The sequence below is a fragment of the Mustela lutreola genome, chromosome 1 (genome assembly GCF_030435805.1).
Source record: "Mustela lutreola isolate mMusLut2 chromosome 1, mMusLut2.pri, whole genome shotgun sequence".
Taxonomy (NCBI): domain Eukaryota; kingdom Metazoa; phylum Chordata; class Mammalia; order Carnivora; family Mustelidae; genus Mustela; species Mustela lutreola.
The window spans coordinates 212,215,869-212,287,957 of NC_081290.1; the positions used below are offsets into that span (position 1 = coordinate 212,215,869).

Here is a 72,089-nt window from a genome sequence, read left to right on the forward strand (position 1 = left end):
AAAAAATACAGAACATAAGTGTGTACATTAATTGTTCACTTAATGTATATACTCATAATCCTTAGTGGGTAAACACTTGAAACAATCTTGGATCATGTTGCATCGAAAGATAAATTATTAGAAATAATAGGGTTCAACAAAGTTTCTAGACACAGATTAGCATCCAGAAATCTAGAGCATTCTGCACACCAGTTAATAATCTGTTGGACAGTAGTCTCCCTTTGTCCTCCGGGGATACACTTCAAGACCTCCACGGGATGCCTGAAACCGAGGATAGTACCGAACTCCATATGTATTGTTTTTTTCCTACACGTGTTTCTATGCTACAGTTTAATGTATAAATTAGGCACAGTGAGAGATTAACAGCAACAATCATAAAAGGGGACAATTATAACAGTACACAGAATTAAAGTTATGTGAATGTTAGCTCTTCCTCTCTTCCAATAAGTGTTTGTACTTATCTTTCTTACCATGTGAGAGATGATAAAATGCCTACGGGAAGAGTGAAGTAAGGTGAGTGACGAGGCCCTGGGAGGTACCATTGGACTGCTATTGACCTTCTGAGCAAACATCAGAAAGACCTCTGCTTCTGGGCCTCAACTGACCACAAGTCACAGAAGTGGAGGAAAGCAACACTGTGGATTAGAGGGGCTTCTCTAATGGGATAGCAAGAAGGTTTCCATCCCTTTTTGCAACAGAAATACAAGATCCCAATGAAAAAAAACTAAAAATGATAGGTACATAATAGTTGTACTTTGAATGCATAAATATAGAATTTTACCAGGGAAAAGTTGCTTTCTAATATAAAATGTCCTCATTTCATCTGTTTTATTCTTTAAAGGAAAAAGCAAAAGCAAAACCCAAAGGAAATGCTTGCTTTCTGCTAGCTTAAGACCTTGATATTAAATGAGGATACACAAGGACCTAGAAAATGGTCCCCTTTAAGGATTCAGCCTCTAAATGAAACTTGCTTTGCTCAAACTCCAGCTCTACTCTCCCACCCTAATTCTAATTCAATCAGCCCCATCCCAAATCTGCTAGCCCCATACCCAGTCAACGTCTCTAATTTAGTCCCACATATTTCCCAGTTCCCTAACTTTTTTTTTTTTTAAGATTTTATTTATATATTTAAGAGAGAGCAAGCACAGAGGGAGAGTGAGAGGGAGAAGCAGAATCCTCACTGAGCAGGGAGCCTGACATGGGGGCTCCAATCCCAGGACCCAAAATCAGGACCTTAGTCCAAGGCAGATGCTTAACCAACTAACCCACCCACCCAGGAGCCCCTTCAGTTCCCTTTCTGTTCATTCACTCCTTTGCGGTTCTAGGAAATACTCTAATTCTCTTGGATACCAGCCTGCTAAATGCAGTGCTTTTTCCTGAAAATCTGTGATTGCTACCAAGAAGATAGTAAGAAAAAAAATTAAACCCACACATCTGAGAACAAGTTTAAAAATAAGAAAACTGTTTTAACTCAAGGAAATAATCCCAATGCATATTTCTCAATTGCAAATTGCATATATATGTATATATATACATATATATATACACACACACACATATATATGACTACAGTTACATTCTTAAATTTATAACAGAAAAATAATTCTTTTGCTCACAAGCACAAATAACAAAGTGACATACCTTCTACCAAAGAAACTGATTCCAGCTGAAGGGACTCCAGGACCCAGAGAGGAAGCGTCCTCTTACTAGCTAGCTAGCGTCCTAGTGTAGCCAGGAGTCCTGATGGCTCTAGTTTTATACCTGGGCAGTAAGCTATTTTGATTTAATCAGTGTCCATCTAATGTAATCATGGGGCTAGGGTCTTGGGTAGTTATCCTACTTTCTCTAAGCTCTTCTGGTTTTTTTTTTAAACCAATATTTAAATCAAGCAAACCAGTCTTTAAACCAAGCAAATTAAGGTTGAAAATAAAGGAGTGGGAGAGTCAAACCAGACAAATATTAAACAAAAGATAGTAATTAACATTAAATGCATTTATAGGATAAAAGAAAGTTATCAAAGAGAAATCTCACTAGAAAAATATTACAGCAATACACTTTATCTAACCACATAGCAGCAAGAGATATAGAACGCAAAGATGGAGAATTATATGCAAGATGTTTTCAATACATATAAAACGTAAGTATAAAACATTTATAAAAATTCACTGGTTGTTGGGGCCCCTGGGTAGCTCAGTTGTTAAGTGTCTGCCTTCGGCTCAGGTCATGATCTCAGTGTCCTGGGATCCAGCCCCAAGTTGGGCTCCCTGCTTGGCAGGAAGCCTGCTTCTCCCTCTCCCTCTGCTGTGTTCCTTCTCTCGCTGTCAGATAAATAAATAAAATCTTTTTTAAAAAAATTCACTGGGTGTTATGCACAACTAATGAATCATTGAACACTACAACCAAAACTTACGATATACTATATGCTGGCTAACTGGCTAACTAAACATAATAAAAAATATTTACTGATATAAGACCACAAAATAAATAGCAATGAAAATAGTCTTGAACACAATGAAATAACATTGCAAGTTAACAATGAAAAACTGTACACAACTCTATTTATTTGAAAATTTATATCCACATAATATCTACAGTAATATCCATGCAAAAAATCTATTGATTTTTATGTTCAAACCAACCCATTAGTAAAAAAACAAAATAAAACAGTATTATGCAAAAAAAAAGGAAGAAGTCAAAATAATGACAGCATGAAAAATAAGCAAGAAAGAAAAGGAACATATACGCAAATAGAAGCCAGGGGTTTGGGATCGAGTCCCAGTTGAGCTCTCTGCTCAGTGGGGAGCCTGCAGCTCCATCTCCCTCTGCCTGCTGCTCCTGCTGCTTGTGGACACACACACACTCTCTCTCTCTCTCTCTCTCTGTCAAATAAATAAATAAAATCTTTAAAAAAAAATAGATGTGATTAATAAAACAGAGAACTGATACTTCTAATGAAAAAGAAAGAACTGGGGAAACCCATGAGGAAAAGAACTTTCTAGGACTAGGGCAGGAGATAGACTACAAAAGCCCGGAGCTTTCTGCAATGCTTGAAATAAAGGATGGGCTACACGAACAAACACACTGATGGGGGCACCTCAAGGAGACCAGGAACCACAGGAAAGAGCTCTTAATGGCCAGAACCCAACCAATTTGGGCAACGAAATAATCAAAGTACTATTGAATTATAACTCAGATTATAAGATGAATACCTATGAGTTCACATTGATATAAGTGATTGAGTAACAAACTGAGAAGAGGCAAACAAATCTGTCCTGCAGAAGATTCCAGATAACTTACGCGTACTCCACCCTAAAGGAGAGCGTGAAACCGTGCTCCCCGAGCGTGCCCTGTGACTACTGACTGCCCTCAGGGGTACAGGGTGGCGAGGCGTGAGGGGAGACATTTGACAATGGAGGGTCCTGACAAACGCTATTTCAGCCAAGTCAATATCGGGAGTCATCCATTATGTTGGTAGGATATGCCCTTGAGAAGATGTGATAAAAACGGCACTGGACCTCTGCAAACTTCCTCCAAAGAACACCTAAACCAAGGGGAATCATAAGAAAAACAAATTCCGACAGAGGACATCCTATGATATAGTTGACCAGTACCCCCTAAATTGTCAAGTTTCTATATATGCATTTTTGTGAGAAACAAGGAAAATCTGAGAATCTATTACAGCCGAGAGAAACCTAAGGAGACATTTTTATTTTTTCAAAGATTTTATTTATTTATCTGACAGACAGAGATCACAAGTAGGCAGAGAGGCAGGCAGAGAGAGAGAGAGGAGGAAGCAGACTCCCTGCTGAGCAGAGAGCCCGATGCGGGATTCCATCCCGGGAGCCTGGGATCATGACCAGAGCAGAAGGCCGAGGCTTTAGCCCACTGAACCACCCAGGCTCCCCTAAGGAGACATTTAAAAACTAAATGTAATGTGGTAGCTTGGATGGCATCTTGGAACAGAAAAAGAACATTGGGTAAAACCTGAGGTAATCTGAACAAGCTACGGCCTTTAGTAAATCATAACATTTGATACCCATTCGTTAACTGTGACACATGCATCATGGGGGAAGTTAGGGGAAAAGAGGTCATGATCTTGGAGTCCTCGGATGGAGCACCCCATTGGGCTCCTTGCTCAGTGGGGAGTCTGCTTTCCCCTCTTTCTCTGACTCTCCCCTCCTCCTGCTCTTGTTTGCTCTCTCTCAAATGAATAAAAAAAAAAAAAAAAAAAAAAAAAAAAAAAAAACTTTAAAAAAAATACTAGGGGAAAAGGTGTGTGGGAGGGGTTGGGGGATATGGGAACTTTCCGAACTATCTTCTCAATTTTTCATTAATCTAAAACTGTTCTAGAGTCACGTGGGTGGCTCAGTCAGTTAAGCATCTGCCTTCAGCTCAGGTCATGATCTCGGGGACCTGGGAGGGAGCCCCATGTTGGGCTCCTTGCTCAGTAGGGAGTCTGCCTCTTCCTCTCCATCTGCTCCCCCTTTGTGATCTTTCATTCTCTCTCTGTCTCAAATAAGTAAAAATCTTAAAATTAATTAATTAACTTAAAACCTGTCCCCCCAAATAAAATATTACTAAGTATAAAAAATAAATAATAAAAGAAGATATCCATAAAGGGTATTAGAATGAAAAATATTGGAAATATGATATAGACTTTTTAAGTGTACAAAACAATATAAATCTAATGATTTTATGAACCACTGCATGACTTAATTTTTTCAGAGCAGAAAGCAGGTTTTTTTAACATTTAAAATTATGAAATATAGAGTGCTTACAGAAATTTGGAAAGCATGTATGTACCGTTAACAATTACAGAGTAAACAAAAATAGAACTACCACCCAGGTCAAAAGAAGGGACCCAGGATGCTGCCTTGTGCTTCTCCTCTGGGACGACAGCCCCGACTGCCTTCTAGGCTAATCCTACCCTAACAACAGGCATATTCATTTTGGTAAGCAATATAAAATTGAAATTGTGTCCATTTTTGAAAACTTCACATAAACATATCAATAGGATCCTACCTTATGTACCTTCCTGTGTTCTTCTGTGTATTTTTTTGGACTCTGTTCTGTCTCAGGGCTGTCCAGTACTCACCATACACATGTTTATGCTGTGGATGGACCTGTGAGTTGCCTCCGCTTCTGGTCCCATTACACAGAGTGTCACTCTGAAAATTCTCCAACATGTCCAACATACAGGCATTCATACCTAGAGAATGGATTTCTTGGTCATAGAATGCGAATTCATCCTTTATCTTGCCAAATTGGTATTTTTCCTAATTGTTTTTACCAATTTACATGCGACCTAGCTTCATATGAGGGTCTTGGTTGTTCTTCACGCTTGCAAACCTTTGATGATCTGTCAGCCTTTTTGTTTTAGCCAATCAGGTGATGGCACAGGAGTATCCTGTTATGATTTGCATTTCCTTGACTGCAAATGAGGGTGAGCAACTTTTTCATATGCTTCTTAGCCACTAGGATTTCCTTCTTCATTAAGTGCTTAATCAAGTGTTTTGTCCATTTTTTCTGCTGGTTGTCTGTCTTTCTTTGGAGGAATTCTTTATATATTCTGGATATTAGATCTTTCTTGGATATGAGTAATACAATATGTTTCTTTTCCTTGATTTGTCTTTTCACTCCCTTTTTTTCCTTTTCCTTCTTTTTTCTTTTCTTTTCTTTTTTTTTTTTTTTTTAGAAAGAGAGAGAGAGAGTGCTGGGGGTAGGGACAGAGGGCAAGGGAGAGAGAGAATCTTAAGCAGACTTCATGCCCAGAATGGAAACCCATCTCACAACCCCGAGATCATGACCCGAGTCGAAATCAAGAGTCCCACATTTAACCAAGCAGGCCACCCAGGTGCCCCTCTTTTCCATATCTTTTGATGAATAGAAGTCCCTCTTTATCTCTGATAGTACTATATTATTAAAAGTAGCTCACACATATGGTGACTATCAAATGTCAGACGCTCTTCAAAATAGTCTGCATAGAATAATTCATTGAATCTTCATAATGACCCGATCAGGGGAGTCCTCCAATTAAGCCTCAGGTTTCTCAGGTGAGGAAGCAGAGTCAGGGTGACATTAAGCAACTCGCTCAATGTGACAGATCGGGTAAGTGATGGAGTCAGATATTCAAACAAGAATCTCCAAGATTACTCCTTAAAAGGAAGACAAAGAAGAGCGACTCCTCCATTATCAGGCGGTGATAACTGAATGGCAATGAACAAAATCCATCTATGTACGAGAAAAAGAGGCCCGACCAGACACTGTGTACGTAGGAATCTGAATATAATGGAGGTGGTGCACAAAGCTGGTGCGGGGAGGCAATATACTATTTTTGAGAAAGAAAAAAAGTAGAACTCTACTTCATATCACTTACATAAACTTGAGGTTGACCGCAGACTGAAGTTTCAAAACAGGGCGCTAGCAGAGAAAATACCGAAGAATGTCTTCTTGAACTCAGGGTGGAAAAAAAATGTCTTCAAGAACCAAAGGACATTTAACTGACTTCAGTGTCGTGACTCTGATGGTTAATTTTATGTGTTGACTTGATTGGGCTAAGAGATTCCCAAGTAGCTGGTAAAGAAATTATTTCTGGGAGGGTCTGTATGTGTATCTCAGGAAGAGATTAGTGTTTGCATCAGTAAACTGAGTAAAAGATCACCTTCACCACTACAGGGGCGCTGATCCAAGCCATCAAAAACTAGAACAAAAGAGCAGAGGAAACATAAATTCAATCTCTCTGCTAGAGATGATATATCATCTTTACCTTCCCTGGGACATCAGGCGTGGGTCCTTCTGGTTCCCAGGTGTTTGGACTGTGAAAGCTAGCAACGGAGTGCACCTCACTAAAACGGGGTCAGGGTGTTTGGCAGGGGGAGAGCTCATGTCCTACCCCTCATAGTCAGTTACAGACCCAACAGAAAGAGACAGACTTGACCTTATAGTCCATCTTGCAAGTGGGTACCACTGTCTTCTAGCTAGAGGAAGAGACACTACCTCATCTCCGGCAAAAGCTCAGTCAATGAAAAGCCACCACACTTGAAACTTCCAGTTTATTCCAGTGAACTTTTGTTTTATAACAGCTTTCCCAACTTACCCTTTCTCCTTAAAAAAGTATGTCTCTCCTTTTTCTCTGGACTTGCCTATGGTTTTGCCCCAGTTTGTTTGTCCCAGACTGCGATGCTCTTTTATTTCCAAATAAACCCATCTTTTGCTGGTAAAATAACTGGTTTTTATTTTTAAGGTTGACAGGACCCAGATTCAGGCTTAAACCATTAGCTTCCAGATTTTCGGGCCTTTGCACTCCTGCTGAATCGCACCACCATATTTCTGGGTCTTCAACGGGTAGAACATCAGTCTAGCAGATCACGGGATTTCTTGGTCTCTGTAACAACATGAATTAATGCCTACAATACTAAAAACTCCTCTTATTTGCATGCATTATATATAATATATGCATATACACATATGTATATATTAATAGATCTATAGATATATAAAAAGAAACTAGTTTCGTTTTTCATCATTCAAAAAATATAGTAAATTAATATTCTGAATATCACAAAACTTCTACAGACCAATTAAAAAAAAGTCAACCTCCCAAAAGTAGGCAAAGCCTAAGCTGGAGGGAGGGGAGTGGTGGTTTGCTTCTCTGACATGTTTCCTTCTGTAGCCAAGCCATCATTTTCAATTTCCAAGATTTATTCGGAGTTTTCTGCTTCTGCACGTTTTCAATATGGACATCGAAATGACCACATCTAACTGGTAGTACTGAGACCTTCTACCTATGTCTCCTGCCCCCGGAATTGTCACAGAACAACTAAGCTGACTGTTAAGTATAAAAGTCACAGCATGTCAAGGGCTGTTTCAAACTTCCACTTGCCTTCCCATTTCAAGTTGGGAAAAAACTCAAATACTTGACATGAGCCACAAGGGCCGGCATACGGTGCCCTGGCTCTCTCCTTCTTCCTCTCTATGCCCAGACGCAAATAGCTTTCTTTCTCCTCTGAGAAAACATACGTTCCATGTTAGGTCAATTATACTGATAGTTTCCTCTAAGTGGAAGTCAGCTGTGGAACCTATCTTAGTTGGGTCTTGGAAAAAGTCTACTGCTTAATCCAACTTCCCCAGACTACTGGAACCCAGGCAGGCCCTGCCCATTCTGCTCTATATCCCCTCCCCTTCAGGTTCTTCCCAGCACAGAGGACCGGATGAAATTTATCTGATTCATTTGTGCACATGTTTACTGGCAGGAATCAGTGATTGCACTATGCGAAATATGCATACAACACAGAAAAGGCCGCGCAGGGGGAAGATACTCGATGTCGGCACGTTGGTCCTCTGCTCACCTCCCAGCAACTCCTGCCTGGCAAAGCAGCAGGTGATTCCTATCCTTCGTCCTTAAGGTAGGGCTGCAAACCCAATCCCCTCACCTACCCAGTTAGTAGTACCCAAGAACCACCCTTCAAATTCCTTCCTCAACACCACACAAGGCAGCCAGCCCGTAAAAATCAGTCTTGCTTGAAATGTTTTGATATGATTATCAAGAGAAGTACAGGAAAGAAAAACTTCCACCCCTCAATCAGTTGAATGGACAATATTTATTAGAAACAAAGTCAGATCTGAACAGTTTGGTTATCTGTAATATGTTTGTGAACAAATACTGGCGATAACACATTTTGAATACATCGAATCCTCAGAAAGATGAAAAATTATTTTCTGAGCTTCTCCTGACCGAAAGGGCCTAGTTTTTCAAGGAAAGGGGGAAGGGGGGGGGGAGAGGAAAAGAGGGAGATTGAGGAGAACCAAAACCCAGCAGCATTCATAGTTGGCCCAGAGGATAGGAGTCTGGGGGAGATGAGGCTCTGGCCACCTCCACAGGACCCAGCTCACAGACACACAAGAATGCCTAGTGGATGAAAGCTCAGCTGGCGAAACAGGCATCAGCAGTGTCCAAAGACATTCCAGGGTCTGACGGAAAGAACAAATTATGGCGAACTTGGTAAAGAACATGGACTCAACGCATCAGTGGCAACATCACAGGACTCTCAAGCAAGACCAGTGTCCTGCAAGCTCGCCCAAAGCTCTGACATAAATATGGCCAGTCTCAAGAATACTGTGGCCACACTCAAGAGCAGTGGGTTACAAAAGTGTCTCCTGGGCTTAGGGGACTGGGGCACAGCCAGACACGGAAGCCTCAGCAGCTTGCCTGAGCCCAGGGCTCAGTGGTGCGGGCTTGTTCACCCAGCCTCCATCCACAGGAAAGTGCTGAGCCTCCGAGTATGGAGCTGGGTACCCCGCTCCCCCCAAGACACGCCTCTTGGCCCGGGCTTGGAGGCTAGGCCCCTGAGCCCCCTGAGCCCCCTGTTCCCGAGGACGACGACCAGGACCACACCTGCCAGGGGAGGGCCGGGGACCTGGGGCACAGGGAGTGGGGGGCTGTGGCCCAGTGGGGCCAGGCTCCCCGGAGGGGCGGGCGGGGACAGCCCCGCACTGGGCAGCAGAGGAAGAACTCTGGGCGGGTAAGGGGTGCGGGGAGGCCTGGCACGGAGCCAGGCGGCGGCGCCGGCGGCGGGGGCTCCAGCCAGCCGCCCCGGGTCGCGGGGCCCGTGGGGCCCGGCGCCGTGGCAGGTGCCGCAGGCTCCACGTGCCTCTCCCGGGGCCGCGCACCTCCCGCCAGGCGCTCAGCTCCAGACCGCCGGGCGCCACGGGCTCCGTGTGGTCCACGGCAGTCCGGTCCTGCCCGCGCTTCCACAGCTCATAGCGCTCGGGCTGCAGGATGCGCACGAAGGCGTCCATGGAAAAGGTGACCCTGGCCTCCCCGCAGCTGCACTGGGAGGCCACCTTGCCGTAATCGATCCAGCGCGGGGTGGCGAAGTTGATGGCTTCCGCGCAGTTGAAGCCGTGGTTGAAGCCAGAGTGGTAGCCATAGGGAAAGGTCACCATGAACTCGCCCGCCTCCTGCGTGATCCGACTGAACGGAATCCCGTTGTCCTTGAGCACCGTGGGCGAGATGAGAGCCACCTTGTGCCGCAGGAAGGCCTCGCAGGCGCGGGCGCTGCCCGGGAAGAGCTCCTTGGCCAGGCGTTCCAGGCGCTGGCCGTGCTCCGGGGGCACCGCGTACCAAGTCTTGGGCTCCCCGAAGTGCAGGTAGTTGATGCTGTACAGGTCCATGTCCTCCGTGTGCCAGGCGAACGTGGTCTTCCACATGCCGAAGTACAGGTAGGGGGTGTTCACGCCCTCGATCACCACACCGCACTCCTGCTCCAGCAGGTCCTGGATGGTTCCCAGGTGTCCCAGGTTCCACTCTTTGGTGTTTTCGTCGAACAAGGAGCCGCTGATGTCAGCGCCATAGATGGGAGAATCATAGAGACGCGTCTTCCAGTATTTTCGCTCCAAATCCTCAAACCCCGAGTGTGGTGGAGTCTGATACTTCCCGCTGTTTGCCAGACGGCGGTACTCGCCCACTGTCATGGCTTTCTTCTTTTTATGGTATTGAGTAAACACACCTGCCTGCCCAGAGACCACCTGCTGGAGGGGAGTTGCAATTAGGATGTCACTGATGTCGTCATAGGTCGGCCTGGCCCTCCATTCCTTGGGTGGAATCACCTTGGCGAGGCCTGCTCGGTGTGCACCCTGGGATTCCATGTAAGCAATGTACTTATCAAAATCATTAAACTCTTCTTTGGTTGGATGAAATATCATTATGGTACAGCTTGGGTTCTGAGCACAGCTGGCCTTAGACTTCATAGCTTCCATTAATAAGCTCCAAGCTTCACAAAGTTTTTCAGTATGTTCTAGATAGTTGAGGATACTGGAAAATTCTATATTTTAAAAAATGGGTTTGAGAGTCTGAGTCACTAGGAACCACCAGTGGGCCTTTATGAAAATGAAATAATAATGTTTCTTAGGCTTGCTGATTCACCAGCAAATGATGCTCTGGGAGGAAGAGTTGCCTAGAACTAGCACGGTTTAAGCCTGTGCTGCTCTTCAGTCAGTACCCAGCTCTGTTCCCTGGAGGTCTATTGAATCACTCAGTCTTGGGTGCGTATACAGGTTATTTCTTCAGTGCAGTGTTTAAACAAAGCCTAAAAGGAGGAATATAAAAGGGTTGAAAATTAATGCTGCAAAAGTTATTAGAGAGTTACAAATAAAATGCCATATGGAATATTATTGCACACTCAAAGAATGGCTAGAAATTTATAAAATTAACAAAACAAGAGGTGGTGTGGATGTGGAACAATGTGGAGGGGTTATATTCTAATAAAGAGAATGCAGGGACACCTGGGTGGCTCAGTTGGTTAAGCAGCTGCCTTCAGCTCAGGTCATGATCCCAGCATCCTGGGATCGAGTCCCACATCGGGTTCCTTGCTCAGCAGGGAGTCTGCTTCTCCCTCTGCCTCTGCCTGCCATTCTGTCTGCCTGTGCTCGCTCTCCCCCCCACCCCGATAAATAAATAAATCTTTAAAAAAAAAAAGAGAGAGAATGGAAATTATTACATTCACCTTGGAAAACTATTTGGGCAGTATATACTAAAATTGAGCATCTGCTTGTGTAAAATTGAACACATGCCTGTGCTATGGTTGAACTCTTCCCACAATGTGCATGGCTCTGCACTGACAGTCATCTCCAAGAATGTCTATAACATTATTTCTATTGGGCAAATACTGGAAACAACCTAAATGCCCATCAGCAGTAGAATGGATAAATACGTGATAGTAGATCCATATAATGGAATACAATACAGCAATGAGGACAAAAAATTACAAAGAAATATAAGAATAATTTTATAATCATTATACTAAGCAAAATCATCCAGTCTCAAAAGAATAACTACTCCATGATTCCATTTTTATAAAGATAAAAATTAGGCAAAGTAATCTATATTAGAAGTCAGAGTAGTGATTACCTTTGGGAAAGAGAGAGATTGTGCATGGTGACATAAGGGTGCCTCTGGAGCATGTTAATATTCTTGTTTTGAACCTGGGTGCTGGTTACACAGCCATCAGAAGAGTTAGTTGTGATAATTCATTAAGCTATGATGATTGTCACAAACTTCCATATGTTTATCTAAAAATAGAGCTTAGATGGAGCTCAACCACAATAGTAGGGTACATAGACCCCACATAGTGAACACCTCTGAAGTGCCTGGTTCTAGTGAATAGGGGGCATTGTGCTGTAAGGGCACCACAGGACCTCTTTTTTATAGGGCCACCACTTTCCAAGATCGGTACATAGCTGACTTTCCTATTGGGAAACAGACACAGAGAGTTTAACAAAATGAGGAGACAGAGGAATATGTCCCAAATGAAAGAAGAGGACAAAACCACAGAAAAAGAGCTAAATGAAATGTAGACAAGCAATATGCCTGATAAAGAATTAAATGTGGTGATCATAAAGATACTCAGGGACTTGAGGAGAGAGGGGAGGATCTCAGTGGAACCTTTAACAAAGAGAAAATATAAAAAGAACCAATCAGAGATAAAGAACTCAGTAACTGTAATTGAAAAAAAAAAATACACTGAAGGGAATCAATAGCAGATGAGAGGAGGCAGAAGAGCAGATCAGCAACTTGGAATACAGGGCAATGGAAAGCAACAAAGCTGAAAAGCAGAAAGAAAAAAAGAGTAATAAAAAATGAGAATAGGTTAAGGGAACTCCATGACATCATCCAGGGAATAACATTTGAATTATAGGGGCCTTGGAATGTGAGAGAGAACGGGGCAGAAAATTTATTTGAAGAAATAACTAAAAACATTCCTAATATGGGGAAGGAAACAAGACATTTAGCTCCAAGAAGCACAGAGAGACCCCAACAAAATTAACCCAAAGAGGTCCACACCAAGACATGTAATAATAAAAATGGCAAAGCTAGTAGAGAATTTTAAAAGCAGGAAGAGAAAAGAAAACAGTTACATATGGGGAAAAAAAAACCATAAGGCTACCAGCTAACTTTTTAGTAGAAACTTTGTAGGCCAGGAGAAAATGGCATGATATATTCAAAGTACTGAAAGAAAGAGACTTGCAACCAAGAATACTCTTACCTAGCACCATTATCATTTGGAATAAAAGGAAAGACAAAGAGTTTTCCAAGACAATTTCAGTAATTAAATGTAAATGGGCTAAATGCTCTAATAAAAAAACATAGAGTGACAAAGGAGTATACCACATAATAATAAACGGAACAATCCAACAAGAGGATAGAACAAGTGTAAATATGCACCCAATATGGGAGCAGCTAGATACATAAAGAGACTATTGATTGACATAAAGGAAGAAATTGACAGTAATTCAATAATAGTAGGGGGCTTTAACCCCCACTATATCAATTATGCAGACAGAAAATCACAAGGAAACAGTGGCTTTGAAATGACCCAATGGACCAGATAGACCTAACATATAAACTCAAGAATATTCCAAACCCGGAACAGTGGAATGTACATTCTTTTCAAGTGCACATGGAATATTCTCCAGAAGAGATCACATTAGACCACAAAGTAAGTCTCAGTAAATTCAAAAATACTGAAATCATATCATGTGTCCTTTCTGACTAGAACACTATGAAACCAGAAATCAAGAAAAAATCTGGAAAGAACTAAAATACGTGGATGCTAAATACTATTAAACAATAAATGGGTCAACCAAGAAATCAAAGAGGAAATTAAAAAATACATGGGAAACAAAAAAAAAAAAAAAAAAAAAAAGAAAAAGAAAAAACAACAGTCCAAAATCTTGGGATGAAAAAAAAAATTGTCCTAAAAGAGAAGTTTAAAGCAGTAGAGGTCTACCTCAAGAAACAAGAAGAGTCTCAAATAAACAACCCAAACTCATACCTAAAAGAGCTAGAAAAAGAAGAACAAAGCTCAAAGCTAATAGAAAGAAGGAAATAAAAAGGATTGGAGCAGAATAAATGAAATAGAGACTTTAAAAATCTAATAAAGCAGCTCAATGAAACCAGGATAAGATAAATTTGATAAACCTTTAGCCAGACTTATCAATAAAAAAGAGAGAGGACTCCCAATAAATAAAATCAGAAACAAAGGAGGAGAAATAACTGACACCCCAGAAATAAAGTTTTTTTATTTTTTTAAAGATTTTATTTATTTATTTGACAGATAGAGATCACAAGTAGGCAGAGAGACAGGCAGAGAGTGAGGAAGGGAAGCAGGCTCCCTGCTGAGCAGAGAGCTGGACATGGGACTCGATCCCAGGACCCTGGGATCATGACCTGAGCCAAAGGCAGGGGCCTTAAGCCACTGAGTCACCCACGTGCCCAATAAAGAAGATTTTTAATCCCAATATACTTAACATACAGTGTTCTATTAGTTTCAGGTGTACAATATAGTGATTCAACAATTCTACTCATTACCATGTTGAGCATTGGGTAATATATAGAATTGTTGAATCATTACATTGTATACCTGAATCTAATATAACATTGCCTGTTAATTATATTACAATAAAAAAGAAAAATAATAAAAATAAAATAAAGATAGAGTCTAGGTATTAAGCTAGCACAAAGAAGATGAAGATACATATTTCATTGTACTAAAAGGAATAGTGAATAAAAATAAATAATAAACACTGAATTGAAGGAGCTTGAAATTAGATAGAAGGAGAGGAAACAAATGACAAGGAATAAAGATGAAATTAATGAAAGATAATATATACAAAACAAGGATGAAGACCAAAACTGTTCTTTGAAGAGACTAATTAAAACACACCATGAATATAACTTATCATAAGAGAGAAGATAATAAGCAAGACTAGAAATTAAGTAGTGCACAAATCTAGTAATACAGTAGAAAAAAAAATTAATCTCCAAAGAGAATCTTCTTGGCATCCTGACATCAAAATTTTCAAAAAAGAATTATTTTCTACAGAGGAAACATACCCAAAATAGATCCAAGAAAAACTAGAAAGCATAAACACAAAAATGTAAGAATCCAATTCAAAGTATGACACCTAAAAGCCCAAAAGATAGATCATATTGTAGGTGATTCTAGCAAACTTAACAAACAGTTAACTCTTACTAATGCAAATTCTTTCAGAGTATAGAAAAGTTAGAAAGCTACTCAAATGAGGCCATTATCTCTGGCAACAAAATCAGAAAAGGACAAAAAAAATTTAAGCTATAGGCCATCTTTAGTTATAAACATAGATGAAAGCTACACAGGATATTTTCCAACCAAATAAAGCAACATATTAAAAGAATAATACCTCATGACCAAATAGAATATATCCCAGGAATGAAAGAATGATTCAACATCTGAAAATCTAATGATATAATTCAGAATATTAACAAAGAAAATGAGAAATATCATCATCTTGTAGGTACCAAAAAACCGTTTGATGAAATATGACACTCATTCATGATTTTAAAATTCTTTACTTGTAAAACACTAAGAAATAGTTCTATAGTAAGACAAAGGATTTCAATGTTAAAAAATATATAGCAAGCATCATTCTTAACAGTGAAACAAAAGAAACATTCTTAACCAAAAAAAAAAAAAAAAAAAAAAAAAGGCAGCATGAATATGCCCTCACTCAGAATTAAAAAAAAAAAAAAGATGCAACAGCTAAATACTTCATTAACACAATCTCAAGAGGTCCCTTAACACTGTTTGCTAATTCTTTTAAATTCCTAATTTCTTAGTTTTTCTGCACTCCAAACATTGTTTTATCTTCCCCATCTTCAAGTTTGAGCATGCCTACTCCATCCCACTTAGAATCCTTCATATGTCCTAAAATTCCCTCCCTACCTGATCTGGCCCCAAATTACCTCTTAATTTTTTTTTTCTTTTTTAAGATTTATTTAAAAAAAAAAAAAGATTTTATTTATTTATTTGAGAGAGAAAAAGAGAGAGAGAGTGAGCACGAGTTTGGGTGGGGGCAGGTTGGGGGCAGAGGGAGAAGCAGATTCCCCAGTGCGCTGGGAGCCTGGCCCAGAACTCAATCCCAGGACTCTGGGATCATGACTTGAGCTGAAGGCAACTGCTTAACCAACTGAACCACCCAGGAGCCCCCCACATTACCTCTTAATGCTCAACAACACCGCTTTCTACTTACCCCTTGCTCTTTCAGTTCCAACCACATTCCTGTGTCTCAAAAAAGCCTAGAGTGGGGGCGCCTGGGTGGCTCAGCTGCTTAGGCATCAGTCTTTTGGCTCAGGTCATGATCTCTGGGTCCTGGGATCGAGCCCCACATTGGGCTTCACTTAGCAGAGAATCGGCTTCTCTCTTTCCTTCTGCCCCTCCCCACTGCTCATTCCACTCTCTTAAATAAATAAATAAAGTCTTAGGAAAAAAAAAAAAAATCTGGAGTACTCCTGCTTGCTGGTCTTCGTACACAGAAAACTCTTACCTCCCTCAAGTCTCAGCAAAAATATCACCTTCCCGATAGTCTTGTTTTGGGTGAGATGGTTTTCTGTCAAGAAAACAACTCCAAATGAAACCTGAACTGATGATCAGGACTTATATATCTCTTCAAAATTCTAAAATTGGCTCTACCCAAACTCCATCATCTCTAGTCCAATCACAATTGAATCCAATCAACTAGCCAACCATGTCTTCTGAGGGAACCACCGCTCCTTGTTCTAGTAAATAGGCCTCATTTTCAATGTTACCAGCCCACAAAGCATTGGGTGTTTTGCCTGACTTTTTTTTTTTTTTCTCGGAGATTTCTTATAAGAAAATAAAGAATAACTACCATCCTTCAACAAATCTGAAACCATATTTTTAAAAAACATTTTACATATTTATTTGAGAGCGAGAGTGAGTGCACAAGCAGGCGGGAGGGGTAGAAAGAAAGGGAGAAGCAGACTCCCTACTGAGCAGGGAAGCTGGATGCAGGGCTCGATCCCAAGACCCTGAGATCATGACCGGAGATGAAACCAGACGCTTAACTGACTCAGCCACCAGGGCGCCCCCTGAAATCTTATTTTAAAAATAAAAACAATTTGTAAGCTCCAACAGCTTTTCCTGCACCCAGAGCTACTGTGGCTGAAGAAACTGCTAGAAGACAGGATGGAAGTGAGTCAGGAGGAATGGCTGGAAGATGAAATGGAGAGGTTCACGCTGGGCTCTCTACTACAAGATAAACCTAGGTTTACCTATGAGGGAGACAAATAAGCCTGCTTCTACCTTAACTTGGTGTGTGAAATCAGAGCAGGCTTCCTAGAGATCCTGAGTCCACTTGGAGTCACCTTACAAAATCACTTGAAATTCGTGAGTGACTGTTTCTGGACAGATTCCCTGGAAGTTTGCCAGACACCAAAAGCACATTCATATTCTGTGAGGTCTGAGGGTTCTACAAATTTTAGGGCCCTCCTAGGAACAGAAAGATTTCTCTGGGAACACTGCCAGCGTGGGAGGAACAGTAGTATAGGAAAGCTGATACGGCTGTTAGAGCTCAAAACACCATTAGCATTTGGGTCTGCCCATGAACCATGGGGAAGAAAAGAAAACCTTGCCAAAGAAATGGGGTGAGGAGGAGCTCCTGGGAAGGAGCCAGCCACATTATGGTTAGACACCAAGGCGTTTACTCTTACCTTAGATTTTCCCCAATAAAACTACGAGTGATCACCTTAACTGCCACTGCTCGAAATAATGGAAACCACCCATATCTTCCATGGTTCCCAAGAGTCTTGGCACCAGAGGTCTCTCCACCTTATTCGAGGTCCATTCAGACAAAAGGAAACCACAAATGCTTTTTCCTTTGGGTCTGGGGTCTGAGGCTTTTGTAGAAGTGTACCAAACAAATGTTTGCTGCCAGACTCAAATGCCAATGGCAGGGGCACTTTGAGTCAGTGGTGGTAGCTCTGGACACCTTGGCTTTCGATGGACTCTAAGCCACTAAACAATCTGCAGAGGTGGGATAAGGAGAATAAATACATTCCTCTCCTTTTCCAACTTTAGTGTCAAAGGCCAAAAGGAGGGCTTGCAGCTGCTGAGACAATCTCTAGGTCTCTATAGAACTTGTTAATAAATGCAGGCAAGGGGAGTAGATGACAATCTGGCTCATCCTTGAGGGAGCAGGACAAATGCAATTATTTAGACTCTAAAAATTCGGTGGAAGTCAGATAACATCTATCTTCCTATTCCAGATTTAACTGATGAGCACTCAATAGTCTTGGGGATCAATGGTTATGAAGGAGAAGCAATGTCCAAAAACGACCCCACATGTTCACCCTAGAATGCCTGAACGATTTGCTAGCCCAGACCCCTGCCCCTAGATGGATGGGAAGTGTTGGTGTTCAGGTTCCTATGGGAATAATGGCTTGCTGCCCATGGCTGGAGGACTAACCATCCAAAGGGACACAAGGTCTCCAGCTGCCTCCTTTAGTACAGGGCCCAGAAAATATTGTAAATGACTGGTATGACATCTAGACAGCTTGATTCACGAGGAAGGCTCTATGTACCTCTCCTGATAAAGTCACTGTCACTGAAGCTCTATATGAAGGAAGAGCAATGGGGGAAGGAACCCATCCACAAGAACAAAACCAAAGTTGTATCCAGCATGCCTCCTGAAATATGAGATGCCTCTCTGTGGAGATACTGAAGAAACAGGAGGACTGTGTGTGCCTTAGTCTTGATGTGTTTCCTTAACTCATACTGTGTAACTTCGAAGTATTTGTCTCCAAACATTGTATAATGGGTGGTCGCCCCACACGGATCTATCTAGCATGCAAAAAATTTTCCCCATGAAGAAGGAACATTCAAAAGATAGGGAGAAAGCAAATAGTAAGGTTCCATCAGGGTTAGTGTTTTTCCAGGCAACTATATCTCAAGCAAAGAGGGATACTGATGGGTTAGGTGGGGGTACAAGAGAGTGGTTGTAATCATGGGCCCTTAAATCTATCCTGAGTTTAAACAAGAAAGGAGAGCATGTGGGTGGTGATGGAGAATGAAACAGGATTCCATTTGTGGGCTGAATTTCTCAATCTTGATAGAGCACTAGGAAATGTAAGCTAGAAAGAGATTAGGATCTTGTAAGGGATTTTTTTAAGTTGGGCGGTTAACTGAGTGTCCATTTTGGATGTATTGAAATCTCTCTTTTTTACTTTATGTTGTGAAACTTCAAACTGTCTGCCTCTACCCACATTATCTCACCCAGATTTCCCTTCCTTCTTTCTCAATCCTTAAGTTCCACCCCTTCTTAAGTGCATGAACCTGACCCCTTTTCTTCCTTTACTGTCCCGTTCTCTCAGCTCCCATAGTTCTCTCTTAGCACTTATCCTTCATACTTTATATAATGTGAACAGCAAGAGTTACCTTTATTTAGCATCTCACTTTTCCAGGCCTTTTACTAAGCACTTCCTAGTATCTCATTCAAACTTCACCATTACTCGATGAAGTTGGTACCATTATTACCCCCATTTTATGGAGGAGACAGCAAAGTCTAGAAAAATTAATACTTAACTCAATAGCTTGTGGTCTCAATCTCTAGAGTTCTTTCTGTACCTGTCTAACCTTCTATATAAAAGTATTTTGAAAGCCTGGTCTATGTCCTGTCCATTACCGTATTTTCCAAGAGATCTTGGTACTCTATAATAGCGTGCGCTCCAAAAAAATTTTTTTTGCACTCCAAGAATTAATTAAATAAATAATCAAGTGAGGCCATTTGGTAAATACTTGGAGTCGCTCTCCTCCTGGTCACATGCCATCTTCCTTCTTGTGCTCCTTTTGTAAGAAGATATACTCCTCTCCACAGCTAATCTCATTTAAACTCCTTAAATCAACACGTCTCCCTTGTTCCAGGAAAGTCAATTTATCACTATCATCTTTGCTTTTCTTAAATCATCAGTCATCCCTCTCTTTCCTAATTTAAGCTACTGTTCTTTCTCTCGATTTCCTTTCAGTGTCTAATCTGTCAAATGGTTGAATGAAAATAATCTTTGTTCACAAATGCATTTTCTTATCTTTCTCTCTCCTCCTCTGGTTTTACCCCCACTCCTCCACTGAAATTGATCTCTAAATCATCAGAGTGTCTCCTCCCCAGGGCTCCACCAGGGATCATACTGAATCTCACCACATCATGGATTGTTGGAGCACCTCCATCTTCCTCCTACAACTCTGACCTCTCAGGCACTGCTGTTACTCTTCATCCTGGTTCTTCTCTTTCTCCCGGCTTCTCCTTCCTCTTCCTGCCACATGAATGCAAACTTACCTCAAAGCTCAACTCTCTTAACTCTGTATTTTTCTCTCTTTGAATTTCCCGTTTATGTTCATGGCTTTTTTAAGTACTGCACTCTCTCTTCAAAGAGATTTCTTGCCATAAGCTTCTATAATACTGATCTAACTCCTAACCTTGTTTGTCTTCTTGGTCTTGGGACAGCCACAGAGCCCTTGGAAATCAACCGCTTTAGTACAAATTGATCAGCTTTCTCCTAAAACTAATTTCCTCCTTTAGATCTCTGTATTTCATTTATTTATCTTTAAAGTAGGCTTCATGCTTGGTTTGAACTCAGGACCCTGAGATCTCAGCACTTAACTGGCTGAGCCACCCTGGTATCCCAGCCTGGATATCTTTATTTCTGCAGTTAATTCAGTTATCCTAGTCACTGTCTGACTCAGACTTTAGCCACTGTATCTGCTAATAATATCTAAGTCTGTGTTTAATAAAAAATTCCTTCTTGAGTCAGAAAATCTACTTACCATTCAATGAAAATAATTTATAATCATGGGATTTGATGGCTAAATAAATTCTGTTCTGTAAGTGACTCAACTGTTTTCTCCCTATTACTGGAGTTACTTTGTTTTCACTTTCCTAACAATCATTACTTATAAATATGTATCCCATATTTCAGTACCTTAAACAGTATATCCAGTAAAATATTGGTTAAATTAATCAAATTCCTTAAGTATGTGACATTGTAGTATTTAAATATCTTAAGGCTTTTTTTAAGAATGAACTTTTCTTTAATTTTGTTCATTTGTATAAATTTTTAAAATTCATAAGGTGAATTTTAGTTTTTGTTAAATTACTGAAGGAAAATCAAAGTTGATTTTCATTAATGTTATTGACAGTGTTCAGTAGCAAATTTTAACTCAGCCATAATCCAAAACAATATGAAAACAAATGAGTCTAAGATACAAATTCATATGACTTTGAAAAAACATTCCTTATGGAGTGGCATCACAGAAGTGAATTGTTAGGCGTAGTAATTACACAATTACCATATAAAGGCTTTATTTGCTTGAACTCCTTTTACAAGCTTGTGTATGTATAAAAACTATTTTTATGCTACAAGTGAAGAGTTGCAATTTCTTTAATGTGAGACCTGTACCTAGTTTTTGCTGTACAAATACTTAGTTTTCAGGCAATATCTTAAGGTTTTTAACACATATTTCCAAAACTCTTCGCAAAGAATGCATCATTTCATATCCTCACCACTGAGCAACTTTTTTGGAGGGGGGTGGATAAAAGGAAAAAGAAACTACATTTTGGTAAGTAAAAAAGTGTAGCTCAAGTTTTAATTTACATTTCTTGGAGTACCATGAAGGTTGATTTTTTTTTCTTTTGTGACTAGGAGCCATTTGCATTTCATCATATGAATTGGTTCATATCCTTTGCCCATTTTTCTCTAATAGGGCCCGAGTGTTTTTTCTCATCTGCCTATATGAACATTTTACCTACTACTCATATGAAAAATTTACATATTAAACCCTGTTAGGTACATTCATAGGTTTTTCTCAGTTTGCCATTTCTTTATACTTCTTTAATTTTATTTAATCTAAAGTGCTTTTGACATATATTTCAGTGTTTTATGTTGTTGAGTCTATCTTTTGTTTTGTATTGTCTTTTACATCTTTTAGAAAATTACTTAGTCATCTGGGCACAGATAAATATTATCTTTTTATCATTTATATATGTTAATTGTACCTCTAACTCTAATTTGAATTATACACTTAATTCTGTATTTTTTAATATTATATTAACTTGTTTTATTGTTTTGTAGGGATGGTGTGAGGAATAAGGCAGATGCAAACCTGATATTTGGTCCTTTAAATATATCCTGTTTATTGTGTTTTCTCTCTTTTTCTCAAGTTTACAGGAGATTTTCTTTATCTTAATTTTTTCCCAATCTCAAAATTCAGGTCCTTTGGTTTAAGGAAAATTTTTAAGTTATTTCTTATTTCCTCTACTTTTTTCCTCTGTACATGAACTCTTGTTATTTGGTCAGACTTCATGGATTGGACCTTTAATTTTTATAACTGTTCTGTCAGTTTTCTGTCCTTTTATTACTGTTTTGTCTTCTTAAAAACATCCTTATCTTTACCTTCCCAAACTCTTTCTGTTGTCTCTTCTATCTCTCTCAAAATTTTAATTTCCAACAGGTAATTTTTTATCTCTTTTTTTGTGTGTGTATGTAGCTTCTTTTACCCCCCTCTTTGTGTCTTATTGTCTGTTCTTATTTCATGGCGGCATTTTTTTTTTATCTCTTTGAAAATATTAAAATGTCAATGGCTTTTGAAGGGTCCCCCCCCCCATGGTCTGTGTTTCTTTGAAATTTCCTTTTATTAATTTTTTTGTTTCAGTTTCTATCTTTCAGGTTTAAGGCTTTCCTCAAATGTCTGGTGATCCTTAGTAAGCGGTTCATAGAAGAGTGTAACACAAAAACCCATTTAGAATCTCAGAGTGCGTGGCGATTATGTTTTCCTACATGATGATCTGTCTGGGTTGTTTCTTGGGTGAGCCTCTGGTGCTGGTACCTGGGGGGCCGTCATATTCAAGTGTGATGGATCTTCCAATCTTCCTCTTGGAGGGGACAGGCCTGGCTTTCCAACCACATGGAAAAAGTGTCCTGACATTTCTAATACCAACTTATAAAGTTCACTAGGTCAGCCTGTTTTCCTTGTAACAACCACACTCAACAAATGCTGGAAATTGCCAGTCCAGAGACCATCTTTTTCACCTAGTCTAGAAAATGAAGCCTAGGTAAGAGTGGAACAGTAAACTGTTCCTAAAGGGAGGGAGGGATCTGAGGTTCTAGCTGCTTCTTAGACAGACTTTCAAGAAATCCTAAGCCTTTTGGGTTTTGTAGAGATAATTGCATTGCCTCTTGGCTTTCCTCACTGCCAATTTAGGATTCAACTTCACAGGGTTTGATACAAGTTTCTACTTGTCTGTTTTTAAATTCTACTACTATCTTATCTCCTTTACCATTTTTCTCTCTTTGTAAACTATTTTGTGAACCAAAAATCTTGTTATTGTTACTTCATTGGAGTTTTGGAGGGAGCAAATAAGTGAGCGCACTTAAACCACTACTTTTATATCTTTTTATTTTCCCCAATATATCTCTCAATATACCTAACCCAAACCCTGGGCTCAGTCACATTCTTTATCACTGACCCTTGATGCTCCTCCTCCCTAACTTCTCTAAGTTATAACCCCTGCCTTCCAGACAAACACCTTCCTTGAGAGATCCTTCCCCACCAACCCTAGGCCTCTCCACCAACTATATGTCTGGGCAATGTATTTGGTGCTTAGTACAAACTGTTGAAGTGGGAGTTCTCCAGAATGTTCTACTTGACAGTTAGCTTTTACCTCTAATGGATACTTGTCTAAAGTCATAAATTCCTTCCATGAGATGTGCTTGCTTCTCTTTCCAAAATATTTGTATGTTTCTGCCCCACAAATTTCAACATTCTTCTCTTGGTAAAGTGCATGGGAAAGAGAAGATAAAGAGGACTTTTCCTGTACACTTTGTGCCTCAAATGCTAATATTTGGTGTCTAGTTCCTATTCAGGAACATTCAGGAGTTTGGACATAGAGAAGACTCATGGTAGGAAATGTCAGGCATGAATAGCATAGATTAAATTGTGACAGATTGGGACTTGGACTCTATTTTATTTTGGGGGGAGGACTTGCCCTTTAAATCAATTTAAATATCACATTATGAAAAAAAGTCACATTATGATTTCATTGTGACATACATTGAACATTGGAATATTAACCTCATTAGAGTATTTTCTGTTTACTTTCCTCTATTACATGGATACAGTGGTATCTAACAACAGAGAGAGGCAGGATCCAGAAGTCGTTTTTGAATCCCTTATCTCCAGGACATAGCCACTCTATGGAGTTTTGAGGCAAACATGCTTCTTTGAACTGCAATAAATTTTAAATACTTTTTTTTTTTTTTTGAGAGAGAGAGAGGGGGAAAGAACAAGCGAGAGAGGTATGGATCTGGAGGGAGAATCTCAAGCAAACTCTATGCTGAGCATGGAGCCCAACATGGGGCTCAGTTTCATGACTGTGAGATCATGACCTGAGCTGAAACCAAGAGTCAGGGGCTTAACCAACCAAGCCACCCAGGCACCCCTAGATACATTTCTTGAGTAGTATGTAAGTCTGGTTCTTGGACTTTCCCAAAGATTCTAAACTACTTAATGCTTGGGGAAAAAAATAATGTTTGCCCTAAAACAGTGAATTCTGTATAATGCACCTAAAGAACCCTGACCAGTACACTTCCTCTCCCTCATTCCCACTCCCCCAATCACTCTTTAAATATTTCAGCTGTTTCTTACATTTTCTTTTTCCAATATTTCTAGACTTTTAGTTTTGGATATTATAGACAGTCATACTATAAAAAATGTAGATTTAACTCTCTTACACTCCATCCCAACACAGGCCTTCTCTACTCCATCCTCTCGTATAGTTCTATCAGTTTTTTTTAGTTAAATCAAGTCTGTATTTTTACCGTGCAAAACTAGTTACAGTGGAGTCATGTCATACACTATGAATGCATTTACACATAATTTTATTTATTGGGGAGTTAATAACTGTCTCATTGTTTCATTTGCTTGGTTTTATATGTATTTATTCATTCCCAAATTCATTTCCCGCAGTATAAATATCTTCCAAATACACAAAACACATCAGGTACTAAGTCAGATTTCTCTCTTTAGAAATCGTCTTCCTAGAGCCCTCCATATGCTTCCTTGAATCTGAACTGCTTAGTCTTTAGACCACTGCACATTCTGCAGTCTGGGGTTTCTATTTATCATAGTCCTGGGGATTCTCCTTCCCTGTTATATTAGACCCCAGTTTCCTCTTGTCCCAGTATTTTGTCCTGGTTTACTCCCTTGGGTTGGTGGAGCATACCCACCAGGATCATCCTTTGAGGTTACATTAGAATTTATTAAGTAGCTCACAAAATATCCAGAAGGACCAGAGAATAGGTTTTGGAGACTGTGCTCCTAGGAACAATACCCAAATTATCCAACAATCTATATTAAGGTATTGCTATACTTTCTTTGGTCCAAGGTACTAAGGACCATGAGAAATGGACTTTACCAACTACAGTCTGTGGCACAGCTGCCTTTGAAACCTGTCTCTCACCACCTCCTCCAGGAACAGATCCTGCACAAAGTCAATTTTCTCACATTTCTTCAAATTGAGGTCTTCATGGAAGTGTCTGGTGGGAAGAGCCTAGGTCATATGTCTATGTCTTTGCTGAAACAGATCTTGGATAATTGAGTTCTGGCTTCAAACTTGGCAAGGCAGTGGTCCTAATATGTGAATTTCCCCAAATCTAAGAAAGAAACTCAAAGTTGGTCACAAATATAACAACTGTCTACTAAATTTTGCATGCCTGAAAAGGTCTTTTTTTCCCCCCCTACCTTTACTTTTCTCTTTTGGGATTCTGAAGATGAAACTGCTCCATTGAATTCTAGCTTCTAGAAATCCAAAAACCAATGTGTTTTCTGATCCTTCTTGGGCAACCTGTTTTTAATCTCTTGACACTTTTAGGATATTTCTTTGCTCCTTATTTTCAGAGGTTTCATTAAGATAAGATTTGTCTTTTTCTTTTTTTTCTGTCAACTATTGAACTAGACTTTCTGATATAGAAACTCATGTTCTTCATTGCTGTGAAACTTTCTGATAGCCATTTCTTTAATATATTTCTTCCCACTACATATTCAGTTCTCTCTCTCTCTCTCTGGAAATACAACTAGTTGGTTATTAAACCTCTTGGACTGATCCTCTCATTTTCTTATTTTTTTCTCCTATTTTCCATCTTTTTGGTTTTTTGTTATATTTTATTTTCCAAATCTTTTAGCAATTATTTTTAATGTCCAGAAGTTATTTTTTGCTCTCTGAATATTCATTTTACTATGGGTTTCTGATATTTTCCATGCCTGTAGGTTTTCTCTTCTCTCTCCAGAAGTATTAATTTTAGGGATTTTTAAAAGTTTCTATTGCTCTCTACATTGTATCTCTTTCCCCTGAATTCACCCTTCTACGATGTTTTGGCTTCTGTCTTTCACGTTAAGTGCTTTCCTCATCGTTATTCTTGCCTTATGTTTAAGAGTCAGGCACTGAAGAGTTGCATTTGCTATGTATGACTGGTAAGCTTCACTGAGAATGCTCTGACAGCATTTCCTTTGGGGATGGGGCAACTGTCAATACCTGTATAATGAAAAACTTTAAATTGATGTATCAATTTCATTTGAAATTCGGGCTCAGGAATTTAATTTTCTGCTTTTGAGAAACATTAAATAACAGAGAAAATTGCATAAACAGAATATGCATTCCAAACAGAATTGACATTTAGTATTTTGTCATATTTGCTTCAAGTGCATTTTTAAAAAAACAGCTTTATTGAGATATAATTTACAGAACAAATATTTCATCCATGATTAGTGTACAATTCATTAGTTTTTGGTATATTTACAAAGCTGTACAACTATTACCATAATCTAGTTTTAGAACATTTGCAACACTCCAGAAAGAAACCTAATGCCCATTTTCAGTCACAACCCATTTCCACCCTCAGCTCCAGGCAACCACTAATCTATCTATAAATTTGCCTATTTTGGACATTATATATATATGGTATATATATATATATATATCATATATATATAAAACTTCATATATCATATGAAGTTTTTTGTGTCTGCCTTGTCCCACTTAGCAGGTTTTTGAGGTTCATCCCTGTTGCAACATGTATCAGTATTTTGTTTCTTTTTATGGTTGAATAATATTCCATTGTTATGAATATACCATATTTTAGTTATCCACTCATCTGTTGATAACATTTGTTTTCATCTTTTGGCTATTATGAATAAGAATGTTAGGAACATTCATGTACAAGACTCTGTGCGGACACGTTTTTATTTTTCTTGTGTAGATACCTGGGAGTGGAATTGCTGGATCACATTGTAACACCTATGGTTTAATGTTTTGAGAAACCGCTACACTGTTTTTCTGAAGGGCCTGCAACATTTTAAATTTCCACCAGCAATATATGAGCGTCCTTGTCTTAACATTCTCACCAATACTTGTTATTGTCTTTTTTAAAATAGTACTTCTAGTTCGTATGAAGTATCTTGTAGTTTTGATTTGTCTTTCCTTATTGACTAATTTGATGCTGAGCATTTTTTCCTATGTTCATTGCCATTCATGTATCTTTACTGAAGAAATTTCTATTCAAATTCTTTGCACATTTTTTGAGTTGTCTTATTATGGAGTTGTAAGAGGTCTTTTTATGTCTTGGTTCTAAGTCCCTGTTGAATATATCATTTGCAAATATTTTCTTCCAGTCGGTGGGTTATCATTTCTCTTTCCTATGTCTTTTGAAGTGGACAAGTTTTGAATTTTGATGAAGTACAACTTATTGCTTGTGCTTTTGCCTAGCCCATGGTCATACAGATATAGTCCTGTTTTCTTCTAAGACTTTTATAGTTTTTGCTTACATTTAGGTCTCTGATAAATTTTGACTTAATTTTTGTATATGGCATGAGGTCGGGATCCAAACTCATTCTTCTGTATGTGGATATCCATTGTTCCAGCAACATTTGTTGAAAAAACTACTCTTTCACTGTTGAATTGTCTTGAAACCTTTGTTGAAATCAACTGGCCATATACATGAAGGTTTATTTGGGGGTCTCAATTTCATTCCATTTAATTGTGTGTGTGAGTGTGTGTGTGTGTGTGCGCATGCACGTGTGTATACATGTATGTATGTATACACACGTGCATGCGCACACACACACACACACCAATGTCTTAATTATAGCAGCTTTATCGTAAGTTTTAAAATCAGGAAGTGTGAGTCCTCCAAATTTTTTGTTCCTTTTCAAGATTGTTTTGGCGACTCCAAGTCATTGTGTTTATATATCAACTTTTAGTTTCCACGGTTGGGGGGGGCACAGAAGGAATTATAATAGGATTGTACAGAACTCATAGATCAATCTGGAATGTACTGCCATCTTAACAAAATTAAGTCTTCTGATCCATCAATATGGAGGATCTTTCCATTTATTTAGCACTTCTTTAATTTAATGTTTGGTAGTTTCCAACGTAGAAATCTTGCACTTTTGTTAAATTTACTCCTAAGCATTTTATTCCTTTGATGCAAACAGAATTGTTTTCTTAATTTCATTTTCAATTCAGATTGTTCATTGCTAGTGTACAGAAATCAACTGATTTCTATATAATGGTCTTGCATCCTGAAATCTTGCTGAACTTACTCATTCTAGTAGTCCTTTAGTGGTTCCTTAAGATTTTCTCTATACAAAATCATGCCATCTGTCAATAAAGATAATTTTATTTCTTCCTTTCCAACTTTGATGCCTTTTTTTCTTGCCTAAATGCCCTAGATTAGAATCTTCAGTGCATGTCGAATAGAAGTAGTGAGAACAGACATCCTGAAGAATCTTATTCCTGCTTCAAGTATTTTTAAATAGAAGAAATAAATGTTTCAGATGATGTAAACCCCAAATCCTAATCTGCTTTTCCTCTCCAGCCCCATAAACAACAATTATGAATTTGGTGCATTTCTGATTGGTAGATGTCTTTTCACTTGTATGTGTATATGTGTTGTGTATCAACTAAGAATATGAAGTATTGTTTTGTGTATGTTATATTATATAAATGATTTCATTACAAATATGCTATTTTTTCAATTTTTAAATTCCACATTATTTCAATTCATATATACAAATATATATATGTGTGTATATAGTCTGTCATAAGAAAATATTTAACGCATTTCTCTATTAGTGGGTATTTGGATTACTTCCACTTTTTTTTTAAATTATAAACAATGCTGCATTAAAAACCTTTTACATGTGTTCTTAAAAATTGTATGTGAAAATTTATCTAGGGCACATACTTTTAGGCGATACAGAAAGTATATCTTGTATTTTATTAGGCATGATCAAATTGCTTTACCTAGTGATTTTCATAATTAACACATGCACTAGCAGACTAAGAGAATTTCTCCATACCCCCAGATGCACTTGATAATGTCAAAGCTTTGGTTAACTATCTGATTGGCAAAATAACATGTCCCCTTTTATTTTATTGTGTGGGCTTGTTTCCTGATGAGGTGACATGCTTTTTCATTGATTATTGACCTTCTGTGGGTTTCAGTTTTATGAAGTACCAGTTACATCCTTTGCTCATTTTTTCAGTTAGTTTTGTTTTTCTACTGATTTTGTAAGAATTCCTGTAAGAATTCTTTAAATGTCTTTAAAAGTGATATCAATGCTATGTCTACTGTATTGGTGTAAGTATCCTACCTCATCCTACCATCTCTATTTAAATTTGCTTATGGCAGTTTTTAAGTTATTTTGAAAAATCAAACTTAATAACACTTGTTAATCTTTTCCACTATGATTTGTTTACTTATGCCCTGTTTAAGTAACCCACTGTTTCTTGGAGTCACAAAGATAAAAATTTCTTTTGTTTTCTTTGTATTTCATCTTTATCTGTTTCATTCATTTAGAATGTTGTGTCACTGCAGCTGGGAGGTAGGGATATATATTGTTATTTTTGCTTTTGTTTTTTAAAGAAATCTAATTGTCTACCACCATTTTCCCCCACTGAGTTGGAATCCTCCACTCTCATATTCCAAGTTCCAATATAAGCATGGATCTCTTTCTAAACTTTCCATTCAAGTCCACCGAGTGGCCCATTTCTGTGCTGAGTCTACACCATTTCAATTATAATAGCTTTACAATTACTACTGATAATTGGTAAGGCAAGTCCCTATGTAATTTTCCAGAATTAATTTGGGTAGATTAGTAGAGTTAAATTTCAGCATTAATTTTAGGACACATTTTTCAGCTTCTCCAAAAATCCTATTGATTTGAATTGAAATTTTATGAGTTAGAGAAAAATCTGAGGTACACATAACTCCCATACTGAGAATTCCCATTCATTAACTGATATTTCTCAATTTACTCAGATCTTGTACATATTTCAAAAGAGTTTCAGAATTTTATCCATAAAGATAATGTATCTGTTTGAGTGTATTGTGATGACACTTTTTTCTGTTAATTTTCATTATTTTTTAACTATATATTGTTTCACTTTTACCTCTTTTTCCTATTAGTTATACTAGACTGACCACTGACTCTAGAGTGTTCTGTATTTCCACACAGATGGTGATATTTTATGGAAAAAAAAATATCCCACAAAAATTATTTCTCTTCTTTTCCAGTAGTCATAGCTTTTTTCTTTTTTCTTCTTTCTTTCCTCTTTTTTTTTTTTTTTAAGCTGGACAGGAATGGAAGTCTTACATAATTAGATATGATCTCTAGTAAAATAGTGAATGTTTACTGATTTAGTAGAAATTCTACATTTATTTATTAAGAGTGGTTCTTAACTTTAAATTACATCATATCATTTATCACCTAATCTGACACACTTTTGAGAGTGACAGGGACCCAAGAAAGATACACATAAACCAGGACTCTACTAACTGACCAAATATTTGAATATTTGAACAATGTAACATTGTATAGAATATAGAACAATATAGAATATTTGAACAATGCAATCTAAAAATTGACCTAATTGGCATTTTTCAAACTTTATACTCCCAAACCACAAAATGTAATTTTTTTTCAAGCACTATGGAAACTTTACAAAATGGACCATAAAACTGTGGCAATAAAACAAGTTTTAACAAATGTCAAAGGGCTAAAAGCAGGCAGGACATAATTAGAAACAATAAAGTTAAAAATTAATACTAAAAAGACATGTAGAAAACAGTCAATTTTATCAAATTAAAAATAAATTTCTATACAAACCTTTAATCAGAAAGAAATAAAGATGAAATTAGGAACTACTTTATGGGTATTCTGCATTTCTTGTGGGATATTGGTAAAAGGTATTAAAAGTAATATTTATAGACTTAAATAAATATCTAAGAAAGGAAACAAAAGAAGTCTGAAAAATTCCGTCTCAGGAAGTTAGGAAAAAAGCAAAAAAAAAAAAAAAGGTATAAGAAGAAAATAATAAAAATACAACCAGAAATTGATGAAATATAAAACCAATATAAAATAGAATGAACAAAACCAAAAGTTGTTTTTTTTGAAAAGCTGAATAGAATCAACAAACCTCTGGTGAAAAGAGTTTTTTTTTTAAATATTTTATTCATTTATTTGAGACAGAGAGTGAGAGAGAGCATAAAAAGGGGGAGAGAGAGAAGGAGAAGCAGACTCCCCACTGAGCCAGGAGCCCGATGCGGGACTCGATCCCAAGTCTCTGGGATCATGACCTGAGCTGAAGTCAGATGCTTAACCATCTGAGCCACCCAGGCACCTCACCTCTGGTTAAAACAGCAAAGACCAAAAATAGAAGGCACAAATAACCAATATCACTAAAGATAAAAAGATCATCACTATAACAATGGCAGACATTTAAAAAGAAAAGAAAAGAAAAAAAGGTAGTACAAACAACTTTAACCCAATCAATATATTTTAAAATTCAGATGAAACAAATTCTTAGAAAAACATAATAACAAAATGGACACAAGAAGAACTAGAACACTAAGTACATCTATAACTCTCTTCACAAAGAAAATTCGAAGCCCAGATGACCTAATCAGCAAATTCTACCAAACATTCAAAGAAGAAATAACACCAACCTTAAACAAATTTCCCCAAAGAGACAAATTTCCAACACATTTTATGTTACAATTTTTAAAATATTTTATTTATTTATTTATTTGACAGAGAGAGATCACAAGTAGACAGAGAGGCAGGCAGAGAGAGAGAGAGAGGGAAGCAGGCTCCCCGCTGAGCAGAGAGCCCGATGCAGGACTCAATCCCAGGACCCTGAGATCATGACCTGAGCTGAAGGCAGTGGCTTAACCCACTGAGCCACCCAGGCGCCCCTATGTTACAAATTTTATGATATAAGTCTCCAACGAGGACACTATGAGAAGGGAACATAATGGGCTAATCTCACTTATGAACATAGATACAAAAGTCATAAAGAGAATTTGAGTAAATTGATTCCTGCAATAAATTCATCATGATCAAGATGGGTTTATTTCAAGAATGAAAAGTTGACGGTTAAACAAAAAACAAATTAACATGTAACACACTAACAGGCTAAAAGAGAACCTCACTAGATGTAGAAAAGTGATAAAACTCACCATCCATTTAGCAAACTAAAAATTTTAGGGAAATTTTATTGAATAAAATGCATCTACCCTAAGCCTTCATGAAACATCATACTTAAGAAGGAAAAGTTAAAAGCTTTTCCTTTCTGATCAGGAAAAAGACAAGGATGCCTGTGATTTCTTTATTCAACCTTGCCCTGGATGTCTTATCCAACAAAAGACATCAAAGAAAAAAAAGAGGGGGAGGGGAAAGATTGGAAAGGAAGAAACAAAGTTGTCATTATTCCCAGATATCACTGCATATGTGAAAAATCCAAAAGACCTATAAATAAGCTATTTTAATTAATAAGAGGGTTTGGAAAGTTCTCTGAATTTAAAATAGCAATACATAAAAAACAATTTATATAAACCAGCACCAATTAGACAGCAAAATTTAAGAACAAGGGGATGCCTGGGTGGCTCAGTTGGTTAAGCAGCTGTCTTCGGCTCAGGTCATGATCCCAGCGTCCTGGGATCGAGTCCCGCATCAGGCTCCTTGCTCAGCAGGGAGCCTGCTTCTCCCTCTGCCTACCATTCTGTCCGCCTGTACTTGCTCTCTCTCCCTCTCTCTCTCTGACAAATAAATAAATAAAATCTTTAAAAAAAAATTTTAAGAACAAGGCCATTTACAATAGTATTAAAAATTTAGCGGCTGAGGCTAAAGCTAACAAAATTTTGCAAGTCTTCTGTAAAGATAGTAATACAAATTACTTAGAGACAATTAAAGTAGACTTCAGTGAATCAAAAGACATAACCTATTAAAAGATTTAAAGATTCAATATTGTTGAATTGTCAATTCTTCTTATATTGATCAATAGATTCAATGTTATTCTAATCAAAATCCCAAAAGTATTTTTGTAGAACATACACACTTTATATTGAGGCACAAAGGGCCAGGAATCATAAAAGAGAGACAAGACTAGAAGACTTGCTTTACCAGATTTCAAGCCCCCTCAGTCACACTATGCACAAAAATGAATTCCTAGTGGGACTGTGTAGGCTATAACTATAAGACTTTCAGAAAATAATATCCAAGAATATCTATATAACTGTAAAGTAGGGAAGATTTCTCAATACCATGCACTAAATAGAAAGGAAAAGACCAATCAGTCAAAATACCCAAATATTAAAGACTTTTTATATGTCGAAATATGCCAAAATGAGGAGCCAAGAAATGGAAAATACACACGTAGCACAAATAAGTGACAGAACTGACGCCTAAGGTATTAAGAGCTCAGAGGAACCAACAGAAAAAAGATTTAAAGAGATACATCACAAAAGAAATCCAAATGGACATTAAACATATGTAAAGTGATTGGTAATCAAGAAAATGCAAATTCAGACCTCAATAAGAGATTACTATCACCCACCAGGTGAGTGGAAAGCTGGATAGTATCAAGTGTGGTGCAACTATGGAACAAGAACAAGAATGGGATATATACAAACGAAATGTACACACATGCATCTCTGCACATTCATAAGAAGGTTCATAGTAGCATTATTTCTAACACCCATGCTGGAAAATATAACTGTTAGAATAAATAACATATACTGTGTATTTTTACACAATGAAATTCTATGTAGACTACTACAGCTACACAATAAACACAATTCATTCATATAAACATTTTGGATACTTACATAAAGTTCAAAAATTGTCAAAACTAAATATCATTAAGAAATATATATAAGCATTCATTGAAACTTATTTGGGTGCTATTTGATTAAAATTTGTAAATCTTTAATGTTTATTAAATATGATGTGTGTTTTCTTGTTTTAAAGGATTTTCTATAAATCTATAAATGCAATATACAAATATATATGCATATATAAATGCAATAAGGATATTTATCTACACGCACAATGCATCAATGTTGTTAATCTGTCTGCTTGACCTATCAATCTGAGAAAAATGTCCTTTAAAAAAATTCCCATTGTAATTGTGTTTTTCCTTTTAATTCTTTATTTTTGCTTTATTTTTCCAGACTATGTAGTTAGTTGCATACTTTTTCATGACTGTAATATTTTCCTAGTGGATTTTTCTTTATGATTCAATAAAGATGGCCCTATTCATGTCCTTGTTAATGCTATTCTGTTTAAAAAATCCTTTTGATAAGTCATTCTGTTTAAAAAATCCTTTTGATAATTCAAATACATAGTTTTTGGTTGGAATTGCTTAGAATTTGCCTGGTATGCCTGTCTATTTTTCCCCATTTTAGTTGCTTAGTTTTAACTGTTTTTTAGTATGTTCATTTTTAACTATCTAGATAATTATGGGCTGGCCAACTAATGAGGTAGCCATGTGCTCAGATTATGTAAAAGGTGGTTAAAGTGTACTATTATATAGTAAGCTAGCCTGGACCAGCAGCAAATTTCATTTTGAAGCTGGGTCATCTGTCTGGGCCCCAGAGCACCTTCATTTAAAATCAGGAATTTGTTGGTGTAAAGCAAGCTACTTTTTTTTCCCTATTCTTGTCAAAACAAAGTTTTAGCTTTCGTCTTAGAAAATTGGTCATTTTCTACCTAAAAAATTTAAACAAATGCCATTATGCTTATATATTTATGTTTACTTTTAAATGTGATTTCTGACTTGTGACCACTGGGTTTTTCCCCTTCATTTTCTTATTAAAAGCCTCAAGGAAACATTTTCAAGTAAAGTTTTCAGCTTGTGGGTTGGTAACTTTGTAAACGAGAGGGTTTACTGGAATTAGGGACAATGATTCAATTGAAAGAAGAGGGAGGTTGGGTTAAATTACAGTTGTGATTGGACTGAGGGTAGGGCTGACCGAATTAGAATTTTGATAATACATATATAGCCTGATTGCCATATGACTTCTCATTTAGTGATTCTTTCCTGAAAAGAAACCATCTTTCTTGGCGTATCTTCATGTCAAACCTGGATTTCAGACTAGCCGAATGTAAATTACTTTTTTCTCCTTTAAAATATAAAAGAGATTAAGGCAACAACTTTTTACATCAAAATGTGATTTTTTTTTTCTTAAAACTCATTCATTCACCATCTCACTCATTTATTCATCCATCCATTCATTCATTTACTTATTTGGAAAAAATTTGTGGGCACCTCTTGGTGTCAGGCACTATTTTAGATGCTTGGCCTACATCACTGGGATAAACAAAGATTCTGCTCTGGTAGAATTTGTATTTTACATGGAATAGGTAGAGAAGGAAATAATACACATAACTTAAATTACACAGGATCATGAAGATGATACATGCTATATGTAAAAAAGAAAAGCATAGCAGAATAAGCAAGAAAAGGAGTACAGGATGTTGGGGGACCAAGGGGGAAGATGGTCGCAACTTTAAATAGGATGGTCACGGTTGGGTGACCTCATTTAAACAGAGACCTGAATAAGACAAGTAAGGGGCTCTTGGCCAAGAAATAGCTAATGCAAGGGCCCTAAGTCAGGAGCTCTGAGCAAATAGCACCAGGAAGGCATGTAGCCTAGAGAGGCATGAGCAAGAGAGGACATCAGTTAGGTAGGGGAGAGTCTTGCAGGTCACTGTGAGCACCTTTTATTTTTACTATGAGAGAAATAGGGAGCCAATGCCTGTTGTCTAACTAGATCCCCTTTTCTCCCGATCCCGTACAACTGTATTGTTAATTTTTAAAAATTATTGCCAATCTGATACTATAATGTGATAATTCATTATTGGTTTACTTTCATTTTCCTCACAGGGAGGTTGCATGTATTTTATACTTATTGTTTCTTTGGAATTGATTTCTTTGAATGGCCAGTTTATATTCTGTGCCCATTTTTTAATTGGATTATTTGTATTTTGTTCTATTAGTATATTAGTTTGTTATATTAGTGTATTAGTAGTAGCAGTAGTAGTAACCTTTTATACATTATAGGCATGACAAAATTTACCTGTTCATCTTTTGACTTTGTTTTGAACATCTGCAAAAATATTAAAATTTTGTATAGATAAATTTTTACAATTACTTCTTTTATAGCTCTTAGGTATTTTGCTTTGCTCAAACGATCTTTACAAACTCTAGGCTATACAACTAGTTCTTAAGTTTCTTAGATTTTTAAGGTTTTTTTTCCTTTTGGATATTTAATTCAGCAGGACATAGTGTCTGTAAAAGCTTTTTTTTAATTATTTTTTTAAGATTTTATTTATTTATTTGACAGAGAGAGATCACAAGTAGGCAGAGGCAGGCAAAGAGAGGAGGAAGCAGGCTCCCTGCTGAGCAGAGAGCCCAACATGGGGCTCGAACCCAGCACCCCAGGATCATGACCTGAGCCAAGGCTTTTACCCCACTGAGCCACCCAGGCACCCATTTGTGGAAGCTTTGAAGCTGGAACTCCTACATTACATCGTGCTACAAGGATAGTCAGTTTTGCAAACATAGTTATTATATAAAACATCCCTTTCACACTGAATTAAAATCCTACCTTTGTCATTAAAATGAAGGAGTTTTTAAGGTTAAGCTATATTACATCATATCCAAAACCTGGTAAGACATTCTAGAAGGGATGGATTCATAGATTACAGGAGAGAGAAAATATAGCAGGATGCCAGTTAATAAGAAGGTTGGAGGGATTGGGACCCAGACCATAAGGGAGAGGGCTTAGGTCACCCCATCTCTCTCTACTAACCCACAGAAAGCTAAGGGTATGGGCACAGTCATAGGCAGCTTGCTAGATCTGCGGAAGAGCACATGAGAAATCCTTATTTAAGAACTTCTATTTTCCCAGAGAAGTCAGATCATCTACGCCTCAGGAAGAGGATGAGAAGGGAAAAGAGGGTGGAAGAGGGGCGTAGATTTGAAGAAAGAAGGGAATGTGGGAAATTCTATCATTGCAGAGCAGTGGTTTGGCAGGCAGAATTTAGGGCACAACTGGATTTCTGTGGTAATGGGTTTCAAAGGAGAATTCTTGGGAGGCTATATACGATTTTTGCTAGGAAGGATAGCTAATAAGGTGAATTTTAAGTTTTTGGTAAACTTTTAGTTTCTTTTGCTAATATTTTCAAACCATTTAAGTCAAAGGCTTTTAGTTTCATTTATTAGTACTTTAAAATCACTTAAGGAAAAGCTTTTTAAGTTTATTTTCTAATTAATACATTCAGACTGTTTTGTTTTAAGTCAAAGCTTTTCATTTTGTGGGCTGATCATGTTGTATGTCGGGTAATTATTTAATCATGGTGATCCATGATTAGGTGATCCAAAGATTAGGTGGTGGGCTAAGAGAGAAATGAATCAGTATGACTGATTCGGGGCTAATAAGGGAAGTTGGAACATCAAAACCAGGGGTATCTTCTGTAACTGTGTGCCCGCTTGCCCTTGTTACTTCATTCCTCCTCCTCAGAGTGCATCAATCATTCATTCACTCATTCATTCAACAAATACTTACTCAGCACCTATTATGTGCCAGGCACTGTTCTATATGCAGAGGATACACCAGTGAACAAGAGAGACAAGGTTCCTGCTTTCCTGGAACTTATGTTCTAATAGAATAGGAAGATAGACAATAATAATAAGATAATATTAATAATAGTAATAGCTAACATTAATTTTGCAACTACTCTTTGCTGAGACTGTTTTGAGCACTTTACAAGTATTCATTCACTTAAGCTTTATCATAACAATAAGAGGTAAAGACTAGAATTATCCCAATTTTATGCAATGGACACTTGAGGGCACAAAAAGGGAAAATAATTTTCCCTTTCTGGCAAGGTTAAACAGTCAGGAAAAGGCACACCTGGAATTCAGTACCAAGTCAGGCTATAGATCCCTTTCTCTTAAATGACTGTTGTTCTGCCTCTCGGAGAAGAAACAAGGCGAGAAACAATAAACAGAATATATTTTGGTAGAGTTCAGTACTACAAAAAAACAAAACACAACAAAACAAAACCCAGGGCCACATGATGGTTATTTGCATGTCAGGGGTCAGGGCGGGGGGGGGGGGGTGGTGGAGGATGAAGAGGTCAGGGAAAGCCTCACTGATGAGGTGACATTTGAGCTGAGGCTTGAAGGTTACCAGTTATCTTGAGGCACAGGCAACAGAGAAAACCTGGTGCAAAGAAATCTTATCCTTGTTTGTGAAACAGAAACACCCTGTTGGCTGTAGCTAGAGTTTAGTACGAAAGAGAGTGTCTGAATAAAAATGAAGTCAGGGAGATAGGCAGGAACCAGACCCCATAGGGTCTCAGGACACATTAAGGAATTTGACTTTTATTCTAAGTGCAGTAGGCTGTTATTCAGGAGAGTAACACTCCCTAATTCATAATTTTCAAAGATCCCCCTCATTGTTACATGCAAAATTAACTGTATGTGGGCCAAAGTGGGAGCAGGAAGATCCGTTAGGGAGCAATTGCAATCCAGGTGAAAACTCTTGGTGGCCTGACCTAGGGTGGTGGCAGTGGAATGAAATTTAGGGTAATGAGAGTAAAATTGGCAAGTCTTGCAAATAAACTAGATGTGAAGAGTAAAGAAAAAGCAATTTAATTAGGAGCCTTGGGGTTTTGGTTTACTAATTCGTACATGGTCATGTCCTTTACTGAGATGCATAAATCTAGGGGAGAAATACCTTCCTTAACAAAATTAAGATCTTCCTCTTAAACTTTATAAGGGAAAGGGCTCTACTTTTCTTTTAAAAAATAAAAAAATTATAAGTTTCAAAGCGTTCTGGAAATAAAGCTTTTAATTCAATTTTATGAGCTCTTTACATTTGAAACCAAGTTGGAAGAGCTGAATTTTCATTTGTTTAATAAATATTTATTGAGCATCTACTGTGGTCAAAAACCATGAGATAAGGAGATGGACTAAACAAACAAGAGCCGTGCTCCCAGTGCTTTTCGGGAAAGCGAGGAAGGATGACCGGTGATTTCTTTCCCCGCTGTTCGTTGTCTCACCTAACGCTTGAGTAGCCATCTTGTCATAACTGCAGCTCGTGCTTCTGGCAGTTGGGCCCAGCGTTCTAAACGCTCATAATCGGGTTAATAAATGAATCTCTAAATAGTGACATCTCCCCTCCCACTAGAACTTAGGCTTTTTAAAAAATAGAAAATTTAACAAACAATACGAATACAACCTTTGCTTTGAGGACTAATATTTTTGCAGGAATGGTACCTTTGTAAAGATCGTGGTTGCCCCCGTACATATTAGTTCTTTCTTCATATCCAATTAAATGAAAACACTAGTTTTTCCGTAGCCCAGCTCTCTAGGCTTGTTAGGTCTAGCTCAGGAGAGAGGAAGCAGGAGCCGTAGGATTTACACAGTTTGGTGTAATCCTTCTCTACGCTCTCGCTCGCTAGCCGGGAACCCGGTGTGGGCTACCCGGGGCTTTCCGTCCACGCAGCACCGGAATGAAGGAGTCTGGGAGGGGGTCGGGGAAGGGAAAAACGGAAGACACATTAAGTAATTGGTTCCTGAAGGTATAAAACGATGTTTAGGGTCTACTCTAAAGCACTGATTTCAAATGCCCGCCCCCTGGGCCGTTTCGGCCCCGCCCCTTGTTGTCGTCACGCCGACTTCCACTTTGCCTGCTGCCCATTGGTCTCCGTCTCTGCCTCTGAAGTGCGGCGAAAGAGCTTGGGATTTGCTTCCGGGTCTTGGGCCCTGGCCCTGGACGCAGAGGCTTCTGGGAGGTATGAGTCGTAATGGTGTCTGTCTGATTTCCGGAGGCTGTCGCTTTAGACCTCGGCCGACGTGAGCGGCAGGAGGGTGGCAGATTGATTCTCTCGTCCGAGTGGGGCGGGGACGGGAGGTTGGGGTCGGAGTCGGCAACAGAGAACCGGGCGCGGGCGGTGGAAGCCCCAGAGCAGCGGGCGGTGGTAGAGCCCAGCGAGTCTCCGGCCGGCCGCGGAGCGCGGAGCGCGAGGGCAGCTTTGCGGACGGCGCTAAACAGCGTCCACACGCCTCCATCCCCCGAGCCCCTTACGAGTCGGGCCTTTGGGTGAAGAGTCAGCGAATTTCTGGTAACAGCCCGAAGGCGAGCCCCCGGGAGGCGGGAGTGATAAAAACCCGGGAGTGTGTGGGAGGGCGGCGGCGCCCCCAGCGGCAGGAAACGCAGTTTCTCCCTCTGCATAGAGACCCCCTTTTCCCTTTTTAAAAAATCCAGAGAAGTGTAGGGGTTCCCCAACGTCCCTGCACGCTCACCGTTTGGGCGCTTAACGGGACTTAAGTCGCCACATCTGCTAGGCACTGGGCCTGGCAGCCCCAGATCCAAAGTAACGTAAGGAATAGGTCCCTGAGTTTTGCTTATCAGAATCCTTTGGGGGGTGAGTTTCCTGTCTTGAGCATTATAACCTACAAAAGATCCGATTTATAGTATAGTGGTTGCTATAGAAGAAAATTGGACGAACGAAGAGTTTGGGGGGAATTTTTGCACATGTAAGTGTCATTAAAGTTTAGCACAGTTTTCTCCAGGACACTCAGTATTTGTCAGTGACTTTAAAACAACTTTTGTTTTTGTAGTTACTAGCCTGTTTTCTCTTGTATGAGGTTTAGATAAAATGCAAACCTTGAGACGTCTGGAGGAGTAGGGTTGAGAATTTTTCAAAAACCCAATCGTGGCAGTACCAAATTTTAACATGGCTTTGGCATTTCCATTCTCATAATAATCCTGTGAGGGACATTGCCCCTTCCAGAGAAACTTAATCTCGATCACTTGCCCAGGGCCACAGAGACAGAAGAAGAACAGAACACAAACTCAGATCTTCATGAGAGAAGGTTTTGCATTAGATAAGAGCTGCCTACAAAGCTGTGTTCCTTCTGTACCTTGAGCGTCGTTATTTGTTTTCTTCAGTACTTTCGTTTGAGATTATTTAAGTAATTTGGGGGGAATGAGTTTTGGGAATTATTTCACAAGGATGAATATTTATTAGTACTTTATGAAATGAGGGTTTTTCATTTTGGAAATAACTTGATACAGTTTTCCTTTAAAGCATAAAAGATGACAACAGCAGCTAGGCCAACGTTTGAACCTGCGAGAGGTGGGAGAGGAAAAGGAGAAGGTGATTTAAGCCAACTCTCAAAGCAATATTCGAGTAGAGACCTACCTTCTCATACAAAGATAAAATATAGGTAATGAAGACTTTTTATTCTCTTGTTCAGAAGACAAGACTAAATCTATTAAATGACATGCTCATGGCATTGTAGCGTGTTTGGGGTGTTTCACCTAAATTATCTATTTTCTTAGGAGTAGAATGCAGTAGAGTGTTTGACATTAAAATTATGCTCTTTATAAAAATTATTGTATATTACTTATGCAGACAGTCCTGTTAACTGGAAATTTCCATATGTATATGGCACAATAACAGTGACCTCAGAGGGCCAGTGCACTATCAACACTAGTCAATATGAGATTAAAACTGTCACAGTAATGAGCCCTGAGCTGATACACTAATAAAAAATAAAGACATTTTGAATTAATCTGCAGCCTTATGGGAAAATAATGTGACCTAGTTTGGGTTATCTCAAATATTGGAAACATTACAAGGATGCCTGTTATAACCTTCCTGTTAGGGGAATGGGCTTGTTTAGTACCTTGAAACTTGAGGGACTAAAGAACAGAGTCACTTTTTGTGAATTGTCTTCCATTGCTACAGCCATGTGTTTTCTTAGTAACATTTTTGCTTATTTGTTTCTACTTTAGACAAACTACTCAGGATGCCCCTGAAGAGGTTCGCAACCGTGACTTCAGGAGAGAGCTGGAAGAGAGAGAGCGTGCTGCTGCAAGAGAAAAAAATAGAGATCGTCCAACACGAGGTACCAGCACTGCCCCCACACATTTGTCTCAGGAAATTATGTTGAAAACAGTTTTTCTTTTATTTACTAATCGGAACTGATTACAATTTTTGTTTGCTTGCTTTAAAATGTTGGTGTAGGGGTGCCTGGGTGGCTCAGTGGATTAAGCCTCTGCCTTAGGCTCAGGTCACGATCTCAGGGTCGTGGGATTGAGTCCCACATTGGGCTCTGCCTACTTGTGATCTCCGTCAAATAAATAAAATCTTTAAAAAATAAAAAAAATAAAATGTTGGTGTAAATTTTAAGTATTATTTGCTTTAAGATATTGTTAACACTTTGTTAATTGATTAGATTAGAAGTGATAACAAGGTTGATTCCAGTTCCATCTCTGTGTGCTGCTATAGTAGAAAGAACAGGATGATTTGGGGATAGCTGGCAGCTGTTGTTTCAGTTTACATAAAATTTTTTGTTTTGTTTTGTTTTGTTTTTAAGATTGATTTATTTATTTGAGAGCATGAGCGCGTATGCACATGTGAGTAGGGGGAGGGACAGAGAGCAGAGGGAGAATCTCAAGCAGACCCACACCCAGCGGGAGGCCTGATGCTGCTCTGTGGGTCTTGATCCCAGGACCCTGAGATCATGACCTAACCCAGAATCAATAGCAGACGCTTAACTGACTGAGCCACCCAAGTACCTCTAAAGGTTTTGACTGTTTACAGCAACCGGACTTGTTGAGACCCTGTGTTTTCTGTCTCAGAGGGTCTCCTATATTTGTCACTGGCTTTTGGAACACATCTAGAGGCATAAGTTATAGTATCTTTTATATTTTCAGGATATGTAAACTCTTCTCCTATATTTCCTCAGAGAGGCAATGGTTCCCACATTAAAATCAATACTTTCATTAATTCATTCAACAAATGTTGACCAAGGGCACATGTCAGGCACTGTGGTTCCTTTCTGTGTTGTCTTGGTTATAATCTAAGCTATTTGTTCCCACAGGTCCCTAAAATGTTACAAAAAACACAATATTTATTTTAGTAAGCTAAGTGATACTTGTTTTCCCCCAGAACATACAACCTCCTCTTCAGTATCAAAGAAACCTCGATTAGACCAGATTCCTGCTGCCAACCTTGATGCAGATGATCCTCTAACGGATGTATGTTTTACTTCCTCTGTTGATCTCCACATAGTAATTCATTTATTATGTTTTCTGAAATGCTTGTTTTATTATTTGACTTTAAGAAGTGGCATGTATTTATTTTTACTTACTGTTATTCAAATGTAGTCCTGACTTTAATACTAAGCTTTATGGTTGATTTTTAAAGAAAAAGTATTATTCATCACAACAGTAATTAAACTTTAAGAGAAAGTTTGATCTCTGGACAACCACATTAAAAAGTGATCTATTAAAGGAAAAGCTTCTCCCCAAAATAATTCCCCATACTAAACCCTGGAAGTTGACCATGTTCTCTACCTCCAGATGGCATTCTTTATTCTAGGGTCTCTTATTAGTAATAGCACCCCCAAGAGTCGAACTCAGAGACCTTTCCACATTAGATACCAAAGGTCCCCCCTCTAGGTGTGCAACTCAGTGCAACTTACTGGCTCCCTCTGCTTAGGAAGGGAAGTGATCTAAGTGGAAGTTCTTTTAGAATTAGTGCTTCAATTACCATTAAATTCTATAGTTTGCAGTTTTGTACATAGAGTGGGAAAACATGACTGGCCTTTTATTGGATGCATCTAAGTACATGTATCAGCAATTAATTCCAGAGTTGACAGATTGAATTAAATAATTAACGCAGTAATTAAAGGAAACCCAGTTTTAAATGGGATTTAATAATTGTTTGAAATTATTCTGAGAAGGTAGCACCACTTTTTGTACTTTTGATTATCCTTACTTCCTTGCTTAAAAGTTTTTTTTTTTTTTGAGCTAGTAAAATTGCTTGACTCTCAGGATGATACACCATCTATGTCTGTACTATATGTATCAATGTAAAGTGTTCCATGTCTGATTTTAGAAATATTTTCATATGTAAATCCCCTTTGACCATGTAAATTTGAAGAATACTTTGTTACACTTTTGCTGTTACAATCTCTAGCATCTCAGGGACATTTTAGTAAGAATTCTGTAAGCTTGTTTGTATGGTTTCATTTTATGTTTTGGTTGATGGTTGACTTTAATCATATTTAGGTGCATTTATATTTCCATATAGGAAGATTAATCTTTCCCCAAAGATGTGATGAGTGTAATTTTTATGGGAAAAATAAGGAATAATATGTATTTTCTCATGGGCTGTCATCATTACTTTTTTAGGAGGAAGACGAAGATGAAGATTTTGAGGAGGAGAGTGATGATGATGATACTGCAGCTCTTCTTGCAGAACTAGAAAAAATTAAAAAAGAAAGAGCTGAAGAGCAGGCCAGGAAGGTAAAAATCAGAATATTACATTATTTGCACTTTCTCTTTCATTCTAAACTACGAATATTTTTTAATTTAAGTAATAACATCTTACATTAGAAATTGCCCTTGCCATGTCTAGATACTAGAGCACCTATAGATCTAGAAGTCTTATTTTTTTTTGCAACATCCTAGTTTTCCTGGCTCTGTTAGAAATTATTTCCAAATAGTTCAGGCATGCTTCATACTGTTCATCAGTTTGTTTTTCATTCACTTGTTCATTTGTTCAACAGACGTTTAATCGTTGTCCATTAAGTGTCAGAAGAATTAAAGATGGATTCGATATAATCATGGTCTGCAAAGAACCCATGGATATAATGAGGCCATCTTATGTCTTTGTCTTCTGCTTCCAGCCTTCTTTCCAGGCATTTTTTTGTTCCGTCTGTCAATAGATTTTCTATAACTTAGGGCAGTTTACCTAATTAATCTCTGTTTATACAATGAAAGAAAAGAATGTCTATCTCAAAAAGAATTACATAGGATCCATAGTACATACCTTTAAACTTTAGATGAATTTGTCGTAGTCATAACAAAAAGAGATGAAACAGGTGAGCAAGAGCAGGTCAGAACAATAGAGGTTCATAAGCCCATGCTAAAGAAGTTAGGACTCTCTCTTGAAGGCCAAGAAGAGCTAGTTGGTTTCAGCAGGAGTATGGTAAGACTGGATATGCATTTTATTACTTTGTTTTTATTAGGAAATGTTTCAGTAATACAGAAACATAGGAGTAATAAATTTAATAGTCATCTACTTGGATATGCATTTTAGAAAGATTACTCTGGCAGAAGTATGGAGGTTGGATTGGGAGAACTGATTGAGAAAGATGTTCCAACAATCCTCACATGCAATTAAGGTAATTTTGCATAAAAGGAATTGGAATTGAGAGAAGTAAATAGTGGCTGATAGAGCTGTCAGAGAGGTAAAATTGACCAGATAAAGTGACTGATTAGATGTGACAGCAAAGATGACCCCTAGTTTCCAGCTGACATTCACTAATGGGGGGGATGGCAGAAGGATGCCTATGTTTAGATGGAGAGAGAAGGGATGATGAGCTCTGTTTGGAACATGTTGAATTTGACACATTATGAAACATTCAGATGGAGATGTCTGTCCACTTTCAAACAGAACAGCTCATCTTTTTTTTTTAATGAGCTTCTGTTTTTAAGTTTTCATTTGAACCAAGAATTGTTCTGTTTAAAGAGGGGGAGCCCACTGACACGGGTTCATGTGAGGAGTCTCAGGAAGTTGAAGATTGCCGGAATTCAAATTGGAAGAAGGATATTTTAAATATAATTCCCATCAAAGTTTGGCATAGGATAGCATAATTTCCATAATACCTTCTAATTGTCTTCATCTAATTTTTAAAAATCAAAGAATTCTAAGACTTTTCTAATATCACTTGTATACCACTAGAGGGCAGTTGTTCTATTCCTGATTCTTTTGGCTTGCCTAACGGTTCTGGATACATAAAGAGACAGGCAGTTCAAGTGCATTTGGTTGACCCTTAGGAAGAATAAGCATTTCAGACAGAAGGTCTTGGAATTTTGTAAGATTCCTCTACTCTCTTTGTACAAAAACACGTTGGTGTTTCCAGGGATTGAAAGACAGTTTTGCTTTTATTCCTATTGTCCGTCTGCTTTTCTGGTAGCTAAGTCTCGAGGTGTCACAAAATATTTTCGAACCAGTCAGCCTATGTCAGGGGCTACGAAGCTTTCTGTAAAGGCCCAGATGGCAAATATTTCAGGATATGTCAGGCTTGCAAAGCGTGCTGTCTCTCATGCAGCTCGTCAGCTCTGCTCGCTGTTGCATGGAAATAGCTGTAGACAATATAGAAATGAAGGAGTATGACTGTCTGTTCCAGTAAAACATAATTAACAGAAATGGGGTGGTTTGGATTTGATCTGCAGGCTGATTATTAGCCTATATTTGTGAACCATAATGTGCCTGGTACTTGAATATGGAAAGAGTTGGCACCTTTTTTTCCAGGGCTGTGTGTGGTAGGCAGCCAGCATTCTAAAGGAAATATATTGCAAATATAAAATGGCCAGAACTTTATTATATCACATGTTATTATTATAAGTTGGATACATTGTATATTTGAGCTTTTATTTTTCTAGCATCTCAGAGAAATGTCTTTTCACTTTCAACATCAATATAAATTGTTAAAAATACATAGTTTTTAGAAAGCTATCTATTCTTAATCTATAGTGGATATTCCTGATTTTGTTTGCTTAAGATCTGAACGGTGACGTCAAAGGAATTTCCCTGAGTATTGCATCTTCTCCCATCCCAATTATTTGGTCTCTTAAAAATGAAATCTGTTGGGGCGCCTGGGTGGCTCAGTGGGTTAAAGCCTCTGTCTTCGGCTCAGTCATGATCCCAGGGTCCTGGGATCAAGCCCTGCATCGGGCTGTCTGCCCAGCAGGGAGCCTGCTTCCTCCTCTTTCTCTGTCTGCCTACTGGTAATCTCTGTCACTCAAATAAATAAATAATTAAATCTTTAAAAAAAGAAGAAGAAGAAGAGTTACCTGGGGTTCAGAAAAAAATAAGAAAAATAAATGAAATCTGTTATTCACATTTGGATATTAAAATATCATTAATTATATGGAAAATTGGGTTATTTTTCCAAGTGGTCTAAAACTTTCTTAGGTTCATTTTATTTATTTATTTTAAGATTTATTTATTTCAGAGAGAGAGTATGAGCAGGGTGAGGGAGAGAGTCAGGGGGAGAGGGAGAGAATCCAAAGCAAACGCCATGCTGAGGGTGGAGCCTGATGTGGGGCTTGATCTCACAACTCTGAGATCATGACCTGAGCCAAAGTCAGGAGTTGGCTGCTTAACTGACTGAGCCACTGAGGTGCCACTGTTAGGTTATTTTAAATTGAAAGTCTCTTTTGTCTTGATCCATTAAGTCGTCAATTTTTGTCCTTCCTCAACTACAATAAAATGGAATTTATTTTTGTTTTAAGATAGCATTAACAGGTAGATCTAGCAGTTGATGGCTAAGAATTCCAGACATTTTTTTATTTCTAAGAATGAAGCTGAGGGTGATTTGAGTTTAAAGCTAAATTAAAAGTGAAGAAAGACAAGCTTGTAACTGATGAAGGATGAATGACATAAAAATGGAAAGTTAGTAACAACAAATCATAACAAAATGGATAGGTCTAGGGTCAGTTAGTAGAAATGCATGTTAATGGAATGTATGTTACATTATGTTTATCTTAGGAGCTACTTCTTGGCCAATAATAAATTGTCACTAGTCCTGGAGCTTCAAATTTACATTGTTAATAATTCAAGATAAAATTACTTTTAATCATAGTTCTATATAGGTCATCTTTAAAAATCAAGTAATAGCTTTGCTAAATGTTTCTTTGGTGTTTAATATAGTCTCATTAGTAGAATATATTTATTGATGTACTCTTAAAATGGGCAATTAATTTTACATGTACTTTAAGAAAGAAAATAGATTTAAATATGCATTCATAGAATTTCTAAGTTAGACTAATGAATGTATGATGACAAGCATGAAGTATTTGTAATAAGAACAAATTATTTTGATAGGTGAGACTTCTTTGGTATATCTTATATCTTAAAACAAACAAACGCCTACCTTGATGCTCATTCTCTCTCCCTCATAAAATCCTCAGTCTTTTTTTTTTTTTTTTTTTTTTTTAAAGATTTTATTTATTTATTTGTTAGAGAGCAAGCGAGAGCAAGCACAGGCAGACAGAGTGGAAGGCAGAGTCAGAGGGAGAAGCACGCTCCCTGCGGAGCAAGGAGCCCGATGTGGGACTTGATCCCAGGACGCTGGGATCATGACCTGAGCTGAAGGCAGCTGCTTAACCAACTGAGCCACCCAGACGTCCCATAAAATCCTCAGTCTTTTAAAACAAGGGTTATGGGGACACGGGATCGAGTCCCGCATCAGGCTCCCAGCTCCACGGGGAGTCTGCTTCTCCCTCTGACCTTCTCCTCACTCATGCTCTCTCTCACTGTCTCTCTCTCAAATAAATAAATAAAATCTTAAAAAAACAAACAAACAAACAAAAAAAAAAAACCACAAGGGTTATGTACAAAGATTGACCCCAGAATTAATGTAAGTAAATGAGTCCTCCTCTGTCATTGACAGGAACAAGAACAGAAAGCTGAAGAAGAAAGAATACGTATGGAAAACATTTTGAGTGGAAACCCTCTCCTTAATCTCACTGGCCCATCCCAGCCTCAGGCCAACTTCAAAGTTAAAAGAAGGTACTTTACACTAACGAGTTGGATATATATTGCAGACTGTGCGTTTCATACTAAACTATAGTATGTAAGGCCTCTGAAAGTCCCCTTTTCGCTGATACTCTTCTCCATCAGATAACGGGAATAATGAAGAAGGAGAATGAAGGAAAATGTACTTATTTTCGGTAGATATTTATAACAGCTGTGTACCAGGTACTGTTCTTAAGCACCAGGAGTAGAGCAGTGCATTGAACCTTTGGCTCTCCGAAGCTTACATTTAGATGTACGTTTGACAAGTCCCCAAGATCACCCTTCACATTCAGAGACGCACTAGACAGACACAGAGGACTCCACATATAGTATACTCGTGACTAATGTAGTAAAAATACACAGCCAGCTTCATCATAAAGAAGAAAGCTGTGGGCGTGCCTGGGTGGCTCAGTGGGTTAAGTCTCTGCCCTCGGCTCAGGTCATGATCTCAGGGTCCTGCGATCAAGCCCCGAATCAGGCTCTCTGCTCAGCGGGGATCCTGCTTCTCCCTCTCTCTCTGCCTGCCTCTCTGCCTACTTGGGATCTTTCTCTCTCTCTCTCTCTCTGTGTCAAATAAATAAATTATCTTTAAAAAGAAGAAAGCTATGCTTCCTTATACTCTGTCACTCCTGTGAGGGGTCACCCAGTGCAGTCTTTCCTCTAGACTGAAACGGAGATCTGGGCCAGACTATGAACCGTAATGATTATACCCCAGTACTTTCTTCTCCTTTGTTGCCATAGAATGTAAATACTACAGTGGATGATTACTAAATGGCAACTGATGAGAGAGTATAAAAGCCTTAAAACCAGGGCACCTGGATGGCTCAGTGGGTTAAGCCACTGCCTTCAGCTCAGGTCATGATCTCAGGGTCCTGAGATCGAGTCCCACATCGGACTCTCTGCTCAGCAGGGAGCCTGCTTCCCTCTCTCTCTCTCTCTGCCTGCCTCTCCGTCTACTTGTGATTTCTCTCTGTCAAATAAATAAATAAAATCTTTTAAAAAAAAAAAAAGCCTTAAAACCATGCAATCTAAACTATAGTAACGTGGTCAGTTATTATCATCTAGAAGTATCTATGCTAATCGGGCTGTTGCCTCTTTGTTTCAGACCTGAAAACGTTAAATATTGATGTAATTAAGCCTATGAATTCCTATTCTTGACTCAAAGTTCCTTATACAGGAGAAGTAATAAGAGTGTTTCTATGTTCTAAATAAGAATTGCCCTTCCTGCTGTAATAAAGCACGGCTACAACCTATTAAGGATGACTTTGTTCTTTCGGGTGTAATTGCTGCTGCAGATAAAGTACATGTTGAGCATCGTTCTGGGTAATGACTAGGCTTTGCAATTCACTTGTTCTTATCTCCTGAATCAGACATGTAAGCCTTCTGTTTTTTCTTCCCTTTAGGTGGGATGATGATGTTGTTTTCAAGAACTGTGCAAAAGGTGTAGATGATCAGAAGAAAGACAAAAGATTTGTAAATGATACGCTGCGATCTGAATTTCACAAAAAGTTCATGGAGAAATATATTAAATAGTACAGTTTTATGTGCTTAATTAAAGACTGTAAAATGTAAATGATCATTCTCACTTTTTCTTTTGTTTTTCTCTTTCCCCATCTAAATTGTGTATAGGCTTCCCTAATTTTAAGTTCCAAAATAACCTGTCCTTTATTGATACCTTATTTGATGAGGACTTGGGAATTGGTTTAACCTAGTTTCCTCGGAATATCTCCAGTCCTATGTTTTCCTTTTAATATGGGAAAGGGAATCTTGTAATAAATATTTTCAAAAATCGAAATAACTAAATCTGTGTCCCCAACTTTTTTGTTGAAATGTATACAGCTTATAAAACGTTGCATATTTTCTTTTGTGAATTATATTTTTTTGTGTGTTAACTTCCTCTCATTTCTTTGACATTAATTTAAGGTCAGCTAATGTGTGGTATCTTCACCATGTCTTTTTAAGAGTGTGATGGAGGATGAAGGGCATTCTATTTTGGCCCACATGTTTGTACGAAAGAGAGTCATCAACCTCTCTGCTCTCTGAGTGTGTGTCTGAGGACACGTGGTGTATCCTTCACTTCTGCAAGTGCTCCTTTCTTTTTCTCTTGGCCCAAAACCACCCCTTAAGCATGGCTAGGAAGCATGTGGCATTTAACCTATATTCTGGATCCTCAACTGCCGTGTTTCTTCTTAATAAGAGTTTGCAAACTGACAAACGTGAGATGCAGAGCCTAGGAAAGTTTAATATCAAATAATACATGAAATAAAACTTTTGGAAATAGGAGTTTGTTTGTTTTTCGTTGTCTTGGAGGATATGTTTGTGGGAAGTGGGAGCATCTCTCTGCAGCTGGGAAATGAGGTTTTCCTAAGCCTGAACCATGATTGGAGGGTGTCACTTGGGTAGAAAAATTAGGACCAGAAATTGAACCATTTACAGAGACTCAGTCATAGGATCCCTCATTTGTAATAGATACTGAGCTTGATAAGGGTAAAGATAAAACTTTGCAAGCAAAAAGAACATGGTTTTTTCGGTGGTTGTTTCTTCAAGCCCACTTTAAGAGCTTATATGCTACAACATTTCCCCAGTGGAAGCTGGGATACAGGTTCTGTGGAGCCTGAGTCAGGAGTAAAGCTGGACATGAGGCCCGGGTCTTGACTCCACATTCATGCTCTGTATTTTTTCCAGTTGATCCATTTACACAAAATTTTGAATACTTCAACCAGCCTTTAGTAATATTTAGGATGTTATTTTTTAAATATCTCCTTGGGGCACATGAGTGGCTCAGTCGGTTAAGCCTGTGACTCTCCATCTCAGCTTGGGTCTTGATCCCAAGGTCGTGAGTTTAAGCCCCGGGTTGGACTCCATGCTGGGTGTGAGGTCTACTAAATTAGTAATTATTTAATTACACTCCAACTTTACAGTTCATAAAGTGCCTCTACATTCCTTTTCAATTTTCTAAATAGCACCACTGTTGCATAGTTAGGACGTCCTAGGTGCTTCCAAGTTAAGGTAATTGAAACTTGGGCCAAATGTCTGGATCAAGGCTAATGCATGATGGGACATGTACCAGTGACCAAATTCCATGAAAATGTGCTTCCAGATGTGACAGACTTCCAAAACTAGTTCTTGGGATTCTGGGTAAAGTCTTGAGGAAAACAGGTGGCCACAATTAACCAGGAAGCTTTTCCTTTTTCAGCATCTGAAAGGCTTACTGCTTACCTGACACAGGGCCACCATTATTTCACCACTCACTGTAAAAGGTGGACATTATTTTCCCTGATTTATAGACAAAGAAACTGAAGTTCATAAGAAGCTTAAAAGCAAAGTCAGAAACCTTTAAGGGGGTAGGGTCCAGCTTCAAACCCACGACTGTCTATTCTAAAGCCCATCCTCTGAATTGCTAGGCGTCACTGCCTCTTCATGTTACTTTGCCCTGACTTTGCTCACCTACCAAACCACAGCAATAAGATAATCATAATGGAGTTTAGTAGGAACTGAGTAATACTGTAAGGTGTATGTATCTGGCAGGCACATAGTAGAGATGTCTTATGTGTTCTTTATACCAGCATATAGCAGGGGTCGGGTAAGACATTCTGTTGTTTCGTTCTATCATAATGGTCTCATTTTGAATCGAGATTTCCTAACCCCTCAGAGCTTGGGCTGGGCAATAGATATGAAGATTGCTTTCACTTGGTGGCTAGGATTAGAAACCTAGTTACCAGAAACTCAAGCGAAATTGAAGTTTATCTACTTAAAAAGGCATCTTTTTTGCCCAGCTCCAAATCTGCTTCTGTCAATTTCATCTGCCCCACTTCCTCTGCAAGCCTTGATTTCTGCACCAAAGTCCTAAGTGGTCATTCCTTCGTGCTCCTGGCTTCCCTGCTGGGTCTGTGTCCTGCCCCAAGACACCAGCCCCAGGAAGCAGGGTGGGGCTTGCCCTTGAGACACCTGCTCCGGAGGCCTACCTCCACTGAGCCACTCTGAGGAGAGCCTGGAGCCACAGAAAGGGAGAGGAGCACAGCCAGCCCTCCTCGGCCCGCATGGGAAGCCAACCCCTCTTCTTGGGGTCTGAGGGCTGCAGAACGGAAGACCCTGCACCAGCCTTGGGATCCTCCTTCAACAAACACTGGGTGCAGTTGTGCCTGTGGTATTGTGGGGATGTGGCTCTCAGGCTTGTCTCTAACTCAACACTCCCATAGAGGCCCCCGCTACATCCGAGCAATTGGAATCTTTTTATACTGAAGATTTTAGGTGTTTTTTGTCTTCCTGTTGGAAAATGTCCTGCTCTCGCCTGGCCTAGATGTCAGCAATCTTAGGAGGGGGAAGGGGAAGAGCGAGAAATCCATGGCGTTCACACCCCCGAGAGAGGCATCTGCCAGGTTCCCTCTCAGGGGGGACTCTCATTTAACCACATTTTCAAGCAGCCTCCCTTCTGAGGAAGAGCCAGAGAAATGGTCCTAAAGGCCCCAGGCTAATTGGATCTCAGAGGTCAAAGAATTAAAAATGCCAGTATTATGATAAAATTCCCTTGCTTAGACAGCTTATTTTCTCGGAGCTTCTGATTACCTTTCTCTTCTCCATTAGTATCTTCAAGTATCTTTATTTAGAAAAAAAAAAGATTTCATTATATCAGATTAGCCGTCAAGTTCTCTCTTTTCTGTACACTTCCAGGTGGCGTGGTCCCCGCATGAGTCTAATTATACGACTGCCGTTAATGCGCTCCCTCTTAGAATGTCCCATTTTCAGTGTCCCATGTCTTTCTCCTTGATTTGTTCCTTTCTTCTCACAGAATACACCCTGCAGTAACTTCCTAGGGAAAGATGAAGGAGAGGTAACGCAGGTGAGTCCTTGCATGTCTACATCTAGACTTAGTTTACCCACCCCACCCACTGGCCCATCCCACCCAACCCGCACCCACTGACCCAACCCTCCCCACCTCAACCACCGACCCAAACCCATCCCACCCCCACCCACCCACTCCTCACACCCTGCCCCTTCCGCCAACCCCCCAACACCATTGATGGCTTCCCTGAGTATGAATTTATTTTTTAAAAGATTTTATTTATTTATTTGACAAAGAATGAGTAAGAGAGCACACGCAGGGGGAGCAGAAGGCAAAGGGAGAGAGAAGCAGGCTCCGCGAGAAGCAGGGAGCCTAAAGCCGGGCTCTATCCCAGGACCCTGGGATCATGACCTGAGCCGAAGGCAGATGCTTAACTGACAGAGCCACCCAAGTGCTCTGTGAGTATGGGTGCTTAAAATAAATTTCTCTTAGAATCTAAAATCTTTGGTTTATTTTCTTCTGAATTCAGAAAGCTCTGATGTCAATATCCTTTATGTTCCTTTATATATATGTCCTAGTATTTTGTTACTAATGTCTAAGGTCTTTTGGGATCTTTTCTCTCACTCACTGTGGCTGTTTTAAAATTCCCTAATGATATGACTGAGTAGACTCAGCTATGAGTCCACTACTATTTTATTTTATTTGATTCTCAGTGAGTGTTTGGTGAATCACGACCTTCAGTTCTGATAAAAATTTCTCCATTTCCTCTGTTCTCTCTGTTTGGAACTCCAGCTGGCTGGTAGATTACACTTCCATCTTTTATATATATATTTTTTTATTCATGTTTTGGTCTCTTTTTTTTTCTATTTTCTTTTTTTTTAATTTTAAAGATTTTATTTATTTATTTGACAGACACAGCGAGAGAGGGAACACAAGCAGGGGGAGCAGCAGAGGGAGAGGAAGAAGCAGGCTTCTGCTGATCAGGGAGTCCGATGCGAGACTCAATCCCAAGACCCTGGGATCGTGACCTGAGCCGAAGGCAGAAGCTTAACTGACTGAGCCACCCAGGAGCCCCCTGTCCTACTTTTCTAGGGCATTTTTTTGTTTGTTTGTTTGTTTTCTTTTTTTACTCCTTTTCATTTCAATTATTCTGCTTATTTTTTGTTTGTTTGTTTAATTTTGAAAACCATATTTAAACTTTTCAAAACCTCTTTTTTATTCTCATAACCTCTCTTCTGTTCTCATGATTTTCAACCTTGGCTTCCCATTAGAACTGGCACCTTTTAAAAACCTTGATGCCACAGTTTGGCGACCGTGATCATTGCTGCTATAAACATTGGGGTACAGGTAGCCCTTCTTTTCACTTCATCTGTATCTTTGGGGTAAATACCCATTAGTGCAATTGCAGGGTCATAGGGAAGCTCTATTTTTAATTTAAGGAATCTCCACACTGTTCTACAAAGTGGCTGCACCAACTTGCATTCCTACCAACAGTGTAAGAGGGCTCCCCTTTCCCCACATCCTCTCTGTCTTGCTAATTTTGGTCTTTCAACTGGTGTAAGGTGTTATCTCAATGTGGTTTTAATTTGAATCTCCCTGATGGCTAGTGATGATGATCATTTTTTTCATGTGTCTGATAGCCATTTGTATGTCTTCATTGGAGAAGTGTCTGTTCATGTCTTCTGCCCATTTTTTGACATGATTATCTGTTTTGTGTGTCTTGAGTTGAGAAGTTCTTTATAGATCCTAGATATCAGCCTTTTGTCTGCACAGTCATTTGCAAATATCTTCTCCCATTCTGTGGGTTGCCTGTTTGCCTGTTTGTTTTGTTGACTGTTTCCTTTGCTGTGCAGAAGCTTTTTTTTTTTTTTTTTTTTGTGCAGAAGCTTTTGATCTTGATGAAGTCCCAAAAGTTCATTTTCACTTTTGTTTCCTTCGCCTTTGGAGACATATCTTGAAAGAAATTGCTGTGGCTAATATCAAAGAGCTTACTGCCTCTGTTCTCCTCTAGGATTCTGATGGATTCCTGTCTCACGTTGAGGTCTTTTATCCATTTTGAGTTTATCTTTGTGTACAGTGTAAGAGAATGGTCCAGTTTCATTCTTCTACATATAGCTGTCCAATTTTCCCAGCACCATTTATTGAAGAGACCGTCTTTTTTCCACTGTATATTTTTTCCTGCTTTGATGAAGATTATTTGACCATAGAGTTGAGGGTCCATATCTGGGCTCTCTACTCTGTTCCGCTGGTCTATGTGTCTGTTTGGGTGCCAGTACTATGCTGTCTTGGTGATCACAGCTTTGTAATGAAGCTTCAAATCAGGTATTGTGATGCCCCAGTTTTGTTTTTCTTTTTCAACATTTCCTTAGCAATTCAGGGTCTCTTCTGATTCCATACAAATTTTAGGACAATTTACTCCAGCTCTTTGAAAAATACTGGTGGAATTTTAATCGGAATGGCATTAAAAGTATAGATTGCTCTAGACAGTATAGACATCTTAAATTCTTTTTTTTTTTTTAAGATTTTACTTATTTATCAGAGAGAGAGGGTGAGAGAGCAAGCACAGGCAGACAGAATGGCAGGCAGAGGCAGGGGGAGAAGCAGGCTCCCTGCGGAGCAAGGAGCCCGATGCGGGACTCGATCCCAGGATGCTGGGATCATGACCTAAGCCGAAGGCAGCTGCTTAACCAACTGAGCCACCCAGGCGTCCCGTAGGCAGTATAGACATCTTAACAATGTTTATTCTTCTGATCCAAGAGCATGGAATGGTCTTCCATCTTTTTGTGTCTTCTTCAATTTCTTTCATGAGTGTTCTGTAGTTCATTGAGTACAGATCCTTTACCTCTTTGGTTAGGTTTATTCCCAGGTATCTTATGGTTCTTGGTGCTATAGTAAATGGAAACGATTCTCTAATTTCCCTTTCTGTGTTTTCATTGTTAGTGTATAAGAAAGCAACCGATTTCTGTACATTAACTTTGTATCCTGCCATATTACTGAATTGCAAAATCCAGCATCCATTCCTGATTAAAATGCTTCAAAGTATAGGGATAGAGGGAACATTCCTGAACTTCATAAAATCTATCTATGAAAAACCCACAGCAAATATCATCCTCAATGGGAGAAAGCTCACAGCCTTCCCTTTGAGATCAGGAACATGACAAGGATGCCCACTGTCACCACTCTTGTTCAACAAAATATTAGAAGTCTTAGCAACAGCAATCAGACAACAAAGAGAAATAAAATGTATCCAAATTGGCAATGAAGAAGTCAAACTCTCTCTTCGCAGATGACATGATACTTTATATGGAAAACCCAAAATACTGCACCCCAAGATGCCCTTCAACGGACGAATGTATAAGGAAGATGTGGTCCATATACACTATGGAGTATTATGCCTCCATCAGAAAGGATGAATACCCAACTTTTGTATCAACATGGACGGGACTGGAAGAGATTATGCTGAGTGAAGTAAGGCAAGCAGAGAGAGTCAATTATCATATGGTTTCACTTATTTGTGGAGCATAACAAATAACATGGAGGACATAGGGAGATGGAGAGGAGAAGGGAGTTGAGGGAAATTGGAAGGGGAGATGAACCATGAGAGACTATGGACTCTGAAAAACAATCTGAGGGTTTTGAAGGGGCAGGGAGTGGGAAGTTGGGGGAGCCAGGTGGTGGGTATTATGGAGGGCACAAATTGAATGGAGCACTGGGTGTGGTGCATAAACAATGAATTCTGTTACACTGAAAAGAAATTAAATAAAGAAAATTTTTAATTAAAAAAAAAAACAAAACTTTGATGCCCAGGTCATACCCCAGCCAATTAAATCAGAATCTTTAGGACATCCATCTTTTCTCAAGCTCTCTAACTGATACCAATCTTTGTCCTGGTTTGAGAACCACACTACATTATCCTGTCTCTGTTTTAGACCCACAATATCTTTTTCTTCAACATTAATATAATATTGAATGAATATTAATATTCATATTAATTATATTATAAATATATTTATGTAAATATATTCATAATATAAATATATATTGTCTACTATATATTGTCTATATATCATATAACATATTATATATATTCAGTATTCAAATAAGAATGAATATTCTTCCTTATGTTAATATCATAATTATGTATATATTACACACATAGATATGATACACATATATGTGTGTATATGTATATATACATACGCACACACACACACACACACACACACTAGCCAGCTAACTAGATAGGTGAATAGACTATTTATTTAAACTTAACTCCTGTCATATATAGAAGGTATAATTCCCAGGCTACAGACTCAGATATATATAAATTATCTATTTTTGTCTTACCATAGCTCAATTTAATTTCTATTTTCAGCCCCTATTCTCACAGAAGAAACTTAGTGGATGCAATTTTATTTCCGTCCTGGGTTTATATATGCAATACCCTTTGAATCTCTCTTAGGGAGAGGAGAGAAATGTGCTTGGTCATTATTTTTTAAACGGAGGCAACTCTTGCATCAGTCACTGGGTGTTGGAATGAAACGGGGTCATCACCATTTTGTTTTTCCTCTTAGCTTTCTTTAGGCTCAGAGGTGAGATATCCCTGGCTCAGACAGGACACATATGTCGACAGGCGTGTTCTGTCTTTTATAAGAGTTGGTTTGTGCCTTTGTCTCATCCCTGCAATGGGCCGTGTTTTCCCTCTAGGAGGAACTGCGTGGTACACGTTTCCAGTTCCCAGCGCGGTCCCTTACCCAGCCCTTTCTCTGCAAACTGAATTCTGTATGTTTCTGTCTAGATATTGGGGCAGGTGTTAATGGACAAAGTGGTTTAGGAGAATGTTGTCCAGTCATGCACATACGCACACTAGCTGTCTCTCACACGCACACCTGCGTGTCCGCACCCTGACATGCGCGTCTCCGCGCAGGCAGGTCCACACCAGCTTCCTTCCCCAACCTGTTCCACATCCCCACCCGCCCGCAGGTGTCCCCCGCACCTGCTCCTCCGTGATCCTGGGGGCAGCACATGCCACGGCCGCACTAACTGCTCCCTAAGAAAGGACAGTGAGCAGGGGCTTTCCAAGATCCCAGGGCAGAGGATGAGGCCACCCTTGGTGGGCTGAAGCCAGACTCAGCTCTCTGCCCTTCCTTCCTGCAGTTCAGGCCGCTCTGGTATTGGTTGTGCGATTTCAGAACAGTAAGGATGAGATGACTTCTCGTGTTAGGAAACCGTATAGGCCCTGGAGAAATTTTTAACCCACACCCAGGCATTCTTCAAGCTGATTTATGGGCCAAATAACCCCCCTCGAAGGTTGGCCAGAGCTAGACTAACTACATCTGGTGGAGAATTCTAGATCTGCAGAGAAGCCCACAGGTGCTGGGAGTTCTCTGCTTCAGAACTTGGGAGAATGTTCTCCTGTCGGGGAAATTATTGCTGCTGCCTTCTCCCATTCAGACTGCAATGAAGAGATTGAAGTTCCAAGAAGTTCAGCTCTGGAATTTAGTGGTTCTGTGACTATGTGGATTGACTTTTCATATCCACGAATGTATATTTAAATAATGTTATAAATGTGTTACATAATGTTTAAATGTATTGTAAAAGTTATTTCCTGGTAAGTTGGCTAGCCTGGGTGGTAGGACTCTCTGTCCCAGGGTTAACACTTTGGGCACCATGGCGGGGCAGAGGAAGTCAGTGTTTGTCTTACTGTTTCTCTAGGACGGCAATCATCTGTGTGTGTATCCTTGTCCTGCCTGGTGGTCCATTGTGAACCCAAGGTCAACATCCATCAGATGACAGGTTTGTTCCCTCCATACTTCTCTCCTTACTTTCCCTTTATTTCCCAAACAGAATATACATTTTTGCCTCATGAGAAAAAAAATTTAATGTAATGTACTATTTTATTAATGTATTATTTAATCATCCTTTTTAATAATAATCATATAAAAGTTTCAGCATATGTCAGTTAATATGTACTGTTCACCACTGGCCACATTTATGTTGCTTTTGCCTTCCTTTGCCTATTTTTTTCTTAGTTTTTGATACATATATGTACTTTCATGTAAAATGAATTTAATTGTATTTCATATATTATGTGTGCTTTTTAAAAACTAAGATGAAAAAGACCCAGTATTTTCCTACTTTTTTTCCTTGCTTTCCCTTTTCTCTCTTTTCCTGTTCCTTCCACGTTAGCACCCAGGAGATAGCCCATGTCACCGTGTATCATCCGTGGTTTTTCCCTCACTCATATGATCACACAATTGCTTGCTGATGTCCACACACACTTGCTTGTTTTACAAATATGGGATCATATGACATAGTTCCCTGCCTTAATTATTCTTATTCAACAAAATTTTATAGACATATTCCCAAGTCAACTGCATAATTCTAATTCCTTCTTCTTCCTGGCACTGTGCGAAACTCAGTAGTGTTCTAGAACGATCTTGTATTTAATACTCACCTCTTGCAAGAGCAAGTTCAATATTCAAGAAATTTATAAGCTTCTTATAAATCACAAGTAGCTTCAAATAGTCCATGGCGGGAGAATCTACTCCCTGGAAACTGGCAACCACTACAGTCCGGGGCCTTCTGGTGAACGCTTACAATAATTTATACCAACAATCTCCTTTTGACTGGCTGTTCATTTTATTTCCCTCTTCTGTTTATTTTCTGTTTCCTCTCCGCTGTGAGCGATGCTATAATCAATTCAGAGGATTGAGCAGTGCTGAGCAGGCTTGGGAAGCTGCCCCACAGTGGTTCTGAGTCTGGGCTGGGCAGGGCCACAGGGGAGGGCCGGGCCTCAGACCCCAACGGCAGCTGCCTTACCGTTCCCTTGCTACCTCACTCTTCCAGAATGTTCTATGTGGACACTTCTTGTGAGGGTCTTCCAGGGTGTCGACCTCTCATCCTACCTTCCGTGTCTCTTCTACTTAAGCCTTTCCTGCCTCCTCTACCTTCTACACACTGAGGGAGACCCACACAGAATAACCAAGGCACAGTCCCTTGGGTTTTGAAAATTCTACAATTTGTGGACAGCAGGCCGTGTGGAGGCTGGATAGAGATGGGAAGGAGCTGGTTTCTCTAGGGGTAGGTGCTTTCTGAAAGCCACAGTTGCTTCATGTTGCTGACCTCTATAACCCTATCTCGGACTCATGACTCCTGCCCCAGCCCCTGGCTCTGTTTCCCCATCTCCTGAGCATCTTCGCCCATGGCCCACCAACCCCTTAGGTTCAGCAAACCTCTCCAGAACGGAGCCCCTCCCCTTCCATCTCTGCCTTTTGCTCACACCACGACTTGGAGGCAACTGCTGTTTTTTCATGGGTGGGCACCCCAGAACCAGCGATCTCCATGCTGCTTAAACCACATGCCTATGGAAAGCCTTGGTGTCCAGCAAACCTTAGCTCCCTCTCCTTCCTTTGTCCTCCCTCCACTCCTTTCTTCTCTCTTCTGTAGAGGAAGAGCAGTCTCAACTCAGCACAAAAGGAAGGTTCATAGCGTTGCCAAAAGCGATCATGCTTTTGCATGCAGAGGCAGAGAATGTTCTCTAGAAACAGAAGCCAAGCAAGAGAGTCTCCAGAGGAAAGTGAAACTCAGACTTGATACGCGTTACCACTTTTTTACTGACCGAGACTTAAGTGGGAAATGAGACAGGGCGGGTGCCAAGCAGGGGGCAGCCTGGGCTCAGCATCGTTTTCCTGACACGAGCCAGAGGGTCTGGTCCAGAGACTTGGACACCTTAGGACCCTGGCCAGGCTGAGGCAGAGGCCAGGCTGAAGCTGATTTAGCAGAGGGCATCCAAGTCAGAGGGAAAAAAATTTTTCTCTTGAGTTTGTTTCCCTTCCACTTGAAAATTGCCCAAGGCAGACCATCCATCAGCCCTGGGCCAACACAGAGACATCCATCCTCCTGTTATCTCCTGAGTTGGGTCATTGGAAAAAGCTCATAAAACATGTGAAGACAGAACATAATTATTTAATAGGCTGTCAGAAGCCTGAGCACCACGACCCGGCAGCATCCCAGGAAAAATGAAAGATCGCTTATGTGGAAAAGTTTGTGGTTTTGAAGCCAAAAAAGAAATTGGAGGAAATACAGCTAGAATGTGCTTTGCTTATAAGAGTGAGTCAGTGTTTTCAGAGGGTGGGTCTAAACATGTGCTTAACACTGAGCACCTACTGTATGCAATACACTGTTCTAAATACGTTCAGGGGCTCCTGGGTGGCTCAGTCAGTTAAGTGTCTGCCTTTAGCTCAGGTCATGATCTCAGGATCCTGGGATTGAGCCCCAGGCTGGGCTCTCTGATCAGTGGGAGTCTGCTTCTGCCTCTCCCTCTATGATCTCTCTTGCTCTCACTCTGTCTTAAATAAAGAAATACAATCTTTAAACATAGAGTTCAAGGATGTGCAAGGCGCAGTGCTGGTCTGTCTATCTGGGGTCACACAGAGATGGGTGCAAATCGCAGCCCCATGACTTACTTGCCTTTATTTGACTCCTTTCATCTCCCTGAGCCTCAGTTTGCTGATTAGCACAATGGGGATAATGATCCCAGTTTATAAGAAATAGACATAACATGTGTAAAGCTTTTTGCATTATGCCTGGTATATAGTAAATAATAAACCTCAATTCTCCCCTGTCCCCACAGCTACCTTCTCCCACTTCTCATATAGACAAGCTGTTTTCTTTGCTGCTGTGTTCCCAGTGCCTAGAGGACATGCTGGCACATGGTCGGGGGCGGGAAAAGGGAGCTGGAAGGATTCAGAAAGCAAAGCTGCCCTTGAGGACAAATAAATGCACATGTTCAGAGCAGAACAAGGAAACCCCAGAATGATTAATGGGAACTGTTGAAAGCATCCCGCATGTAGCCCAGATAAGACAAGATACAGTGTTTGGTTAGGAAGGGTGGGAAGTCAGTATTCATCTGTGTGGAAGGCTCACCTATGTGGATGGGGAAGGAGCTTCGGTGAGTCTGGACCTAGACAGATTCCAGCTGGATGGGAGGAAGTGTTTTCTGCTGGCAGAGCCGTCCAGGGCTTTGGAGCAGGGAGGGGAGGCAGATCCTGACTGGTTGCAGATGGTGTTCCAGGAGGGGACCTCGAGGGCCACAGGCTAGCAAGTGGGAAAGAATCCCTCTCCTGGCTTCCATCCCTGAAGCCTCTGATTCTGAGAACTCCTCTTTATTAGAAACAGTCACCAAAGGAGGCCAGTGGCTGTCTCTTGGGGCACTTCCAAACCTCCATCACGATCTTCCCTCCCGTAAGTAATGGTGCAAACATAGTTGTTCAAGATCATAATAAACACCACCAGCCTCTGCCTCTACACTTGGTCTGCCTGTAATTTCTCAAATGCCCCTTCTTCTCCCTCACTCCAGGGAGGTCCCTTCTCCTCGAGGGCCATCTGCCCTCCCACACCACCCTTCCGAGTGATGCCCATCCCTCTGGGTCTAGCTCCCATCCGTCAGGAGCCTTTCCGGATCCCCGTGGGTGCGATCACCACTTCCTCTTCATCTTCTCACCACCTGTCCTTCGTAGGTGTGCGAGAGAGCTCACGGGAATAACCCTCCCACAGGAGAAGGGGCTTCATGTTTTTCCTTCTCACTTCCTCCCACAGAAAAAGTAATGGGTGCTTAGTATTTGATTTATTAATTGCTCAAATAGACCAGGTTACTACGTGTTATCCCCTCCCTGACAACAACAGACTAACGAAAACAGAAGAAAACGAGCAAGCAAAACCCGAGTTTTCCCCGGGCTCACGGGGCAAGAGCTCTTGTTCGCTCTAGCCCCCAAACCTCTCCAGTACTGAGGAACATGATTTTGTATATTTGGATTCAAGATCTGGGCCCGACACACACTAACATGGCGACCTTCAGCAAGATAAGAGGTCACGGGGACCAGGCTCCGTCTCCTTAGTTGTGACATGGGGTGGACGATGACTTGTTTTCAGGATGGTGTGCAAATCCAATAAAAGGCAAAGTACTTGACAAGCGTTGGTGGCCATATCAACATTTAGTGCCATGATATCTTCCCTGTGAAGAACTTGGTGCCAAACACACTCTCTGAGTTGGGCAGGAGTCCGCCTAGCCTGCTGCCCCTGGTCTGCCCACGTGGGAACTCAGGAAGGACATCGGGGGTTGGGGGGCTGGCCCACTCTGCCCCCAGTGCCTGCCATTTATACAAAGCGCATTTCCTCTCCTGAGGCTTCTGGCTCTGAAAAAGAGAGAAAAGCCTGTGTCCTGCAAAGCCAGAGCATCATTTAAACTCCCTTTTCTTCTACTTTGGTCTTTCTAGAAAAAAAGGAGCTGTCAGTTTTCCATTCCTAGGACATGAAAAAAGATTAATGGCAGTAACAGTCCATGTGGAGACAGGACCCATGACAAATACCTTCCATTTGAATTCTCTCAGTTCAGAGGAAAGGGAGCCTCCGAGGCGATAGAATGGATCTGATGCAGAGTCTTTAGGCTTCAGGAGATACAGAAATAACTCGATTACCCCGGGGGTGTCATTGCTTCCCTTCCTTACCTGCATTCTCCAGTAAAAGCAATTTGCTCTTTTCCAGTCAAGCCAAATTTTTAGTGACTTGAGCTGCGCTTGAGAGGAGAGTCCACAGCGTAACCGCAAGCGGTCATTGTCTGAGCTGATTGTTCAGATGGACGCAGTGGAAAGCGCACTGGCCCCTCCATGTCCGGGGCACCCAGCCTGCACACCCCCGCCAAGCCATCCCCAGAGCAGTGATGTAAGTCTGAGACCAAGGTGGTCGGAGGTGGTGCCTGTGGGTGACCTGGGTGGTTCAGGTTTTCTGTCTTCCCATTTTCTTTTCTTCACATTCCCTATAACCATAAATTCCCTGCTTCTTTGGAGATCATCTCCCCCCGAGCCACTTAGGGCACTTGTCTTAATTTAGCCTTTTTATTTGGAAAGAAGTTGAAAGTGGTCTCTGAGTCCTCCCAAAGGTTACCAACACCCACTCTTGATTCCAGTCATTTGGTAAGAGCCTGATTTATGAGAGATCGTGAGTATGGATGGACAAAGAAAGAACAGCTCATTCCTTCCTTCTTTGGCCTGCTCTGAGTTTCATCACTGGATCAGGCAGATCGTGCTAGGGCTGCGTTCTGGGACCAATGAGGTTGAATCCCAGAACATGCTCTCCGGGAACAGCTGCTCTGAATGGGCCTTTCCCCAGGCAGAGCCACCAGGACACGCAGCCCTGGGCAACATCCGCTAGTAGCTCTTAGTGGTGTTGTTTGGGACCTCCCTCTGAGTGTCATCACAATGACCCTCCCTGACCCGGAAACCCAGGAACATTCCCCATGGCACCAAGGCTTGGCAATGACAGAAGCAGGGCGTTTTATGGAGGAAGTAGGTTGGTTTTACCTCAGTCTTGGTGAGTCCTACGAAGACCCAAAGCTCCTCTGTGCGGGTCTCTGGAGAGTTCTGAGGCAGATCTGTGCACGTGCCTTTCAGTCTCCACATTTCTCTCCCTAGACATGCTCCAGACCTCTTTACTCTTTGCCTGAATCCCCTTTACCCTTTCCTCTTAGCTTTTGGCTCCTATGTATTTTTGTAAGCACTCTAGAACCCTTCTAGAAAAAAAGAGGGAATTATAAATTCAAAACATTTCAGAAATCGTAGGATGCCTTCAATTATTTTTTTATTTTTATTTATTTGAGAGAGAGAGAGAGAGCATGAAAGAGAGAAAGAGATCATGAGTAGGGGTGAGGGGTAGAGAGAGAATAAGTCTCCCCACTGAGCAGGGACCCTGCCATGGGGCTCAATGCCAGGATCCTAAGATCATGACTGAGCTGAAGGCAGACGCTTAACCAACGGAGACACGCAGGTGCCCACCTTGAATGGTTTCTTAACAATTTCTTGTCTATATGTTTCATCTTCTTAAGTAGATTATAGTCAAAACAGGAGGAGGGTGGTGTGGTGTGGCTGGATGTTGATATGTCTCTAAAGAAGCAAATGTCTGGGGGCGCCTGGGTGGCTCAGTGGGTTAAGCCGCTGCCTTCGGCTCAGGTCATGATCTCAGGATCCTGGGATCGAGTCCCACATCGGGCTCTCTGCTTGGCAGGGAGCCTGCTTCCCTCTCTCTCTCTCTCTCTCTCTCTGCCTGCCTCTCCATCTACTTGTGATTTCTCTCTGTCAAATAAATAAATAAATCTTTAAAAAAAAAAAAAAAAAGAAGAAGCAAATGTCTGTCATGGAAGCCAGTCTACTGTGTTTTGTTAATAGCAGCTAAGGCCGACTAAGGGTCATTTTTTTTTTTTCCACATTTCTTTTCTGTCTCTCAGTGAGTCAGTTTGGGTCCTCTGAGAAGCTAACACCAGGACAGTATCAGACATGCCAGAGACGGATTGGAGGAGCACCTGTGAAGGATCAAGGGTCAAGGGAGAAGCTGGGAGTGGGCATGTCTGATCCCCGTGAGAGGAGAGAGGGAAGGAGGGAGCTCGGGTGAGAGGAGCCTCTGACCACAGTGACCTCTAAGGAGTCTCAATCAGTCCCACAGGGAGGCCCAGGGCAAGTATCCACCCCCCAAGAGGAGCCTGCCCTGGACAGACCTGGCCGGCCAGGCTGGTCTACACTGGCCATGCCTCGTTGTGGGCTGGGAAGAGCCCAGGAAGGACGTGGCCTCAGCATGAATGCAAGCATCTGGGAAATGACAGCAGCAGGAGACTGGTTAGGAGCTCGGGTGCTAGGGCTAGAGCCCGAATCCACTGCCTACTAGCTGTGGGAACAGGGAAAGAGACCACTTTATATAGTTTCTTCATTTATAAAAGGATGACTGTGAGACCTAGCTCACAGGATTGTTGTAGAAATGGTCCCTGCAAAGCACCAAGAACAGAGCTTTGGCAATACTAAGTTCTTAGGCAATATTCATTAGCGATCGCTGTGGTCTGAATGTGTTCCCTTCAGAACTCCTGAGTTGAAATCTGCTCCTTGAGGTGATAGGATTAACAAAAGGGGGCCTCTGGCAGGCGATTAGGTCATGAAGGAAGAGGCCTCTGGAAGAGAATTAGACACCTTATACAAGAGACCCCAGAGGGCTCCCTCACTCCCTCTGCCTTGTTCTAGAAGGACAAGTCTGCAGCCCCACAGAGGGCGCTCACCTGGCCATGCTGACATCCTGGTCTTGGACATTTAGCCTCTAGGAGTGTTGAGAAATAAACTTCCGGTGTTTATAAGCAACCTGGGCTATAACACTTTGTTCTGGCAGCCCAAATGAACTAAGACAACAATTAAATAATTAATTAAAAATTAGTAAGTTCGCGGGCACCTGAGTGGCTCAGTTGTTAAGCTTTTGCCTTCAGCTCAGGTCATGATCCCAGAGTCCTGGGATCGAGCCCCGCATTCAGCTTGCTGCTTCTCCCTCTCCCACTCTTCCTGCTTGTGTTCCCTCTCTCGCTCTGTCTCTGTCAAATAAATAAATAAAATCTTTTTTTGAAAAGGATTTTAAAAAATTAGTAAGTTCTCAGTCAAAATTAACATACTAATATTAAGATGCCGTGTCTCCCGTCACCACATCTGTCTTTGAAATTTTGCCTTTCAATTGATCCTATTCAAAGACATCTCATAGACATTTCAAACAGACTGGCAGGAGGCTTCAAGGAACACGTCATACCCTTCCCCGTGGCTGGCATCTATTCTGTCTGGCGCTAGAATTAGACACAAAGTTGTGAGCTTAAAGCCTACCACATCGCAAACACCCAAAATGGTAGCTATTTTTACCATGAGCACTTCGAGAGACATTCTCCAGCTCAACTGTTTCTTTTTATTCTTTCATTTGCTCAACCTTCATTCAGCATCTGTGGGGACAGGCACTACGGAGAATGCCAAAGAATCAAAGACGAATGAGCCTTAGCTCTCACCCCCCCCCCCCCACAAGACAAGACCAAACTCTAAGAGCCTCCACAAGGCCAAACTCTAAGATGAGCTCATGTATGGGCACAAGAAATAACTATCATGAAGGGTAGAAGATCATAAGAATTTTCTTTTCTTTTCTTTTAAAGCAGGCTCCATACCCAGTGTGGAGCCCACTTGGGATCTGAACTCATGACCTAACATGGAGACCTGAGCTAAGATCAAGAGTCAGATGCCTAACCAACTGAGCCACCCAGGTGTCCCAATCATGAGAATTGTAGTTGAGGGCTGGATAAAGTGTGAAAAGAGCAGAGACAAGGGAGAACTTGCTTCCAGCCAGGCATGAGAGAGGACATTCATAAAGATAGAACGTTCACCTGGTTCCTAAATGCTGAGATCTAGAGCCACTAGGGTTGGGGCTGTGTGGAAACAACTCTTCGGAACAGGAAGGACATCGGGCATCATGTCAGTCATCTTTTAGGAACCAGCTGCCTCTCGAATTGTATTATAAATATACATGGCAGAACTACAGAGAAATCAGAAACAATTATATCTTCTAGCCTGTCATCTGGTCCTTTGAGGCATTTTATAAACAAGGCTCAGCTCAGTGTTTTGCTGGGACTCATGGAGAAGCACGACTAGGCCTTTTTCTTTGGTGGCCGCTTATTCACGGAATAATTGCATGAGGGGCCCGTGCCCATTAGAAAGCTGACTCCATCCCTCAGGGAACTTGCCTTCTGTCTCCCCTTCAGCCTGAATTTGCTTCAAGTTGTGTTGCTCTTTTGATTTATTCATATTCTACCTTCACAACCTCCACTTCATGCATGCTTTCCCCCAACGAGCTTTTCCTTAAAAAAAAAAAAAAAAAAAGTGCAACCTAAAGGTTCACATCCTCTGTGTTTCTGTTCCTCAAAGCCTCCTCTAGGAGGCTGCCGTGATTGAGATTTCCAGTAAGATGGGCTGGTCTTTGGTCACGTGTCAATTGGGGTCCATTTTGTGGAACAGCAGGGAGCTCTGGGGGTTTTCTGTCTACCTCAAATCCCCATGGGAGGTGCTGGCTGGACTGGCCTGGTGATCTTGTTTAGGCTTCCTGATTTGATTGTTTGCTGTCCAACAATCAAAGTCCTAAGTAAGAAAAATTCAGGGTAGCATGAGAGGTGAGGTGAGGCAAGAGAGGGCTCTCCTCCAGATCTCCCTAGAGGTCCCTTTCACTGAGACGAGGAAGCCTGAGAGAGGAATTGACTGGGGGAGAGGGAAGGTCAGGGAAAAGAAAGAAGAGTTCAGTCTTGGAGAGTCTCAGACTCCTTTTAAATCATCCAAGTGGAAACATAGAGTAGGCAGTTAAACATCTAAGTATGGAGTTCTGAAAAAAAGGGGAAAGTCAGATATAAAGAGAGATAAATTTGGAGACCTTCAGGATATAGATGTTGTTTAAATCCGTGAGACTAGACAATATAACCAAGGAAGTCAATGTCTGTAGAGGAGTCCTAGGAACTTCCAAAGTTTAGAAGTCAGGGCCAAGATGAGGACCCAGCAAAGGGGATTAACAGGGAGTAGCTAGGGGAAAATCGAGGGAAACTTGGAGTTCTGGGGGCCAAATAAAGGAAGTGTTTCAAGGAGGAGGAAGGTTCAGTTGGGGTAAGTGGCTTGTAGATCAAGTAAGGTGGGACCAAGAACTGACCATTGGATTCAGCAACACGGAAATTATTGATGACCTTGACAAGAGCAGTTTCACGGAGGTTTTCTCTAGCTTCTGGGCCCACATTGGCACTGTGCCTGCCCCTTGCCAAGTCTGGCCTCTACTCTCTTCCTGGGCATCCTTCTCAGCTTTCCCCTGCAACAAATGCCCTTGAAGTCTCATTGTCACCACCCTGATTTTCTGTCTCTGGAAGTTTTGGAAGACATTACAGAAATTCTTAACCTTTTGGGGTCAAGGACTTTAGGAGAAATCCATATAAATATATGTTCATTCTCTTGTGCATAACACAAGTTATGAGTTAAAATTTCGGGGGCTCACAGAACCCCTCAGCCTTGATCCCAGGTGAGTGAAGTCTTATTCTAGGCTCATCTAATGAGTTTCCTTCACCTCTGGCAACACAGAGGTCCTGATACTAGTCATTTACCCCAAACCCCAAACCTCCTTCAATCTTTGTTCAAATAAAATACCATTAGAGCTAAGAGGAAATAATATTTTTATTATAATCTCTTAGGCAAACTTAGGACAAACATAAGTAGACATAGTAACCAATTCAAGTGTGTACTGAATGGAATGATTTCAATTAATATTTCTATATTCATAGCTCAGTGGAGATTTGATCTCTTCTGCTACTTACCATTAGCTGGTCAGACAAGGGACAGCAAAATCCTCTATGCCAGGGATCAGAAACTCAATATCGTGGGGGCCAGGCACCTTACAAAGTAGGCTGAAATTCATGGAAAACACCCAAGTGATAGGGTCTTGAGTGAACAGGACAGGTGGAGAGTACATACTTGGTTCAGAGAAAGCAGCGGACTCAGCTCTGGCAAATGTTGGCATGAAAGAATTTCAGCTCATATTGCTAGAATTTCTAATTTTAAAAAAAAATTTTAATATTATTTATTTATTTGACACAGAGAGAGAGAGCACAAGGAGGGAGAGTGGCAGACAGAGGGGATGGGAGAAGCAAGCTCCCAGCCGAGCAGGGAGCCTGATGCGGGGCTTGATCCCAAGACCCTGGGATCATGACCCAAGCCGAAGGCAGACACTTAATCAAATGAGCCACCCAGGTGTCCCCAGAATTTCTAATTTTTGAAGATAATCTACAATCTTGATTTGTACGCAGTCTAAACGAGATAAGGAAGCAGGAGTCAGAATATGTGTGTGTGTGTGTGTGTGTGTGTGTACATTGTCTATAGGATTCCAAGTCATGACTGCACAGCTCGGCTGGATCAGAGGGAAGTCTAAAGTATGTTTATAGATTGATTTTGGTGTGGAGTCTATTTCTTTTGTTCACTTTTGTTCAGATTGCACTTTCCGGTTGTCACCAAAGCAATATTTCCAGGCCCACATATTTTCGAGAATCTTACCATGTTTATGTACCAAGTAAGCTTGGAATCCAGGCTGGCCTTTGTGCCTAACAGACAGGTGAGATGCCGAAGGACTTCCAAGGTCAAATCAAACAAAGCATTGTGGTTTCTACTCGTGCTCTCTCTCAGAATGTTCACCCTCGGAACCCAGCCCCTAGCTGTGAGGAAGCTGCAGCTAGGGCAGAGGGACCCCATGGATACACCCGAATGGAGAGGGACCGAGGCCCCCATGCCAGCATCTACCACCCAACATGCATCTGAAAGAACCTTCAAGTGATGTTAGGCCCTGAGCCTTGGAGTGATCCAGCTGAGGCCATCAGGAAGCAAAGCCAAGCTGTCTCTGCCAGGCCTTGTCCAGATTCCTGACCCACAGACTCTGTGAGCATAATAAATAGTCGTCTGATGTCACAAGGTTGGAGCGACTTCCTAGGTGGCCATAGTAACAGAATTTCCATTTGCAAATACAAAAAAGGGCTTCAGCCAATCCATCTGTGGAGTCCAACTTTTAGCAAGAGCTTCTCCCTCTGGAGTCTTTTCAAATCATGATTTTCTTTGGCTGGTGCCTCACCGACTCTCTTCTGACTCTGAACCCAGCCTTTCCAAGACGACAGCATGTGTGTTGAAGGATGATCCCGTTGTTCTTCATGTGCGCCCGGCTGGCCTCTGGCCAACTTCGCGCTCCTCACCCCTTCCCCGGACCGCCCTCGTCACACTCCAAAGCGGACTCCTGGCCGGCTCTGGAAAGCCAAGCAGCCTTTGCATTCCTTAACCTTTCTGCTCGCTAAAACGAGCAGTTTTCATCCTGTGGACTCGTGTCTCAAACTTGAAATGCTGCTTTTTTTGTTGGAAGGCCTTCGCCAACCTTGTCGGACAGACTCGGGTGTGAATTTTGCTTTGCCACTTAGCTGTAAGCTGAGGATGGTGGACAAGTTGGGCTCGCCGTCTTTGAAATCGGCATCATCATGCCTGTCTCCTAGTGCTGCTGGGGAGGAAATAAGACCAGGTTTGGAAAGTGCTTATGCCTATGGCTGGAACATAGGTAGGGCCTGGCAGACAGATAGACACCACCCCTGCCAAAAATAATACCACGTACACCGCAAGCATCACCCTACCGAATGCATTCATTTTGCTCGCCTACTACTAAGCACAACTCAAAGGCAGGGAGGGTAAGTCTTTGTATCCACAGTGAGTGCTCCCATCAGGTGCTCCGGAAATAGTAGACACAAATTTATTTTTAAAGATTTTATTTATTCACTTGAAAGAGAGGGAGACAGTGAGAGCAAGTGCGAGCAAGGGGAGAAGCAGAGGGAGAGGGACAAGCAGACCCCACCCTGAGTGTGGAGCCCGATGTGGGCTCGATCCCCCTGAGATCAGGACCTGAGCTGAAATCAAGAGTCAGACACTCAACCGACAGAGCCACCCAGGCGACCCTGTTAGACACAAATATTTTATGGGATAAGCGAATGAGTGAACATATGTGATCATATTTTAAAACCACCTTCCATGCTCAATAGCTTTATAACAAGCTATTATCATGAAGTTGTCATGCTTATG

The 72,089-nt window shown here is 40.3% G+C and overlaps 2 protein-coding genes across 5 annotated transcripts; one reads left to right on the forward strand and one right to left on the reverse strand.

The window, feature by feature from the left end:
• Positions 1–8,601: 8,601 nt before the first annotated feature.
• On the reverse strand, positions 8,602–40,035 carry LOC131839065 (lysine-specific demethylase 4D-like). The gene is made up of 3 exons (XM_059186153.1): positions 39,511–40,035; positions 37,793–37,886; positions 8,602–11,087 (listed from the first exon to the last, which is right to left on the reverse strand). The coding sequence occupies exon 3, from the start codon at positions 10,756–10,758 to the stop codon at positions 9,163–9,165; it is 1,596 nt and encodes a 531-aa protein (XP_059042136.1). The 5' UTR covers positions 10,759–11,087; positions 37,793–37,886; positions 39,511–40,035; the 3' UTR covers positions 8,602–9,162.
• CWC15 (CWC15 spliceosome associated protein homolog) lies at positions 39,950–51,122 on the forward strand. 4 transcript variants are annotated; one of them, XM_059186191.1, is made up of 7 exons: positions 39,950–40,028; positions 41,328–41,466; positions 42,038–42,150; positions 43,197–43,285; positions 44,444–44,557; positions 48,715–48,833; positions 50,243–51,122. In XM_059186191.1, exons 2-7 carry the CDS (start codon positions 41,336–41,338, stop codon positions 50,370–50,372), a joined length of 696 nt encoding a protein of 231 aa, XP_059042174.1. In that variant the 5' UTR covers positions 39,950–40,028; positions 41,328–41,335; the 3' UTR covers positions 50,373–51,122. The 4 variants fall into 4 exon arrangements, with proteins under 4 accessions (XP_059042174.1, XP_059042164.1, XP_059042155.1 ...); XM_059186181.1 differs by having other exon boundaries at positions 40,014–40,089; XM_059186172.1 differs by lacking the exon at positions 39,950–40,028 and adding an exon at positions 40,043–40,358 and having other exon boundaries at positions 41,315–41,466.
• Positions 51,123–72,089: the final 20,967 nt, after the last annotated feature.

Coding starts and splice junctions, on each gene's coding strand:
- LOC131839065 (XM_059186153.1), bottom strand. CDS start 10,758: ATGGAAGCTATGAAGTCTAAGGCCAGCTGTGCTCAGAACCCAAGCTGT.
- CWC15 (XM_059186191.1), top strand. CDS start 41,336: ATGACAACAGCAGCTAGGCCAACGTTTGAACCTGCGAGAGGTGGGAGA. Junction 42,151..43,196: donor TAGAGATCGTCCAACACGAG/GTACCAGCACTG, acceptor GTTTTCCCCCAG/AACATACAACCTCCTCTTCA. Junction 48,834..50,242: donor AACTTCAAAGTTAAAAGAAG/GTACTTTACACT, acceptor TCTTCCCTTTAG/GTGGGATGATGATGTTGTTT.